The sequence below is a fragment of the Plectropomus leopardus genome, chromosome 10 (assembly GCF_026936395.1).
Source record: "Plectropomus leopardus strain MGB_pleo_1.0 chromosome 10, ASM2693639v1, whole genome shotgun sequence".
Taxonomy (NCBI): Eukaryota; Metazoa; Chordata; class Actinopteri; order Perciformes; family Serranidae; genus Plectropomus; species Plectropomus leopardus.
The window spans coordinates 10990109-11062197 of NC_142185.1; the positions used below are offsets into that span (position 1 = coordinate 10990109).

The 72089-nt window shown below is 39.6% G+C and overlaps 3 protein-coding genes across 6 annotated transcripts; all 3 read left to right on the forward strand.

The window, feature by feature from the left end:
* Positions 1-7367: 7367 nt before the first annotated feature.
* fn1a (fibronectin 1a) lies at positions 7368-44254 on the forward strand. Of its 4 annotated transcripts, none has more exons than XM_042495300.2 (49): positions 7368-7670; positions 8625-8750; positions 8856-8993; positions 9324-9455; positions 9543-9680; positions 11717-11875; positions 12418-12615; positions 12793-12975; positions 13553-13729; positions 18372-18527; positions 18941-19069; positions 19242-19385; positions 23668-23789; positions 23911-24079; positions 24538-24723; positions 24920-25048; positions 25332-25421; positions 25512-25706; positions 27942-28220; positions 28337-28600; positions 29173-29267; positions 29606-29774; positions 29905-30015; positions 30139-30330; positions 31353-31625; positions 32465-32579; positions 32722-32798; positions 32896-32985; positions 33171-33437; positions 33542-33658; positions 33840-34004; positions 34113-34268; positions 34420-34533; positions 34671-34940; positions 35134-35345; positions 36274-36361; positions 36531-36716; positions 36882-36971; positions 37352-37543; positions 37648-37737; positions 38596-38704; positions 38850-39069; positions 39694-39864; positions 39953-40091; positions 40250-40417; positions 41302-41427; positions 41588-41694; positions 41805-41924; positions 42838-44254. In XM_042495300.2, the coding sequence occupies exons 1-49, from the start codon at positions 7541-7543 to the stop codon at positions 42904-42906; spliced, it is 7542 nt and encodes a 2513-aa protein (XP_042351234.2). In that variant the 5' UTR covers positions 7368-7540; the 3' UTR covers positions 42907-44254. The 4 variants fall into 4 exon arrangements, with proteins under 4 accessions (XP_042351234.2, XP_042351236.2, XP_042351235.2 ...); XM_042495302.2 differs by having other exon boundaries at positions 29905-29991; XM_042495301.2 differs by having other exon boundaries at positions 8859-8993.
* Positions 44255-46485: 2231 nt separating this feature from the next.
* umps (uridine monophosphate synthetase) lies at positions 46486-55216 on the forward strand. The gene is made up of 10 exons (XM_042494474.2): positions 46486-46732; positions 48091-48244; positions 49130-49254; positions 49874-50061; positions 50169-50266; positions 50960-51120; positions 51205-51322; positions 51435-51610; positions 52418-52532; positions 53523-55216. Exons 1-10 carry the CDS (start codon positions 46583-46585, stop codon positions 53699-53701), a joined length of 1464 nt encoding a protein of 487 aa, XP_042350408.2. The 5' UTR covers positions 46486-46582; the 3' UTR covers positions 53702-55216.
* An 11101-nt stretch (positions 55217-66317) lies between these two features.
* cryba2b (crystallin, beta A2b) lies at positions 66318-69712 on the forward strand. Its single transcript, XM_042494990.2, has 5 exons — positions 66318-66468; positions 67331-67518; positions 68488-68629; positions 68894-69036; positions 69342-69712. The coding sequence occupies exons 2-5, from the start codon at positions 67361-67363 to the stop codon at positions 69487-69489; spliced, it is 591 nt and encodes a 196-aa protein (XP_042350924.1). The 5' UTR covers positions 66318-66468; positions 67331-67360; the 3' UTR covers positions 69490-69712.
* Positions 69713-72089: the final 2377 nt, after the last annotated feature.

A 72089-nucleotide genomic window follows, 5' to 3' on the forward strand; every position in this document is an offset into this window, starting at 1 on the left:
CAACAGATTTCAATGATATTTTATTATGGATGCTCATCTTCCTCTCAGGATGAACTGCAATAACTTAGCTTATAGCTTCTGATTTTTCCTCTAGTGTCATCATCAGTTTTCATTTGTTTGTTTACGATGAAATACCTGCTAATACTGCTGAAACTACTTACACTCCCATTAACCTTAAACTTTGTGCTAATTAACAAACATTAGCGTGCTAATGTGCAAAACTAAGATGGTGAACAACATTGTACGGAAAAATAGCATTTTAGCATTCTTTTTGTGAGCATGCTAGCATGCTGATATCAGCATAGATGAGAAGACTGTTCCACAACATAAGAAACAATAGATACTATGATCTAAATTTGTTAAAAGACGCTGCCCCTGAAATGGTACACAACTACAGATCAACTGAGGTAAAATGCGTGTTAGGTCGCTGTGGGAAGATTCTTGGAGAAATGTAATACTTTCCATTTTCTTGCTACAGCAAACATCATACTTAATATGCTTCAAGTAAAAGAAATAGACACACAAATAAAGGTATAAGATGGAGTACATTAAACATGGAGACATCAGAACATTAAGGAAGCAATGAGGGGGTCCGATAGAGGAATGAAAGACATTTTTTAAAATGGAAAACACTGTATGAGCTGGAAATCAATCATGTAAGACAAGAGGAACAAGCCAGCAGAAACTGCTTTGGGATGTTGCAATAATATGTGAGGAATAGCCAATTACTCAAGGACACTTCCCAATGCAAATCCACAGAGAGAAAGAAAGAGAGAGAGAAGATGGGGAGACAGGGTAAGACCAAACAGGACCTAAAGAGTAACTTTTAAGAGCAGATTTGAAGAGGAGAAAGGCTTAGACAGAAAAAGTTGGATGAAGCTGTGCAGCAGCTGTACGGACGGAGGCCTTGCAGCTGTGACCTCTTTCCTCACCCTCGTCCTGTTTCTCAGGATGATCATTGTGAGTGTGTTGTGTAATGCAGTCACAAAGTTACAGTATGATTTCCTCACATCAGCATAAAACAGTACTAGCTCTGCCCAAATTTCTCAACTCTCCATTTATTTGTATCACGTTGCCACCTTTTTACTTACTTCTCCGTCTGACTGTAACGATTATTCATATCTGCATGTGTCAGACTGAAACATTCGCAGATTTTTCCACACTTTTTCTTTCACTCTTCTTATTCTTTTAACGTTTAGCTTTTTCTCTCTTTTCCTGTTTTTTTATTCATGCACTTGTTAACACATATCTTTTCCCATTTCTCTTCTCTCAGCTGGGCCTTTTCAATGATACATAACAAGACATACATGTGTTTGCAAATTCCCTGTTGAGAAGTTTACAGGCAACAAAAGACATAGAATTTCTCGAATTATTCAATAAAATCATATGCTGTACAACAAAAATCTTTTACCATCTATGCATAAGACCACTTACAGTGTGAGGTTTAAAGGGACAGTTCAACCATCATCCAAAATACTTATTTTTACTCTTACCTGAGGTGCTATTTATCACTCTAAATTATTTTGGTGCGAGTTTCAGAGTGTTGGAGATAACAACCATATAGATGTCTGCCTTCCTTTGAATGTAATGGAACTAGATGACATTTGGATGGCTTGTGGTACTCGAAGTGCCTAAATAGATAAATAAATAAATAATTACAAAAGCTCAACAGCAATGTCTCTTTCCTGAAATCCTGATGCAGTTACTCAAGGAAATCCACAGACCTTGTTTTGAGCAGTTTGATGTAGGAGCTATTTTCTTACCAAACTACACCAACTGTATCACTGCATTGGAGAAAGCGTGCATCTACTGACCTAGCACGGCAGACACCGTTCATGTTTCACGAGCCTATCATCCACGAGTAGATGCACGCTTCCTTTTGTGCAGTGATGTTGTTGGTGGGCATTGGTTTGGTAGACAAAACTATAGCTACTATGAAACTGCTCATAACAAGGTCCGTGGATTATCTTGAGTAACCAGGTCATGATTTCTATAGAGACATTGCTGATACGTTTTCAAATCATTTTTTGGTTCTCTGCACACCATGAGCCAAGTGCCATCTAGTTTACAATAACAATCAAGAGAAGGCAGGCATATATCGCAAACCCTCAACAGCTCACATGAAAACTGCCTGGACTGATCAACAGCACTATAGGTAAGAGGAAAAATATCTAGTTTTGATTTGGGGGTGAACTGTGCCTTTAATGCGGTTAAGTTCTGTCTTAGAGAAAGAGATTTTGTGACTGTCCCTGTCAACAATGTAACCAAGTTACATACTGGAAATGATTCGCACAGTTTTCATTGTGACCATCCTGCGTGATCTGCTTAAAATGGAAAATTTCAACAGATTAAAGCCGGTCTTTACAACCAACAGAATGTTTGTATATTTAAATGTGAAGCCACAATGGGCGGTTAGCTTGCACAATAACCAGATAATGGCTTTTAACTGGTATTTCCAGCTTCATCAACATTCATCACGCCATTGCAGTAGCAAAGTGGTTTAGGGATGGTAACCACAGGGAAATGATTTCACTTTGGGGTAGTCGTGTGAGGGGGTAAAAAATACGTAGGACTCTTGTAAATGAATGATTCACCTTTTTGGGGAGAAAACTACATCATCTTGTTTTTGTACAAACTTTGAATAACAAAGAGTCAAAGAGCACTGAAAGAAGCCACCACCCAGCTGAAGTGTTAAATCTTATAAGCCGGTTTCAGCAGATAACTGCATTTTTATGTAACATAACTATCTCACTACATAAGACTGATATGATTATTAGGTCATTATTGACAGCATGATGTAATGACACATATTGTTTTTCTCTCTTTTGCTATGAGTCTAAAGTTGATGGTCCCATGGTGGTACAAATTTTGCAATTTTCTGTAAGCCACAAGCTGTAAGTTCAAGTTCAAAACAGAAACATAATATTGTCAATGCCTCCACGGATAACTAGAAACGCACTCAAGGTGTAAAATTGTTGTCAGCAGTTTATCAGATGACCTTTTCACCTCTTCACCTTTACGTGACATAGCCATCCAAACATGTCCATATAGGGGGGGAGTGGTAAAGGAAAGGAAGACCTCTATGTGAGGATAACTTTCACAGGCAGATTAGTTGTATATGCAGAGAGACAGACAAGCACATCGTATTTACACTGTAGGGTCTCTAACTGAAAACATATGTGGCACTTCTCTGCTTAGAAGTGGTTTTTCCTCACTTCTCAAACACATTGTAAAACATGTACCCTCACAAAGGGCAAACACAGCGCTTCAGTCGGGATGACCTGCATGTACATCCTTTTAAATAAAATTACTCAGACTGACTGGAATACAGTTGTTGAGTCATTGAATTTTAGCAGTCTTCTTAAGAAAAAAAAGAAAGAGAAGACGGAAAAAAAAACAAGACAATCTGTGTCCCAGTATGTCTGCATTACAGCCAACAGATTTCACATGCATGGGACAAAATGCAACAGATGGGTCCTATGGTGTATCAAAATATGTTCCCCCGTAACTGATCACTGTGTGGAGCAACTGCACAATAAAATGCAGTGTTAACACAAATGTCACGGTCGAGCCAAATGATGCCAACAAGAGATCTCTGTAACACCTTGAAAATGTGTCAACACCTCTTCCTGACACACATAAGATAACGCACATGGCCTCAGTTAGAAAGCCTGCTCTCCCTTTTCACGGCAGCTTGATTGATTCTATTTGCCAGCTGACTGACCATTAATCTGTTTTACTGCTGTTACAGTTGAGCTCATGACATTGCAGAGGAAATCATGACATTCAGTGCTGTTTTTCATTTTTTTAAGGTTGGCTTGCTCTGAAAGCAAAGTGCTTTAGAATATGAAATGTATAACAAATGTCAACAACAGTCAAGCAGATTGTCAGACGATTTTGTTTTCAGATGTTTTTTTTTTTTACTAGCATCTTCATTAAGTCAGACATTTATGTCAAAGGAGTTAAATGCAGAATTCAGAGCATATCTATGATTCAGAGTGATCTTGGATTGCCTGCACATTGCTTTCAATCATGTATGTATAAAGAGAACTACATACAACGCTGAAGGCGGCACCCAGTTCATTCCTATGAAACTTGCTCAGTGGTGCACAAAGCCAAAAAACTTCAACTGACGCGTATAAAACTAGCTGGACGATTGGCTGTGCTTCCACACTGTGTGTCCCATGGAGCAGGCAGAGTAGAGACTTGCGGCTCTTCTAGACTTTCTAAATGTTATTGGACTAAATAGATCAAATCCCAGTAAAGAAACAAGTCATTTTGCAGGGATATTGACTGATTTACAGGCACCTCTTTCTTCATAAGTCTATGGGGAAAAAGTATTTTTGGGCCACAATGCCTCTGTGGGTTGAAACGGTGTTTTCAGGGGAAACTGTCGTATGAGTGTGCGCAGAGCACCACCAGCATGCAGCCGGATGCGGCTACTATAACAAAAAACAGAGAAGCTCAGAATACAACACTTAAGAAAGTAACATGACTTCATTGTCTGCTCAGGACACTATAACTCCACTATATCTTTACATAACAAATAGTTGTTTGCTGCTATATTGATGCTATAAATGTTACAAACTGTTCATTACAAAATGGACTCAAGGGAGTCCAAAATCAGCTTTTTTGTTATTAAAAGGATTCAAGGACTCACCATGCCTGACTATTTCAACCTCAAAATTGTCTAGAGGTGACTAAGGACATGACAGGAAGTTTGTACTCATGGAGAGGGAAAACAAATGTATGATTAGGCAAAACAGGCATGCCTGTAAGTTTCCATTTACAAGGTGATCATTATTTGCAATAACAAAACATACAATTATACAACAAAAATGGAGGAAAGAGAACAGTGAGATGGTAAGATGGTAACTCACCTTTACTATTCCATTTGCAAAGCCAAACAAAATGCTTTAGTGGTTGAAATTTGGTCTTTCTAAAAATGCATCCAAGGGTTTTCACATTAAGAGACACATAGAAGTACTGAACACAGCAGTCACAAAGGAAAAAGGCAAAATTAGAGACAAAGGAAGAGCACTCATCTTGCATTCTGTGATGCTGAAGATTTAAACTGGACAAGCATTTAAAATGAGCCTATGACAATGAATCTAGCATGCACAGGATAAAAGAATCAACTGATTACACAGAAAAAAAAGAAATTGAGCCAGAGAGAGGGGAAGAGCAAGAAAAAAACTCTTGGCTTGCGCTTTACACAAGTTGACTTCCATCACAGAGAAATCATTTCAATAAAACTCCTGGACATATAAACACTTTCCAGACACTGAAACTTTGGGCTACTGGAGACTTTCCAGACACTGACGCCATTGACCTAATTCCTGCAGATCACATATGCACACTGTGTAAAAACCTATAGGCCAATATACTGCATTGCATCAACGTCCTGCAGCAAGGTTGTATTGCTTAAATATATAGGCCACACTGATGCCAATATCACATAGCAACGTAGACACAGAAGCCTACATTTTTGATGGAGGGTATGAACTGAGAGGCCCCCCTTGAATATTTTTTTCTCTCACATGTAGAGGATTCTCATGTATGGGATAGCAGGGTGGTGAAGTGTTTTCTGACAGCACGAAACACAGAAACATGAAGTATGCTCCCTGTTAAATAGATAAAATAAGAACAATGCATGGCTCTACATGCCTAAATACATTGTTTCAAGCACAAAACAGTCATAGAATCAATCTAAAGCTCCCATGTAAAAAGTTAGATGTCAACATCTTTTTATTATAAAGCAGGTGTAGGTGCCATATGAATACTGAAAGCATTAAAATGCTCATTCCCCATAGAAATGCCCACATCCTGTATTCAGAAACTATGCTTTTAAAGTGAACCTTTACGACTTCCTTGAAGTTGAGATGTCACAACTACACAATATAGAGTGGTGAGGGGATGACATATTTTTGTTTAGCCAACCAGGAAGCAAGCATCGCACAGGTTCCCTCGTCATAAACCTTATGGGATTTTTGAAAGGGATTTTCAGTTATCTTTAAAAATAAGGTCTGTGACAAACACAAGTTTATGAGACTTACACACTTTGTTCAGCGTGAAAATCTTCACAGATATTACCACTTTTGTGTGTTTTGAAGCGTAAATTAAATCACCAGAAGTAAAAAGCTATTGTTAGGCTACACACAAACTACACTGCGGTCGCACTTATTAAATGTCACCATTACAAACACTGTAAAACACGTTAAAACACAATCGAAAAGTTCAAAAAACAGGTTTAAGCGGACATATTTTATGTTGCAGAACAAAACGTTAAATATCTTTAGCCTGTATTAACCACAGACCTTATTTAGGGAATTTTAATGAAAACCCATTCAAAAAACCCATAGACTTTTGGACGAGGGAACTGGGAGTGCTAAGAGGCTAATGGACTTCTGTGTTTTAGGACTCATTACTTCACCACTCTATAGACCATGTCGATCTTAAACTTAAAAATGTTAAACTGGTCCATTTGAATTTCCTGTTGGAATGTTTTGCAGTTTTGCATCAACTGACAGGAAGTGAACATGGCCCCAAAGGGCCTATCAGTGCAGTTCCAGCAGCCATCATGGTGCAGAGATGCTGAGAGCGCACATGTGGAAGACCCTGAAACAGTGACCAATCAGAGCAAACTGGGCTTTTATAAGGTGGGGCTTAAAGAGACAGGCACTAAAATGGAGCATTTCCAACAGAGGGTGAATACAGGTATATTCCGACAGACAGTGTGACAAAAGTATTGTGTTTTTTGAACATTAACTCATATGAACATGTTTTAGTAGAAAGCCAAAATAGTATGTAAGTATGAACCTGAAAATGAGCCTAATATAGGACCATTAAAACAACTTTTAAACACACCTGGAACTCTTTAGACACCATTTGTCAAATAGTTGTATAAGTGACCAAGACAACAGTAAAATTATAGGAAGTTTGAGTAATTTAATGATGGTGAATTTCCTTAAAGACAGAAAGCAGAAGAAAGCAGGGTCCCACACCCCCAAACTTTTGGTTCTGGGGCTAGGGCCCCACTTTTCTAACAGGGTGGGGTAGTTGATCAAATCTGCTAATTTTGCATTTTGGCATCATGACATCATGTATTTCAAAGTTTGTTTACCTCGGTGTTGCAGGTTGCGTGGAGACGAGCGTGGTTTTTTTTAAATAATCTCTCTCTGTTTTACCTCATAATCTTAAAAAAAACGTAAAAGGGAGAGTTTATGATCTGGAACTTGTAACCATCTTTGTTCCGCAAAAAGTTTGTCTATCTCACTTCTCCTGCTGCGTGGGGAGTCGGTCTCTTTTGTTGGACCTCCCTTCTCCGGCTGAAGCCATGCCCAGATAAATCACTCCCACAGACTGGTAACCTGCACACTCACTGGGGCCGCAGACTGACTGGGAAGAGGAGCTGACTGATCTGGGAGGTTGGAGCTGCACTGGAACCGATTTCTCTCCGTCCCCTGGTGAAATAAAAGTTTTACACAAGGAGCACTTGTAAATATATTCTGTAACAACCGAGTGTCTCGGATTATTAAACATGTCCGGCAGCACCATAGCCAGGGTGCTGGTGGCGCTCTGCATCGGGAGCGCAGTGAACTGCATGCCCAAAGGGACGCACAGGAGTCGGCGACAAGCGCAGCAGCATCAGGTCTCCACCGTCTCTCAAGGTAAGTTTTTTTTTTCCCCCTCAGAGTGACAATCTTAAAATGGATTACACGTAGTATTAGATGGTTTTAAGAGGGCCACTTTAATTATTTTGAGGGTAAATGATGAAATAACAACTAATTTCTATCATGTGTTTCCATTTTTAGTTTTTTGAGACAGAAAACAGGTCACATCTTTTCAGGTCGTGTCCTTAAAATCTCTCTGATTACACGATGCCTTATTTTGTTGATAAATGCTATAAAAATGCATAATCAGTCGCTCTGATCTTTGATTAACCTCAACTTTCAGCAACTTTTTGGACCTCTTCAAATTCATCTGTAAATGCTCACGATCAAAGCTTCAGAAAGAGAGAGAGAGAAATAAATAACACATCTTGGCTTCAGTTTTGAAGTTGGAAGAGAGAGACACACACACAGAGAGAGAGAGAGAGAGAGAGAGAGGGAGAGAAAGAGATGTGCATGGCATGTAAAGTCATGATACCTAAACAAAGAACATGCCTGGTGGGAGAAAGAGACAGTAAAGGTGGATATAATTCTCCACTCTCTGCAACTGATTTATTACTCAGCCCTTGGGGCTTTGAAGTAACATATCCAGGGTCAATTTCACAGACATGAGTGGAGTCTTTTCCCACAATCAAATGGTTATTCCTTCATAGGGTTTGCTTATTTTAGTATAAAAAGTGTTTAAGTAATAATACTAGTGTTTTGTAACTATGGTGTTAGGGCTAGACCATTTTCCAGTGGCTTCATTTCCACTTAGGAAAAGGACATAGTAAACAGGTACAGTGTTTGTGGATGTGTGAGGGTGGAGTGTGTGGTTTTGCCTGTCTAACATTTTCCCTACCGTATGTGTTTTAGTTACGTGACCTCCTGCTGCCTGATTCTAGCTTGTACCAAAGTCTCATCAGCTCTGTCTTTTTTTGTCTTTGTCTTTTCTCATTATTTCCTCCTGCTCAGATGGTTGTATAGAGAATGGTCAGTTCTATGGCATTAATGACCAGTGGGAACGGCCATATTTGGGCAGCACTCTGGTCTGTACCTGCCATGGAGTTGCTGGCATCAAGTGTAAAAGCAAACCTGAAGGTTAGTTTGTGTGTCACTTTTTTAAAAGTGGTGTCCTGAATTTTTGCATCATATCCCACTTTGGTCCATCTCACATGCACATTTTCCACTATTTTCTCCCCATAGCAGAGGAAAGGTGTTATGATAAGATCAACCAGCAGTCTTACACTGTGGGAGAAACTTATGAGAGACCTAAGGATGGCATGATCTGGGACTGTACCTGTATTGGATCCGGGAGGGGCAAGATCAGCTGCACCATTGCTAGTAAGTTGTGTGTCCTTGCTTTACATGGGGCTACCCCGTCGCCATTAACCGTTCTAACCCCAGACTGCACATCCTAGCTCATGTGTTTCTGTGTATATCCTGCTCGGCCAGACTGATGCCAGTAAACTGTTTAATCTCCATACTCTCCACAGCTGATTAACAACTGGTGCTGTGCAGCTGTTAGCAGTTAGTTGAGTGGTTAGATAATGGGAAAAATGTCCGAGTGTGTTTTTATTTTACCTTTCTGTTTGCTGTCTGTCTCTGCACAGACACACACACATGTACTTTGATCTGTTTCTAAAATCATCCTTTCTTCTTCTGTCTACCCAGACCGCTGTCATGAGGGCGGGGCTTCATATAAGATAGGCGACACCTGGAGGAGACCCCACGAAACAGGAGGCTACATGCTGGAGTGTGTCTGTCTGGGTAACGGAAAGGGAGAGTGGACCTGCAAACCTGTTGGTGAGTCACTCAGACAGCCACTGACTAACAGACAACTGCATTTACCTGCTGGGATTTGTCATTCTCAAGAGTCTTTGTTTCCTGCAGCTGAGCGTTGCTATGACAACACGGCGGGAACATCTTACGTTGTTGGCGAGACATGGGAGAAGCCATACCAGGGATGGATGGTGGTGGACTGCACCTGTCTCGGAGAGGGAAGTGGACGCATCACATGCACCTCTAGAAGTAAGAAAACCTTATTGCTTTCTCAAACTGTAGCCTCCCCAGACACATCTCTATTTATGCTTTTTTTTTCATTAAATTTCATTAATTTTGCTGATATTTAACCAGCTTTGAATTAAAACAATGTGAGTAGTTTGTGTAAAGGAACTGTGGTAGACCTCCCTCCATCTAACCAGTGTCTAGATATCACTCCACCACTCCAAGTGAATCTGGGTGAATCCCACTGAATATCTGCCAGATGACGCAAATTGGTGCAAAACATGTCATCCGTCAGAGTACTGCTGGCTCCTGGACTGTTGCTTGAACTACAAGTTGATTTCTCGTATTTCTAGGCAGTGCTGAAGGAATATAAACCAAGATAATGTTACTGCACAGCCTATTTCTCACCTAAAATGTTTTTTAGAGACAGATTTAAGTGCCCTGTTTAGCTGTAATAGCGAGAGATTGTGAACAGGAAGTGGGTGTCATACTGCGTCCTGCACATTGAAAACGGAGGAGGGAAAAACTGAGATTAAACGGTTAAACTAAGGGGCACTGATCAAATGTAAAACTAAGGCTCTGTTACTGAGTTGCAAATTACTAACTCATAATAACTCAAATGTTATTAGAAAAATGTTTTAGTTTACCAAACAGACTGCATTATGTTAACTACCAGTGAAACTATTTAATGGTCTGATATGGCACAATGCATTCTGGTAGTTGTAGTTGAGCAAAAGGAAATGCCAGAGTCCTTTTTCTCTGATTTTCTAGTCATGTGGCACCAATTTCAAAAGTATTTGTGTCTTTCTACTGCACAAAAAACAAAGTTTTCCAACAAGGCCATCTTTCCAGCAGTGAAATACCTAATTATTGTAGTAAAGTTCTCTATATTGTGTATCTTCTGTCTACACCAGTGTAACTCAAATTGTCGAACAGATGGGAAAAACCTGCAAAAGCAGGAAAATTTAATTAAAGCAGGAAATTAAATGAATTGCTGCTGTTTTTGAACAAGTCACAAGTGTCACTTCACATATCCACTTAATCCTCACAGAATGCCACACTCTCCAGCCTTGCTGGCAGAGCTAAAGGCTGTGAATCTTGTGATTTGTTGCAGGATTTTAACAGGCTGTGGAGGAAATGTTTACCAGTCGTGTTTCTAATTAGAGACCATTTCTTACATCCTTAATGATGCCGGCTGATGTAACAGATGAAAATGAATGTTATTCCCTGCTGGCTTAATGTCACATGCAAGATTTCAGGGTGGCCTTTTGTTGTGGAGGTTATCAATAAATTGTTTTCATGAATGTGTTCAGCAACAAAGTCTCAAAGCACAAACATGGAAACAGCTGGTAGCCAGCAGGAAGTCCTCCACCACAGAATCACTGCAGACTTTTAAACATGCTCTCTGAACACAGTGGTGGAATGTAACTAAGTATATTTACTCAAGTATTGTACTTAAGTACAAATTTTACATACTTGTACTTTACTTGAGTATTTTCTTTTCATGCCACTTTGTACTTTACTCCATTTCAGAATGAAATTATGTACTTTTTACTTCACTACATTGATCTCACAGCTTGAGTTACTAAGTACTTTACAAATTTCTGTTTTTGCTTAAAATAACAGCAATTCATGAAATGTGATGTTTTGTCATGAATCAATCTACCCAACAGTTTCCAAAGTACAGCTGAAATGATTAGACAATTTATCAATTATTCGACTGACAGAAAATTATTTTTTTACTATTTTGATAAACGTTTAACATTTAACTTTTTTTTTGTAATTCTGAGTTTTTGTGTTTTTTTTTCTTTCTCAAGATTTTTCTGCATTGGGTACTTTTACACTTCATACCTACTTTTACTTGAGTAATATTTCAATGCAGAAATGTTACTTGTGACAGTATTTTCAAAGTGCGGTCTAAGTTTTTTTACCTAAGTAAAAGATCTGAATACGTCCTCACCACTGTCTGCACTTTAACATAAAGGTTTTGTCAACGAGCCATACTGCTGTCTCACAGTTTCTGTTGATTTCTAATGAACTCTCATTCACTTCTCTCCCAGATCGCTGTAATGACCAGGATACTCTGACCTCTTACCGTATTGGAGATACCTGGACCAAATCCGATGCTCGAGGCCACTTGCTCCAGTGTCTGTGCACAGGGAATGGCCGAGGGGAGTGGAAGTGTGAGCGACATGCTTCACTTCACACCACTGGCCTGGGTGAGAAATGATAACGTCTGTGTTTTCTTTCTCTCTATGTGGAGGGAAGAATTTATAGCAGAGACAGATGCTGTGAGGAGGGAGAGATAAGAAGTGTCCAAGTGTTGAAGTGAGAAAGATGTGTCTTGTAAGTCATGACCATGACCTCATGAGAGGGAGAGAGAGGGAGTGGGGGGAAATGACGGGGGAGAAATGAAACATGGGAAAGAAAGTGGTTGAAGTGGTTTGACGTGATTATTGGGTGTGAGACAAACATATGCTCATCGTGACACAAGGGCAGTAAAAGAGAGTCTTTTTTTTATGATGGCTTATGGTGCAGTTCTCTTTCAGTTAAAATGAAAACCAGACATTTACTTTATTGTATGCATTATACAGTATGACAAATATGTTGTTTCAACTTTATTCATGCATATTTTTATTCTTTCTTTCTTTAAAATTAGGTTACATTTTTACGCTTAAGCTACATTACTTAATAGTTAACATTTAATTTGGGAAGTTTTTATTATTGCTGCCGCTGACCTGTGTCCAATGTTACATTCCAGGCACTGGCTCTCGGGTGGTCACTAACATCCAGCCTGCAGTCTACCAGCCTGCCTCTGTACCTGTGCTTTCCCAAGAGGGACCCTGTCGGACAGATTCTGGGCTTTCATACTTCATCGGCCAGCGCTGGATGAAGAACCAGGGAAGCAAGCAGATGATCTGTACCTGTCTTGGCAATGGAGTCAGCTGTAAACAGTGGGGTAAGAGATGTTTCTTTTGCCTTTAGAAATTCACAGCATTTGTAAACAGTGGCCATAATTTTAAAACAATTTTGGCAACTGGAATGCAACGAGTTCACCTGAACAGCTGTCTGATTAGACTGAGGGAACAATAAACTGAGGTGACAAACTCTTGGTCGTGTTTTTGTCTTTAAACAGATGGACCAGCTCCAGTGTACGGTGGCAACTCTGGAGGTCAGCCCTGCGTGTTTCCCTTTGTCTACAAGGGGAAGACATACCACTCTTGTATCTCTGACGGACGCAGTGATGGACAGCTCTGGTGTTCCACCTCCTCAGACTATGATGCAGACCAGAAATACTCTTTCTGCACAGAGAAGAACGGTGAGCAGATGTTTCAAATATTAGTAAAGGTAGTCATTTTGTATGAGTTTCAAAGTGGATTTGATAGTTGACAAAAAATGCTGCTTTACAAAAAACCTTCACTTGGAAGAGTGCTGGGACATGTAGTCAGCTGTAGCTTATTAATATTACCTCTCTGAAGCTCTTGGCCATTATATAGCAAATAGGCTCTACACAGGCTATTGGTGTTTATATTATCATTATGGGCAGTTCCTCAACAAGCGGCTACATCATACCCGAGGCTTGTGTTCTTGCATGGTATAAAATGATCGTGTAATACATCTGTGCTGGCAATAACCATGGCCGCAGACATTAAGTGTTCAGGTTAAATTTGGCACATGGCACATTAGCGATGAACTAATAGTGTTGGTGGTCAAAGGTCAATGTTACTGTGAGCTTGCATTTGTTTCATTCTTGTAAATGAGATAGCTCAGGAATGCCTTGAGGTAATTTCTTCCAATTTGGCACAAACTTCCACTTGTACTTAAGTGTGAACTGATTAGATTCTGGTGATCAAAGTATTTATTAAATATTTTTTTTGTGTTTTTTCTTTTAACAGTAATTGTGGCAACACGAGGCGGTAATTCTAACGGTGCTCTGTGCCAGTTCCCCTACCTCTATAATGGCCGAAACTACACTGACTGTACTGCAGATGGACGTAGAGACGGCATGAAGTGGTGTGGCACCACAACAGATTATGATGCAGAGCAGCGTTTTGGATTCTGTCCCATGGCTGGTAAGTCTCTCTGTTTGTTTGTGTGTGTGGTGGAGAGAGAGGGGGAGAAACTCCAAATTAGGGCTGGAGGTGTTGCTGTTGTTTGAAGTTGTGTGCAACTTAAATCAGTTTGAAACCAGCTAAGTTCCTGGACACCAAGATGCCTGAGATCACATCACAACCAAATATCATGGTTGTTGAAATGTTACAATTTTGAAGTCCACACTTTAACATGAGACAGATGTTTCACTATCTATTCACATGAGTGTTAATAAAATTGTAAAGGTTAAAAGTGCCAACTTGATGAAGCTGGATGGCAAGAGTAGACGGGTTGTGCAAATGTATTCCCATGGTCAAACTGGCTGACTGTGGATCAGCACAGCAGCTTGCTAGCCACAGGGGCCACTAATGTGATTAGCACGGCTAATTGCAGTGTCCCTCCCAGTCTTAAGTAAAATGTATCCCCACCCAGTCTGAATCAGCGAGTTAACATGGCCTTTGTATTAAGACCTTTCTTTGACGATGAAAAGATCTGATGTTTAATTTACATGAAAGCCATTATCAGTGTGATGTTAAAAGGAGTTGACTGCAGACAAAATCTCGTTTACAGTTCTTACACCTTTAATTTGTAACATGGCCAACTTCACAGTGAGGTCACTGCCTTGTTAGGAATGTGTTGACGTGTTGTTTAGGTGTCAATTAGGTCTCTCATGGGTAACAAAAGAGCCTGAAGCCGTAAAACACTGGGGGGTCACTGACACTGCACTAATGTCTGTGAAGGCGTAATGAAACGGTAATGATGACACCAACATGCCATCACACAAAGAGTAAAACTATAAAAATCTACAGAAATTATTTAGATATCAAAGCGAATTCTTTTTTGATGTCCAAATAAGCCTAATAGTCCAATTTAAAAAGCCCATAATTATGGTGGGTATTACCAAAATGCAGCTAAGTGGTCACAACAAATGTAAGTCTTGCTGTTTTAAATGTATTTAAAGGAGGATCCAAGTTAGCTAATGCCCTTTTTAAAACATAATTGTAGAGGAACACTGACGTTTTTCTAAAGCATTGTTTGAGTTTAGTATGTGAATGATCTGAGTGCAGTCAGATGTGGTATACACTGAAAACAATATCCACAAATAGAAAGGAAGGGTAACTCTGATTTACACAAAATCCCTTTTATTGGTATCTAAATCAAAGTAGACTTTAGTACATTTCAAAGTAGACAGATAGGAGATTGAATAGTCTCTTTGGCAGCCAGCTTTAAAATGTGGATGGTACAGTGGAAACATAGACTAAACTAAGACAAAGTAGTCTTTGTATTCTAAGAAAAATGGAGTACTGGATTTATTTTATCTCATAAGCACTTATCTTTTGTAGTTTTTTTTGTTGTGAGGCAAGACAGATAGGCAGTCCTTTTAAGATGTTCAAATATTTGTTTGGCTTTGCTCTGAAATCAGAGGATTATGCTGTGTATAGAAGTGGGCACATGCATGTGAAAACAGCCTATAGAGCAGTGATTCATGTGCTTTTTTAAACATAAATTGAACAAGTACATAGACAATGATGGGATAAGGGACTGTACTAAAGTTTTCCTTTTAATGCTGTAATTTTCTTCAGAATTCCTTTATATACTTAAGTCCTGGGACCCACCTTCTGGTCGACACCCTGTTGTTAACAACACCCTGTCAAGATTTAAAGAGGAAAATAAACAGCGTTCATGCCCTTTAGCCAGCGTCATAGCAGGTTGTCTGTGTTTAACTCATTCCAGCAGTCAAAGCAGCAGGGGGTCTTTGATATTGACAGTAATGACTTCACAGGGATTGTCAAAACAAACACAGTACTTGAAATGTTAATGGCGGCATTTAAAGAGCAGTAAATGTCCGGAGCCCCTTCTCCACCTGTGGCAGTCCTGCGGGAAGATGTGGCTTATCTGCAGTCTGCGATTTGTTCTTGGGATGGCAAAGCAGTGGTCTCCAGCTGTGGGTCCACCTCCACAATACAAACTGCACCATTTACATTATTAGATCTACTTTTCTCTCCACCAAAATTACACTTAAACACATGACCACAGTACATTTTATATCAGTCCTTCTCTGTTTTGCCAGAAGGAAATTGCTGTTGCTCCCTAGACTGTTGGCTGTAACAGCCAGTTAACTCTTTCAGAGTCATTAAACCAGTGGTGCCATTAACTTAAGAAGGTAGGGACTGGTTTTAAAGAGATAAATTGTAGGTCCTTATAATGTGGCTCAGTTGATGCCAAAACATTCAGACCGTCGTTTATCCCTTTGTAACTAGAACAGATTAAAAGCAGGTTAAAAGACTTTCCATGTCTGGAGAACAGACTGATTTCAAATTGTGAGAAGCACCAGATCACTTTTCAGCTTTAGACAACTGGAAAGGATGGTGAAAACACACTCAGACATGGCCTTCAATCATTTTAAGTCATAGTGAGCACAAAAGAAGAACTGTTGAATAGAAAATTTATTATGAGACAGAAATCTCATATCTTTTGCACATAATGTTTGGCTGTAATGCTGGAAGACATGAGCAAACCAGTCATCATTCAAAGAAAGACTGTATTTTATTCACTGACTAAGGCTTTGAGGAATATAAGCTTGAGGAATAGAAGCTTGATCTGCATTCATATTGAATTTATCACACATCATTTTTGAATTTTAGACCAAAAATGCCTCATCTGCGACATGTAAAGAGAAAGATTTTTAGGATTACTGACAGTGTAAAACCATACGGCTTGTGTGTATTTCACCAGCCCTTACTCTAATCATATAAAATGACAAATGCTGCATTTTAGCTGCATGGTACAGCACAACTCTACTCAACTCTTTCTTGGTTTTCCGTTTGCATTTGTGAATAGCACCTGGAACTTTTTTTGGTAAACTTTTCTTGGTCAGAGTTCAAGGCGAGCTGAGCTGATATTAAAAGGTGGAGTAAAAAACACTGCAAAAACTGACTGGTCGAGGAGAGTCGTCATGAAATTGTCACTTGCATGACACAGGATGCAAATTTGTGAATCATAGGATAGCAAAGGAATGACCTGCCCTGATCTCCCTCGGATTGGCTATTACACATTGCCTTCATTGGTTTGATTGGTTAGGTTTAGGCAAAAGGAGAAGGATAGGTTGAGGTTAGAGGAGGTGGTAAGCCAATGAGAGCTGGAGTACGGCAGAGGAAGGCGGGCCATTCCTTTGCTACCCAGGGAAGTACAAATTTGCACACAAGACAGCCTGCACAAACTTGTTATTTTTAAATAGCTAAAAGCATCAATAAAGGAAGCAATTCTTCAATTTACATTACTCAAATTAAAAAAAAAAAGTGCACTACGCCATACAATTGACAAAGTAGTTGCAGATGAAAAGATGCAGCGAGTGTAGGCATTGAAGATGATGTCATGGCTTGTCCTGCGTACTAGCTATGGCAATCAGCTAAAAATCCTGCCTACTCTTAAGAAGATACTATTCTCAGTGAAAAACAAATTAGAAAAACGACCTCGTACCAACTGTGAGTTAAGTAGAGCCGAGCCGTATCATACAGTAGAAATGAGACAAGAATTGGCTTGAACCTCAGGCCTGGACCCTGCAAATCTCCAACCAATGGCCAGGTATTTCACTATTCTATACCATTTCCTGAAAATATCCAGCCCCTTTATATTTGCCCCAAGACTTTTTGCATAGCAACCAAACCAAGTCCAAATGCACAGTACTCTCAGAAACAAGATGGTCTGGTTCTGCTCCAGATTCTACCTGAATGTTCAGGCTGGGCTCCAAGACAGCAGATCCCCCCTTTACTCCACCTCTGTACCCTATATGGAGAGTAAATCTGATATATAGGCATGCATGCATATCAACTTTGCTCCTCTAGCTTTCTACAAAACAGTTAAAATCAGTCTTGTAGTCTGCAACTGACTCATCTGTTTCTACATTAAATGCTAGTTTTTGCCACCGTTGTAAACTCGAGGGTTTCTTTGTGAGCCCTGCTGCTGTATTCCATCCTGTAATTTGGATACAGGTTACAGAAGAGGTTAGAATTTGCACTAAAATAGCCATTGATGTGATATGGTCCCATATTACCAAAAGCATATTCTTTTCACTGTGCACCCAAACACACACTCATAGATGTAGATCTATTCCTGTCCCTCCCACCTTCCCAAACTTTACATCTTTCCTGATTTAAAAACTACTCTCTCTTTCTAATTACTGGAGGACATATGGCGAACACACACAGTCATTGAATACACACAAAGACACAAGACAGCTGTTTCTGGCTTTAAGCCCTGGAAAATCTTCTTCTGCTCTACGGACACAGGTGTTCTGTGGTGGTTGTATCCTCTATGGCCTGGTCTAGTAATTGTAGGGTACAATCTTTGATCTCAAAGGAGGATCATTCATCATGGTGTGTTTGTGTTTGTTTTTATCTCGTTGCCAGTATGCACCACTTGTGTAACTAACAACACTGCATGATGTGTTCATTTGTATTTGGTTGCATGTTAGATCATTTTCTGTGTTGCTTGATTTGTGTTTTGTGTTATTAGTTTGTTCCAGTTTTTCCCCCAAATTGTAAATTTTTCTATTTCACTGTCAGTCAGATCCAGGCATACTAGCATGTGCTTTTGTAACTGGTTTTGCTCTGTGTTTTCAAGCCCATGAGGAAGTGTGCACAACTAGTGAGGGGGTGATGTACCGCGTGGGAGACCAGTGGGACAAACGGCACGATGTTCTGGGTCACATGATGAGATGCACCTGCGTCGGCAATGGCAGAGGCGAATGGAGCTGTGTTGCCTACTCCCAGCTTAAAGGTGTGTGTGTGTGTGTGTGTGTGTGTGTGTGTGTGTGTGTGTGTGTTAGGTTACACACAGGAAGAAAAGGTGATTTAGACTTGCTGTTGCAGGAGTGTTTGTGTCATTATGTGGGTTATATGGGGGGTAATAATTAGAGTAAAATTAGAATCCTCTGAGTGAAGAGGTCAAAGGTCATGCGTAATATAATCACTCCCCTGCCAAAAGGTTAAAAATGAGCCTGCACACCTGCACTTAATGAGCCTCAGTTGCACCTGCAATGCCCTCTCTCACACACACACACACACACACACACACACACACACACACACAGACAAAGCACATGTGCGAAAGTGAGATCAGAAAAGAAGTCAATTTTTTTTTTCTTCATGTCATTGCATGTTTTTAAATATCTGTTTGTTTGTCTGTTGCAGATCAGTGTATTGTGGACAGTCTGACCTATGAGGTGAACCAAACCTTCACCAAACAACACGATGAGGGCTACACCATGAACTGCACCTGCTTTGGACAGGGACGTGGTCGCTGGAAGTGTGATGCCATTGGTGAGTTTACCATGTTACAGATTTACATCTTACAGACTGAACCACTTTGTCTGCGGTCCTTCAGTCTCAACCATGACTTGTAAATACTAATATTTGAGGGGAGGAGCGTTTGTGCCAGCTCTAGTCGGTAGTCCCTGTTAAAATATCTGGTTTAATGTGACTCTTCCCTCAGATCAGTGCCAGGAGCCAGAGACGAGAGCCTTTTATCAGATCGGAGAGTCTTGGGATAAAGTCATCCAAGGAGTCATGTACAAGTGCTATTGCTATGGCAACGGCATTGGAGAGCTCAGCTGCGAGCCCCAGCAGTCCTACCCTGGTAAGATTTTAAATTTACATTAGGGTTTGGCAATGTAGTGATACTCTATATACTATAAGACAATATTCATTTGTCAACCATCAAAGCCTTTTCTCTTGAGGCAATGCTTTTGACATATCTGGTTGTAAAAGGCCTAGCAGTTCCTTCATGCAAAGTTTCCACCTCGCTCAGAGAAATGAATGTGTCTTATTATACAAACTAATGATGGCAGGGGCCATACACAAGGACAAAAAGTCACTTTATTTAAAGAAGACTAGATAGATAGATGGAACACAAAAGTGACAGAAGACAAAATGCCTTTCGAAATTTAGCCTACATCAATGTTGCAAATCATGATTCAATATTATCACAATACTTACACTACGATACAGTATTATTGTGATTTGTGAAATGTGTTGCAATATGCTGAGCATTTGGATAACATACATTGCAAAACACAATTTTTTTCCAAAACATAATTTATTTTCCTAAAGTAAAACTTTGTCAGCATGTGTTATTTTCTAATAAGATGAAGAAGTTTTCAGTCCTCTTATCCCCCTTCAGGCATTTTTATTGCAGCAAACTTGATCTTGTGGATTGAAAAAGCAATTGATTTAGTCACTCTAGTATGCTACCAAAAATGTAATTATTTGGATTGTATTCAGTTATACATTATTCATACTTCTGATATTAATCATTTATATTTTTAAAAATGATACTTGACGTCCATGCATCGATACATTCTTTTCCAAGCAAAAATATTGCGTCGTATCAATCCCCCCACATATACTGTGTTACAGGGTTTTATTCATGCAAATCCCCAAATTTGCTCGTTGTGCTTGTCTCTTACAATGTTGACTTTTTTCATGTTTTTTTCACATGGTCGGCTTTTTCAGCGGAAAACGTCCTGTCCTTCAACTCCTGATCCTGTTTCCGTCCCTTGTGATATTTTATTATGTTGACTGCTGTTTTGTTAGGTGGCACCTCTGGTGATCTATTTTTAGTGTTGCTAAGTTGTTAAAGCTTGGGGCCTGTAAATAGCCAGGTTGATAGCTATGTGGATTCTGGTGTTGTACGGAGTAAAGATAAGAAAACATGTCCACAGTTGCTGTAAAATAGATATTTAATCCTAAAATAAGAATGTGTTCAGATGGTAAAATGAGCTCTGTTTAAAAAACGCACTCTAACCCCCGCAGTGCAAAATATTTGTTTAAGTCACCTCGAAAATGAGGCCCTTGACTTTGATGTGAAACAGCCAGAGATGGGAGGGGGTGTGATTTCCTCTTTTACAGATACACCCCCTACCCTCTGCCTTTGTTCTTGCTAGCATGTGGTCCATCCCCTGTGCTGTTGCCACAGCTGTACAAAACACCACAGTTACACACCTCCCCGTCACACACACCTACAGCATGCACACCTTTAAAGCCTGCTAAACAACAGTTTCCAATTTTGTGGATTTTAGCAATCACTTTAAATCTAAACTCATGTCTGACAGTTTAAGCCCTTAGCCACTATAATTTAGAATAAAGTCACGCTTCATTACACAACATTATGCAGCCTTGATGGTTAAGCTACCTCATACCTGCTGACTTGAAACCAAGCTTGGCTAGACGGCTCCACTGACTTTTTACAAAAAAAAAGCTTTCTCTGGACTTTGTCTTGACTTTAAGTTTCTTCTTCTCTTTCCCACGTGATACAAATGTACATATATTTACTATTACATTTTACATAGAGTGAGGTTGTTAAGCTGTGGTAGTGGAAACAGAACTTGAGGCTCCAAAAGTCTTATGTAAAGGAACATTTGAACTATTACTTGTTTGCTCTGTGTGTGAAGCAGGTTGACGGGAGATACAAAATGTAGGGCAGTATTCCTCCGTAAGTGGCTATAATAGCAACCAGCTGTGAACTTGCTCTGTGTGTGTGAGTGTGTGTTTGTGTGTGTGTGTGCTTGGGCATACAAAGTACAGCATGCTAAGATTTAAGGGCAGCAAGAGGCAAATCCAAGTCAGTTGGCTCCCTGAGTAAAACACCATAAAAGGTAAAAATGGAAAACCCAAGTGAAGGATCTTTCAAGGGTTTTCACAAGTCTCAGATTTGGCACTACATTGATAAGATCGTCTAAAAAATGTTGTTTTCTTTTCTGTGGTTTGCGTTTATCTCCCCTTGTCTGGAGCGTAATTAAACCTTTAATCTTTTGGGGCATTTCTTATTGTTAGGATGACTCTCAACATTACTCCCCTTTCCTGTGGTCCTTATCACCACCTGCATATGCTGCACATATCAAGAATGAATGTTGTGTCTGCAAAGTAAAGGGGTGCATGTGTTTGTGTCTGCTTCTACGCTACACAGATGTGTGTATGTAACGCTGGGAGTTTTTGTACATGTGCACATGCAGTATATCCACTGCAAGTGTGCATCCGTTTTCATTTGCGTCCCACATCTGATTCTGTGTAACCCTTACCCTCGCCAGTGGCCTGTGGGTCTGTGGGTCTGTAATAGGCAGTAATTGGTCCCAGATTGTTTTTGAGGTTTGTGTATCTGCTAGCAACTTCTGGTTAACCGAGCCACTTGCTTAGAAACTTTGATTACAGGTCTGCTATTTGGAAAAGTGGTCAGAAAACCTCAGTTCTTTATAGAACCTACCAGTTTCTATCAGCACAGCTTATGTCAGGAGTCTGCTTGCCACATTAATTCTGTTTACATTAAAGATGACTTGATACCCTTTTGTGCATTTCCGAAAACAGCGAAGAAACTAAAATTTTCAGCTGTGCTGATATCTTTTTTTCTTTCTCTACTAGGTCTTTTTTTATATTCAAATTGTATGTTCTGTGAATTGTCTGATAAGTTGATACACTTGAGTGTAGTCTGACACTTTTTGCAATACAGATCTCAAGTTTATCCAGATGTTGTAATTACACAATACATGTTTGAGCTCCCAAGAACTTATCACTGTGATGTTTTCCAAGGAATCCACTAACATATGTGCGTAGACAGTTGATGAATGTTGTTTAGCACCGTGCCCCGAAAGTTGAAGAATTCAGTTAAGAAACATCAAAAATTGGGTTTGTTGAACTGAAAGGGGCTTTTACAGCACATTAATTTCATGATTTTGTATCATCCTTTTGGCTGTATCGTTTTCCCAAGGTGTTTTCTTGCACTTTTTTATTGCTTCCAACTATTTTTATTTTTAACGTGCTTTTGTTTGTGGATGCTTGTTGTTTATAGAACTTGGCTGTTTTCTGTGATGCTTCTGCAAGTGTTTTTAAACTTTTTTATCACATGACATCATACAAGTGTTGCCATGCAAAAGCCTATCATTATAAAAAATGCTGCATTGTTCAGATAGTGAAAGGATAGTTCAGATTTTGTGAAGTGGGTTTTATGGGGTACTAAACAATAGACAGTTGATTACAATAGATGCAAGCTTGCATGCCCTCACTTTGGAGAAACAGGCTGTAGTCTGACATGTAAGCCAAGCAACAAAATGTATTTTAGCCACCTAAAAGTCTCAGCTAAAAACCTAAAAAAAACAACTATATAATTTTAAGTGTGCGCTAGAATATTTTCACAGCTTTACCTTCATGACAGTGGAAATGAAGCCATTATATTGCTTTCTTCAAAGCCACACTCCATTGAGAAAAAAAATGTAATTTTAACTCTTTTTAGTTTTATTAAGTTTGCTGCAGCAGTGTTAAAAGTGGAGGACCTGAGGTTACAGATTAAATGAGATTAAAGGACAGTCTGTCAAAGGTTTAAGAACAATGACACGGGGAGCTGTTTTCACCTTGAAATGAATCCGCTATATTTGCACTTTTTATTTCTTCTAAATGCTGCTCTTTTACAAATTCCTGGAGCAAAATAAGTCAGTTCAAGAGAACAGAGAAGGTTAGAAAACATGCTGATATGGAGAAAGTTAAAGAAAAGAGAAAGTAGAGTAAAAGACTTCTCTCTTCCAGCTGTTGAAATCTGGGCTGGAATCTGACACAGACTTGATAGTTTTCCCTCACTCTATCTGGTCAGGAGAACACTGCTGCACACTTACTGTTGTGTTGGGTTATGTAAACTGTAAGTTTCTGACATTAAGAGAAGAGCCAGTATTTCACCATGTTAGCTTTTGCGTCTGCTTGCCAAAGTTAAGATTTAACTATGATAATAGATATCTACATCATTGAAAGTGTCTCCTCTTGTCTGTTAAAGCTGCGCACAATATCACATTATGATGATATTTTTACAGTGGACGGTGAAAGTGCTGGTCTGTTTTATATAACAGCTCACCCCTCTGTCTTTGTTCTTCCTCTCTCAGGTGGCAATCGTCCAGTCCAGGTCATTATAACTGAAACTGGAAACCAACCCAACTCCCACCCTATTCAGTGGAATGCCCCATCGTCTGCTCACATTACCCAGTACATCCTCAAGTGGAGAGTGGTGAGTTTTCTGAATGAGCCTCACAAAGAAACAATGATTCTTCTTGCTTATCTCTCCACTGGATCTCATGCAAAGCTTTAAAGTACATTTGTGTGTCTTATTTTTTAATAACATTTTACAGAAAAACACTCATAACCCATGGAGAGAGGTGACAATCCCTGGCCATCTGAACTCCTACACCATCTCTGGTTTGAAGCCGGGCATCACCTACGAGGGTCAGCTAATCAGCGTGTTGCGGTTTGGAGCCCAAGAGGTCACGCGCTTTGACTTCTCCACCAATTACGGATCATGTGAGTTGAAGTAGTTGACAGATCTCAGTGCTGGTGTAGTTGCTGCGCTGTTTTGATTTCTGTCAGAAACATAGGAAGAAGGCAATGAGCAAAATGACCCCAAAATTAATAAAAAATGTGTAAAAAGTATGAGGAAATGACCTGAAAATTAGCACAACCCCACCCCCATCAAACAAACGAAAAAAGCAAACAGGAAAGTAAAAAAAAAAAAATAAGAAATTGAGTAAACGGGTTCTGGGTTCAAAGGGTTAACCAACAGTGTTTTCCATTTATTTGGCTACTTTTGTTTGTTTTTTTTAAATTCTTTTTGTCTCCACTTTAATTTTATTTAACCAGGAAGTCCTCACAGAGATTTAAAACCTTTTTTTCCAAGAGTGTCCTGGATAGTGTTACCAGTTCTGATCTCAGAGGCAGCAAGTAACCAACTCTCTTATTTTCCATATGTGTCTCTCCTGTAGTAGCGACATCACATGGCGAGACCACCCAGCCTCCGCCTGTGGTTGACATCTCTGAGTCGGTGACCGAAATTACCTCCAGCAGCTTTGTCATCTCCTGGGTTTCCGCCTCCGACACAGTTTCTGGTTTCAGAGTCGAGTATGAGCTCAGTGAACAGGGACAGGGAACTGGACAACCCCTGGTGCTAGGTGAGTGTAGATATACAAACTGACCTGAATATACATATACAGAAATGCAGTTGGGTTTGTGTGGATGGTGGCAAAAAAATTATGCATTGTAATTTGGTCTGATGTCAAAAGACATGCTTGAAATAAAACAGTTTTATTTATCTGCTTTAAATTGTATGAAAACCGATGTCTAATGCGGCCCATTTTTTCCTATCAGATCTGCCCCATACAGCTACCTCAGTGAACATTAATGAGCTTCTACCCGGCAGGAAGTACACTATCAATGTCTATGAGGTTACAGATACCGGAGAGGACAACCTCATTCTTACTACTTCACAAACCACTGGTTAGTAGGCATACATACACACACACACACACACACACACACACACACACACACACACACATACACACACACACTTTCTCCCATTATATATTCCCATTTCTTTTCTCTGATCTTTCCTGTTCTCACAGAAGTTACAGCTACTAGACTTATATGTTTGAAATCCCAGACCTGCAGGCAGCCTAATGAACATGTGCTGGTGGACTATAAATCAAATGATCCAGTAAAAAAAAAAGGCAGTGGTTGTAATTTTCCTTCTCACACTTACACCTCATTTGTTCCATAGCACCTGATGCTCCTACTGAGCATGAAGTGGAGGAGGTGGGAGAGAGCTCCATAGTGATCAGCTGGGAAAAGCCATTGGCTCCCATCACTGGTATGACTACCAAAATATATTGTGTTGAACCCCTGCCACTTCATTCGTAAAATACGCACAATGAACTGTGTGGTCTCTTCTTCCATGCAGGCTATCGTGTCATCTACACGCCGTCGGTAGAGGGTGAAAGCACAGAGCTGACTCTCCCCGACACGGCGACATCTGTGACTCTGAGTGACCTTCTACCTGGGAAGTTGTACAACATCAGTATCTATGCTGTGGAGGACAGCCTGGAGAGTGAGCCAATCTTTGTACAGGTCAATACTGCTGGAGATCCACTGCCAGGTAAAAAACAGAGATTTGTGAAACAATGGAGACCTGATTGTTATTTGGAAAAAGGTGAACTCAGTAGGCCTGAGTGCTTTTTCATTTGTGCATGTGATAGTGTCAGGCAAACTTAAAGGTCCAATTTTCTGCTCATTTTCAGGTTCATACTTGTATTTATATGAGTTAATGTTAAAAAAACACACTATTTCTCTCATACTGGCTGAATATACCTGTATTTACCTTCTTCAGTTTCTACCTGGAGTTGTGACATCACAAATTCACCTTAGTCCTGACAGCTCACTTAAAGGCATAGTTTTTAGAAACAGACTGTGTGCATTTTTTTGTGGGTTGAGCAGTTTAATACTTTAACAGTTTTTACATTGCACTTATACCTGCTTTTTTTTATTTAAAAAACAATAGGACATTTTACAAAATGGGACTTTTAAGACCAGTTGAATGGATTATAGGAGAAGCAACCCTCAATACCTTGTTGTTGTTTTTTCCTTAAAAGTACACCTTGCTTCTATGTCTGTATATCAGCACAAATCTTTTTCTGTGTACTCCTCTAGATAGCCACTGTATACCTACAAAGTTGGAAGTGTTATGGTCTAGGATTGTGTTGGTCTGTAATTGGTTTAAAAAAAGTGACTTCCAAGACATTAAAATGTTTATGGGACAAAATTTCTGGCACTTTAAAAGCACCCAGATACACCCTCCAGATACTATGAAAATGATTAGAGCAAACATGCAGAGTAATACAGCATGGGAAAGTCTGTCCCTTGTTTCTGTTAGCACCAGCAGTCAGTGTGCATTGACCAAAAATCTGCCTGCTTAGGTGATTTTGATCCTTAAATATCCTCATCTGATCCCAGGTCCCCCGTGCTCTGCTGTATGTTCATATGAATTTGACTTATTGCTCTTGTCATAAGGGCTCCCTCCAGAATCAATCTGCAAGTCATCCTGTGGCCTCATCACTGATCTATGTAGAAGTTTCCAATTCCTAATACTAGAAGTAACGAGTTTTCCATTGGAAAGTGAAGTCATTGAGTTCACAGCTGTTGCACCCTTATTCTGCTTCACTGAAGTTATGTAAAACTTTTTGGTCTGCCAGGCCGAACATGCTGTTGGGCCAGTAGAGCAGATGCTTGAAAAGTGTGTGTGCTTGTTTGTACAGCCTGTGTGGTAGAACATTGACCTAGTTGAGAGCGTTTGCTGCCATCTTTGGACAGACGAGTAAATCCCCCCTGTGCTGCAGCAGATGTGCACTATGACAGAAGGACCAAGACTGCTGTCTACACATAAGATGTATGAGCTGCATTTATCACTGGCTTGGGTGCAGAGCTGTTGCTAACTTTAAACATGGTCATATAAAAAAGAATATCATTTACATTATTTAGAAAATGTTAAAGCATTTAAAATGTTTAAGTTTCCACATCACCTGATTGGATGTGCTTTAAAAGATCAGCTGCAAACACATTTGAAGTTCAAGTAATCTGCACTGTGTACAGCAGCGAGGTGTAAAATTAGAGCGATGTGTAACGCCCAAGAAAGGAATCACAAGTCTGCGCACCAGGGCTCTGCCCAATGGAAAATAACGGCTAAATGTAGAGCAAAGCATAGTGCTGTAGTTAAGTTACTTTGCGTCTACACTTTAGTACATATATCAAAGTTCCAAACATTTAAGCATCTCAACCTTTCATTTTTCTTTAAATTCTTTTTTGTCTTTCCTCTCTGCTTGGTCTCGTCAAGAAACATGTCTCTCCTTTTTTTTTGCACTTTGTCCAACTTGTCTTTACTGCTGTTTACTATCTAAGGGTGTTGGCATGTGTCCTGTCAGCCAGTCTGTCCAAAATATGTAGCAGTGTAATGATTTCCCTTCCTTTCATGTAGAAATTGTATTATAGGCCTAATATGTTCATGTCTATATGAAGCAGTGTGGGTTTTGATCTGTTACATAAAAGCCAATGCGTTGAATGATATATGAGTAAGAGTTCTATTTAAATCAGTTTTTTAATTACTTGCATGATAAAAACACAGCCATGAGGTCATGGAATTGACTTGAATTTCTTCATACGTTATCTTGTTCAGCAGATATTATTTCAAACACAACCAAATGAGTTCTTCATGATATTGTCTGTTTAAGGTGGTAAAAGGGGTCAACTTTAACCCTTACACCATGAGGAGCCCTGTCATCTAAATAGATGTCAAAGAGTTAAAATTTTTATGCTGTGTTTTGGTTTTTTCCATCCACAGAGGAGGTTTCATCCCCCACAGACCTGCAGTTCTTTGAGGTGTCAGATAAAAAGATCGTCCTGACCTGGACTGGCCCAACTGGTGCCGTCACAGGTTACCGGGTCACCGCCATCCCTGTCGATGAGTCTGGCTCTCCACAGAGAGAGATGACTCTGCCTGTCAGTCAAAACTCCTACATTGAAGTTTCACATCTCCAGCCTGGAACACTGTACCGCTTCAACGTCTACGCCATTCACAACGGAGAGGAAAGTTTACCACTTATTGGCGAGCAAACTACGAGTGAGTATGACAGATGCCCTTCAAGGGAATAACTGTGCAAACAAAAATCGATCTTTGCAAATGGATTTTCACAGTGAAATAAACTAAACCCTGTTTATTGATGTCTCTGTTTTTAGAGCCTGATGCTCCCACGGATATCCATTTTGCCAACGTGACTGAGGACAGTGCTGTGATATTGTGGTACGCCCCCCGTGCCAAAATCACAGGCTACCGGCTCTTCCTCACTGTGGAGGGCTCCACCCCCAAGCAGCTACGCCTGCCTGCCCGCCTTTCTGAGTACACCCTCCTCAACCTGAAGCCTGATACACAGTACACTGCTACGCTACACGCAGAGCAAGACAACACACTCAGTGTTGGAGAGACAGCTGTATTTAACACCAGTGAGTACCTGATGCATTTCAAAAGTGGTTAATGTTGTGGTCACTGAGGATCCATGTGTTTTGGAACTCAGAGCCAGCATGGGGTTGGACTGATGACTTGATATTTATTTGAAAAAGTGAGGGTACACTTTTATTATTCAGAGATTTTAAAGTATCATTTTACAAGTGGCATGTAGATTACCCACACAAAATACTGCCATTGGTCATCTTATAATTAATCCGAAAATATTAATAGTAGTGGTTTTGCCCATCAAAAACCAATATTGGTCATTTAAAGGGATGGTTCAGATAAGGTATTTATACATTGTCAGGTTATTAGCCTCAGTTGTGGTGGTTTGCAGAAGTAACGCCACAGAAGCAAGACAATGTATGACCATGGACTAAAACAGCAGCAAAACATATTTTCACCACCTTAAAACTAATATGTAGAAAATTTTACTGTTTTTTAAAATTTGAACTATTTCTTTAAGGTGAGTGGAGGATACTGGCAATGTGGATACAGTTGATACAGTTGGGGTGCTTGTGACCAAAACTGATCAGAACATACTTTTTAACTCTATGTGTGTTTGTAGACCCCCCGCTGGGCAACGCTCCTCATTTCAGCACTGATGTGACTGACACCTCCATTGTAATCTCCTGGACCCCAGTTCCCCGTGTTGGATACAAGGTACACATATAACGTGTTTTTTTTATGTCCCTTAAAATGAACAACTGGACTGTGTTACTGACTTCAGAAACAAACTGTTTCCTGTCATTGTCTGTTAAAAGCACTTTCTCGTTACTCTTGGTTAACTGTGGGCCCCATTGTTAGAGTTAGATAACATGGGAACTACAAACCTCAGAGTTAAATCTGATTGGCCAGAATATGTCACACTGTGGATGAGAATGTTCTCCTGGCTTTCCATGTTCTTGGGAAAACATTGACCTCTGACCTTTACCTCCTGTACCCCCAACCCATGCTTTGCTGTCTGCTGTTTCCTGACACTGTGTGCATTTATCTTTCAGCTGACAGTCCGTCCCAGTCAAGGCGGCGAAGCCCCCAGAGATGTGACCTCTGACTCAGGAAGCATTTACATTTCTGGTCTGACTCCGGGAGTGGAGTACACCTACAGCGTCCAGCCAGTTATTAACGGCCATGAGCAGGGGACTCCAATCACACGCCGCGTTGTCACCCGTAAGAAGAAACCGATGAATACTGACTCTTTTGTTTTTGTCTTTTTCTTTTATTTCCTACTGTTTTATTTGCTCCTATAATGACTTCTATTTATGTATCTTTCACTCCTCCTTTTCTTCTTCATCTCCAGCTCTGTCTCCTCCCACTGATCTGAATCTGGAGTCTAACCCAGGCACCGGAGAGCTCACAGTCCAGTGGAACGGGGCCAGTACTCCAGGTACAGACACACCTTCATACCCAGGTGTGCTCTGAAAACAAAGGATTAAAACATTGCATTGTTGTTGTTTCTCATCAGTGCATTATCTCCTTGTTCTTCCTCTCATTTCCCACCCCATGTTAAACTTTTTTTCTCCCTTTCTTCTAGATATCACTGGCTACAGAGTGACGTGCACTCCCACCAATGGCCAGCAAGGAAACAGTGTGGAGGAGTTTGTGGAGGCAGGGCAGAACTCCTGCACCCTGGAGAACCTCAGCCCAGGAGTGGAATACAACGTCAGTGTTGTTACCGTTAAGGATGATATGGAGAGCACTCCTATATCAACCACCATTACACCAGGTGAGTAAGAGGTCAACTCAGAACCCTGCGGTTTCAATGGGTTTTTGAGAAGAAGGTATGGATGTTCATCATGAGAAAGCCAGATGACCCCTACTTTCGGGAACTCTTGCTTGACTTTCATGATAATGTTGTTGGACATGGAAGAAAAAAAACTGTCTCCATTTTAAATTAACACATTATGTTGAAAGCTGTTAAAATAACACATTAGCTCTCAACACTGAACAGATGCTAGCTCTGGTGTTAGCGTCGCTGCTCTAACTTCGCACCAGCAGCTGAGGGATTATACAAAACAGCACCAAGAGACTGTTTTGCAACACTTATCTTATATTGCCTGTATACAAAACTGTGCAAAAGTCTTAGGCCACCTTAAATTATTTATTATTGATTAGTTGTTATTATTATTATTAGTTATTTTAGCAAGGTTATAATGATCATGCATATGTATTTATCAATAGTGTTTTTAATAAAACACAACGAGGACATACAAGAAATATGTATAGAGCATTAAAAACACAGATTTGTAAGGAAAAAAAGCTTCTACAGGCTAAAGTTGCAAGTAGTTAGTGTGACCTCCCTTTCCACTTAGCATGTCTTGAACTCTCTCAGGCATACATTATGGGATTTACATTACTACTCTTCTGGTAGACTAGGAGATTATGTAAGAAAACTTGCTAAAACAACAAATCTATGGTGGTCTACAACTTTTGCACGGTACTGTATATTTGAAGCATTTTCAATGGAGCCGCTTCATTGAACAACAGATAAAACCTCACTAGATGGTAAAATACCCTGAAAAGCAGCCTTGCATTAGTTCTTCCATTGGTGTGAGATGTTGAATATCTTGCCCAACTGGAAGCACTGACCCCTGCTCCTGTCTTTTTGTCTGCTGGTTTCCTCTTTCTGGCCCTTGTGTCAAACCCCTTCCGTTTCCTTCCACCTTTGCCCCGTTTGTTTGTTTTTTCTGTTGTCTTCTATCTTTCTTCCCTCTCCCCTTCCCTCCAATCCTCTTCCCACCTACCCAGAAGTCCCACAGTTGACGGACCTCACTTTTAAGGACGTAAGCGACACCACCATCAGTCTCCGCTGGTCACCGCTCAACACCACAGCCGTCACTGGTTACAGGATCACGGTTGTGGCGGCCGGCGAGAGTGTACCCATCTTCGAAGACTTTGTCCTGCCAACAACTGGTCAATATACTGTCTACGGACTGGAGCCCGGCATCGACTATGACATTAGCGTGATCACTGTGACGGAGAATGGCGAGAGCGAGCCCACCACAGTCACTCAGCAGACCTGTAAGAACCACAGCACCAAAAACATTTCTTAACTACTTATATCATCACATTTTCTTATTGGAGGAGCCATTTAGTTAAGAATACCAAATTATCCTTCAGGTTGGCAGATTTGAGCTGCCAGCAAGGGCGCCACAAATCCCATTGTGTGTGCTGAGTTATATAATGTAATGAGGTTCTTATGAAGCTGAAGACATTGTGCTTCAAAGAAAACCCTTCAAGTTGCTGATGTAATTGCACAGCATGCTTTGTTGTCAGTTTAATAATGTTGTGTGTGTGTGTGTGTGTGTACGTGAGGACCATCTGGTTTTAGTTGCTGGCTTTAATCATACTGAGGCTCATTTTGCCCCCTAATGCAAACACTGCTTGTTCTCTCACTTTTAAGATGTCGTAAAAAACTTAAGATGGATTTATACTGACACACACTGAAAACACAGACGCTTCTCTTAAATAGATGCTATTATGAATACTTTTCTCTTTTAGCAATTTTGTTGTTTTCTTGTTTCTTTATTCGGATCTATTTTTTTCTCCCCTTATTTTCAACCTTACTCTCTCAGAATTATTCCAGTCCTCTGGAGAACTCTCACTTGTGAACTTATAAATCTTAAAAAATCAACCTTTTGAGTACATTCTGAATCAAGCTGCTCTATCTTTTTTTTACTTAGTTTTTAAATGTTTCAACAGCTCATGCAATCGTATGCACAATTTTTCCCACACTTTTTTTATGTTTTCTCCGCTGCATCCACTTAAACCAGATATGATTTAACATTGTCATGGCAGGGCCCCACTCCTATTGAATGAGTGTTTTTTTTGAGTCTCAAACTGCTTTCTCTTTTCAATAGCTGTACCGGCACCAACTGATTTGGGCTTTGGCAAAGTTGGGGCAGACAGTATGGAAGTCACCTGGGTCGCTCCCCATGTCCCCAACCCCGCTGACATCAACAGCTTCCTCATCAGGTACGAGAAGAAACAAAAACAAGCTCTTTAAGCTCAGTATTGTTTATTCAGATGTTCTCTCCAAGAAACTGATTTTAGTATACCCACATGTAAAAAAAGAAAATACAAATGACCACCCATTTTTGGTCTCCTTATTATTCAGGTATCATCCCATCGACGATGAAGATGACAATACAGAAACCAGCGCAGGAGGCAGGAGTAACAGCGTGGTGCTAAGGAGTAAGTTAGAGCAAAAACGAAAAAAAAAAAAACACAATGAAAAACAGACTCACAAACAATTACATTTGTATTTATGTCTTTTTATTACCGTCCCCAGATCTGCTGCCTAACACTGAGTATCTGGTGAGCGTTGTGTGTGTGTATGAGCAGAGAGAGAGCTCGCCCCTCGTTGGCACCCAGAAAACAGGTGAGTCTAACATGATCGAATGTAACAATAGGAGTAAATTAGTTTAGAAATAGGTATAAAATAAGCTTCTTTTAAGTGCACAGATGCTATACATGTTAGTATTTGGGTGATTTTTAAAAATGTTTTACCTTTTATGATTAAGAAGTTTTTTTGCATCCTTCTCTGTATCTCCCAAATTTTTCCAGCCCTGGATTCACCAGTTGGTCTGCGTTTCTCTGAGATCCTCACCAATTCCTTCACCATCCACTGGCTTGCTCCCCAGAGCAAAATTACCGGTTACCGTATGCGTTACCAGATGGCCAGCGGTGGAAGAACCAAGGACGAGAGGCTGCCCCCATCCAGGAACCACTTTACCCTGACAGGACTCACGGCAGACACTGAATACTTAGTCAACATCTTCGCAGTGAGCGGGACTCAAGAGAGCTTGCCGCTCAGTGGAAAACAGAAGACAAGTACGATCCTGATTTAACATTTGATTTCTCCTAGTAACTAACCATTTTATCATCATCATGTTTATTTATTTTTCTTTGTGTCTCTTCACTCGCTCTTTCTCCAGTCTCTGATGCTCCCACAGACCTGGAAGTGCTCGACTCCTCCCCCACCAGCATCACCGTCCGATGGGATGCCCCACCCGTCACCGTGCGCTACTACAGGATCACTCACGGAGAGTCCGGTGAGTTAGTAATGATGAGTTAAAACATTGCTTTGATTTGACTTTGTTATCTGTATGTATTTTTCCTTTTTCTTCTAGTTCAAACAAGGTTAATTAAATATGGAAACTTTGTGTCTGGAGTTCTCTGAGTATTCAAATGTCGATTTTTCTAACATTGATCACATTATTATTTTTTATCCAGGAGGTCACAGTAACCCTAAGGAGTTCACGGTGCCTGGCTCTCAGTCCACTACCACAATCAATAACCTGAAGCCTGGGACTGACTACACTATCACTGTCTACGCTGTGACCGGTAGAGGAGATAGCCCTGCTTCCAGTACTCCCATCTATGTCATGCACAAGACAGGTACACACACAGACACACACACACTCAAAGGAAAAACTCAGTCGCCATTTTAGTGTTTGTCCTTCATCCTCAAGTTTCCTACTTCACCTGTCCATGCTTTGGTCCTAGGTGTTGACTCTCCCTCTGAAATGGAGGTGATGGACGTGAAGGACAACAGTGTCACAGTGAGGTGGAGCCCTGCTCAGGGCCCAATCAAAGGATACAGGGTGACCGGGGTGCCCAGGAATGGACAGGGGCCGTCTTTCACTGAGGTGGTTGCTCCAGGTAAAGTGTTTGACCAGACACCCCAGGATGTAGTGCTTTGACACCATTTCAAATCTTGATTAGCTATAAACTTGTTCTGGTTTCTCATTTTGTTTTTAGAAAACTCTAATGCCCCCCCCCACATTTTTGTATTCTTTCTTCTCTTTTCCAGACCAGACAGAGATTACTTTCTCAGGACTAATGCCCACAGTAGAATATGTTCTGAGTGTTTACGCTCTTGGACAAGATGGAGAGAGCTCTCCACTGGTGGTGAATGCTCTAACAAGTAAGGTTTTACACTTTCTAGAAAGCCAATTGTGAAATATTGTTTGTAAGTCTTTCATTGATTTTAAAAACAACCTCCCGTCCTCTTCCCCTACCTCTCTAACCCGTTGCCACCCTCTTTCTGCTCTCATCACCTAGATGTCGATCGCCCCAAGGACCTGACCTTCTCAGACATCGACTCCACCTCACTGCGGATCACATGGGACAGTCCTGAGGGCATTGTCACATCTTACCGAGTCTTGTATTCAAGCTCAGAGGAGGGTGAGAGAGAGCTACACCCTGCTCCCCGAGGAGACGCTGAGTCTGCTGTTATCTATGGTCTGCAACCTGGCACTGAATACACTGTGAAGGTCATCGCTGTGCATGATGACACAGCCAGCACACCACTGGTCGGGACACAAGCTACAGGTATAGAGGGAAATTAGATCTAGATAATATATATGTGAAAAACGCACAAGTTAAAGTTCAGAAACAAAGCAGAACATTTTTGGGTGCATTATATTAAGGTGTATTATCCCAACTTAACAGTATTTGAGCACCTTCCTGTGCAGATACTGTTCGTTCTGTCGTCAGTAACCACATTTTTCTGTCCTCTTCCCAGCCATCTCATCACCAACCAACCTCCAGTTCTCCCAGGTTGGGCCTACCTCATTCACTATGCGCTGGGCTGTGCCGGGTCAGGAAAATCGACTAACTGGCCAATCAGGGCTCACAGGCTACCGTGTGGTGGTGAACCCAAAGAACAAGAGTGGTCCTACTAAGGAGATCAACTTGGCCCCAGACACCACGGAGGCACACATCACTGGACTCATGGTGAGTGTGGGTCTGTTAGTCTGAATGAAGGATTCCAAATTTGTTCTCATGTCTGGAAAAGAAGTTCTAAGTGAGTGTCAGTGCAGTAACACTATGGTGTTTTTGCACACCCTGACCTTAAACATTAAACGTCTCATATTGTAGAAGTCAGTTTTCCATTTCTGGTTTGATTATAAAGCAAGTATGTGTGATATATAAATACTGTGAAAGCATTAAAATGCTCAGTCTACACAGGAGTGCACACTGTCCCTTTTAAGAAACTATCACTTTAAACAAGCCGTCAGGACTTCTATGAAGTTGTGATGTCATAACTCTACTATATATAAGTAGAAACTGCTGGTGCAGTGCTGTTAAAAGTCATTCCCAGCTGCAATGATGAAAGCACAGATGTGGAAGACCCAGAAACACTGTCCAATCAAAGCAGACTGGCCTTTTTCAGGAGGGAGGCTTAAAGAGAATATGAATACAAGTATATTGAGACAGACAATATTAGAAACATGCGTTTTTTGAAATTTTAAGTATGTAAACAAGTTCTGGTAGAAACTCAAAATACAAGTTTGAACCTGAAAAGTAGCATAATAACGGAATTTTTTTAGTAATTTTAACCTGGCTTCACAGTTGCTTTTCCAACCTTCCAGATACCAGTTGGTTTAACGTATGTTATTGGATGTGAAAATGGACATGCAGAAATGTCTGTCGTAGCAAATGTTGTCCCTTATAGGATCTTCAGTGTATTGCAGCAATAGCAGAACTAATGCATATTGTGCAGCTTTCACTTCTTTCAAAGTGTAATATTAGGCAGGTTTATAGCTGTGTGTACACATGCACACACATTGAAGCAGCAGCCAGTAAACTCAGTCCTGTGAATACTGCACAACACTGTGAGAGACTCAAGTCTTTTATTCTCTTTTTTCTCTATCTCTTTTAGGTTGCAACTACCTATGAAGTTCAAGTTTATGCCTTGAAAAACTCTCTGACCAGCAGGCCAGTCCAAGGAGAGGTCGACACTCTGGAGAGTGAGTTTGTAACTCATACACTGTGATATTCGGATAAATTAACACATTGTTTTGATACACACTGTTATGATAGCTCTTGTGTTTTGCAGAAATTCACCTTTGTGTTTATCCCATCATTAAAAAAATATGACAACATAATGACTTTCTCTCCCTTCTCATCTACCTCAAGACATCAGCCCCCCTCGTCGTGTTCGTATCTCTGATGTTAAGGACTCTTCCATCACCCTGACCTGGCGCTCCAAGACAGAAACCATTTCTGGCTTCCTGGTTGAGGCCACACCCACCACCTCCTCTACAGGCTACATACCCATTCAAAGGACCATTGGCCCTGACGCACGCTCATTCACTATCACAGGTTGGTAAAAATTTGCAAGCATTAATATATACAAAAGTGCATTGCGTAAACCCAAAACTGCAACAATAATGTCAAATTCCATGTAATATAATTTATCTTGAAATTAGATTATTAGTATTACTGCACAAAAATGTCACTAATCTGTTACTGTGTGTTCACTTTCAGGTCTGGAGCCAGGCACCACTTACAAGATCAACATGTATACACTGAAAGGAAACGGACGCAGTGCACCTCTCACACTCACTGCCACCACAGGTAGCCATCAGTGTATCCTACAGAGTCAGTCATGAGTAATGCATTACTTTGATTATGAAATGTTACGGCTTTGCTAGGATGGCATGTAAAATGTTTATTTGTGTATATGTAATATTTGCAACAGCAAGACTTTTTTTTAGATTTTTTAGAATTAATTAGAGATGGGGTTTTTTTTAGAATAAAATATCACAAACTTGTATTGTTATATTTTTACCCTCTTTGGTTTTCAGATGGACAAAATTCAATGCATACAAATCAGTATTTTGGTACTTTGCTGATGTTATTCTAGGCTCCAGTATTAAGTGGAGTTAGTATGAGTGTATAAAATAGCATGCATCTGAGGTTGTATGAATGCTTAATTGCTTGTCTGTCTCTTCCAGCCAAACCGGTGGTTATTCCTCCCACCAATATCCACTTCACCTCCCTGAACCCCAACAGCATCTCTTTCACCTGGGAGCCATCACGCAGTCCAGGGGTCACTGGATATTATGTCACCTATGAGGAGGCCGGTGGTTTGCCTCGAGAGATCATCCCCAGACCCCATGCAGGCCAGAGCTATGCCCTTATCAACGGTCAGTGTGTAGCATGAGATTTACAAAAGACACAAACATGCATTGATGATAAAATGTGGAAAATGTCCATAACTTTTTGTGTATTCTGTTGTGTTTGGCCACAGGTCTGAAACCAGGAACTGAGTACGTCATTAAGATTGTGGCGCTGCAGAATGCTTTGAGAAGCACACCTCTGGTGGGCAAAGCCAGAACACGTAAGTTAACATATCATCTGCCTGCTAGCAAACTATAGATCTTACATTTTTTTATTAAAGTGAGGGTTGACCCTATGTCAAATTTGTTTAAAATGGTGTGACAATTTCAAAAGGCAGTCTGTATTTAACCGTCCTCTCTCATTTTGGAGAAACTAGGCATTGGATATTTCTCTAGCAGACAGAAACTGTATCCCTGTCATCCTCACAGCGTATTAATTTTCAGTATTACATATACATCTGCCTATGTAGAATATTAAAACAAGCTTCTCTCCCCACAAAAATGTTTAAAAACTATAGAAGACATCATCATGGGCTGTTTTTATATCACCCACTTTTGGGGATTTTGCCAAGAGTTGCACTTATTGGGTGACATAATCTTGTGTTTCTACTCAAGTAGAGGACTTCTCATTATGTGTATTTGTTTTGATTGTTGTAATGAAGAATAATGTTTTTTTAGAGATACTTTTAACTCTTTTCCCTGTTACTTGTTTTTAACTACACCAGACATGTACAGCAGTAATTATTAAGTAATAGGTAATATTGTCCACGTATTGCAACATAGCTATGCTGTGCTGCCCTCTGTGGGCCTAAAGTAGAATTACAGCATATAGCCCTTGATATTGATTGTCATTCATATTCTTCCCTATTAAACACGAATGCCAAAGTGTGGGAAAGCGCTCCTGAGAAAATTGCTCTTCTCAGACAGAGGGTCAGTGAAATAGCTAGGAGAGTCTCAAACCACTTTTTTTTTCATTATAGCATTACCATGACAATAAAAATTCAGCTTGACGATCTGTGAATTTGTTTGGTCCTGCTTGCCTTTAACAATTAGCATATATATGCCTCTTGTCTAATCAGAGCCAGCTACAGATCATCAGCTGTTGGTACCCGAGCTGCCACAGCTTCCTGTTCCTCACAGACCCACCACAGACATCCTGGATGTCCCAGAGTCCTTCAATGACAAGATGTAAGAACTTGCATACTGAAATTATTAATTATCAATAAATTGTAAGGCAAAAACACCCCTGTTTTTTGTGCATGTTTTTTTTTTCCCATTTGCATACCTTCTTATAATTCTTTTTATAATTCTTCTTCATTTATTCCATGTCCAGTTTTGACACCAACCATGTTCACCTGGCTGGTACCAGTGGCCAGAACCAACCAGGCCAGCAGGGTCAGCACATCTATACTGAGTACCAGAGTCTAGGCCCCAATCACGGACTTCATGGCCCCTTCAGTGGACCAAAAGAAGGCCAGAGGCCGACTCTTAGGGAGCCCCTTATCTATATTCCTGTAGCAGGCCCAGATGGAAACAGAATACCCTTGGTCAAGGTGTGTAAAACTTAAATAATCTGTTGTAAATCTAATGTACCTTATAATTTTGTTACAATACTGTTTTTAGAATTTTATATTAGTCCACTCTCAGTTCGATTTTAATCTTAAATTTACGATTTTAACTGACAACAAACAACAGGCAAAGAGAAACTGAATGAAGGTAAAAAGTCTGATCTGATCTGAAAAAACTTCCAACATAATCTGTTCTATCTTTGAAAAAAGTGGATGTCTAAGATACATAGTTTTAGTACAAGAAGATCTTCTTTATTCTTTGGAAAAATACTGAACTTGACCAGAAGCTACATCACATCTGTTGACGCTTTAATATTTAGAGAAAAACTCCCGCACAATGTGTAGCTTGCAGACATTCTTATTGAATGCAACTTTTTCAGTACCTGACCTTCATCAGGCCTTATAGTGAAATGTCACATCAAAATAATGATTTTTTTTGCAAGTTTGACAGTGTGTGGGAGTTGTGTTCTGCTCGCCACTATGCACCTGTCTGGAAATAGATGTGCAAAGTTTTGTTCTTATTTCTTTAATATTTAATATCAAAGTGTATATGTAACATTTTGGGGGAGTCTGTGATCTTACATCATTTCTATACTGTTTATCCTGTAGGTGAGCGATGGTCCCCTGCCAGGTCTTGCGTTCGGTTTCCCTGACAACGAAACAGAATTGCCCCAAGAAGCACAGACAGTCACAACCATCTCCTGGTCTGGCATTCCTCACACATCAGAGTATGAGGTCTCCTGTAATCCTATTACACACCAGGAGGAAGGGGGCTTTCAGGTATACACACACACATTGTCACACACACTCAGATAATTACAGGTGTATGTGTAAGGACCTCCTATTAACTTTGTCTTTCTTTATATAGATGCGTCTCCCTGGCACCTCCAACAGTGCCACACTGATTGGATTGACATCAGGAGCCTCCTACAATGTGGTAGTGGAGGCCATGAGGGGCGGGGCTAAAGAGAAGGTTTTGGAGGAAGTCGTAACTGTTGGCAATGCTGGTATAGTACTCCACACTGATGTTGTTTTAGTGTGATCAATTTGATAAATATAACATTTAAAATGACAGAGCATATTTTGTGCGTCATCTGTCTTTTTCATGGTAAATCACATCATTTTTTTTTCTATTTTAAACACATCTGTTTCTTCCTTCCTGTAGTTCCAGGTGACATTCCCATCACCACCAATCGGGATGTGTGTTACGACACATTCACACAGACCTACCACGAGGTCGGGGCAGAGTGGGAGCGCATGTCTGAGACGGGCTTCAAGCTGTGGTGCCGCTGCCTGGGGCTGGGCAGTGGTCATTTTAGGTGTGATTCATCCAGTGAGTGGCTTAATAACCCCCATCCCAGCATGCTTTTTCTAATGCTTATGCTAATTCTATGTGATGTACTCATGAGGAATTTATAGGAAGAAACAAATATATCATGAACAAAACTTAAAAGGATTGTTGGGACTTGTGCGGAACACAAAACATTGAATACACTTTACATTATGCACCATAAATTCCTCAGCTACAGTTCAACAACCATAGAACTGTGCGGTTCTATGTGGAGCAACACGCAGTCATACAATGACAGCATGGGCAGCTTTAGCAGTAGTAACTAGATCGTTTACAGATGATAATTTCTTTATTATGTATGAGTCTGTCTGTAATCTGCCCATGTTAGTCTCTCTGCTCTGCGTCTGTAAACTGTGAAAGCATTAGAGTAACTGGCCGGCGTCAGTCTCAGTTCTTTGTATTGTCTACATAGCTAACATGACAATACCAGAAACTGAGCTCAACATCCATTCACCACTGTCTTCATGTCTATGTTTGCTTGTCCCAACTGGGACAATGTGTACACTCAACTGGGAACCACAAAACCTCACTCAGGCTGTATCTAATTTGAAGGATGAGATCACATGTTCATACTGTATGCTGTTTTTTACAAAGATTGTGAATTTAGCTGTGTGAAAATAAGTTTCTGTGAATGTTAAGCATCTTTATTTGCAGAATGTAGGAGACGCTGCTGTTTACAATAGCTAATGAACTTCTCTCACATATCCTCACTCTCTATACTCTCATTCTATTCACCCTTTGTTCTCCCATCTTTGCCATTTTGATTCTCCTTCCCTGTGTTGTCTTCATGCATTTCTCTCCCTGCTCCCTTTATCTTCTCTTTCCCTCTCTTTCTTCCTACCTCCTTCCTCTCCTCCCTCTATCAGAGTGGTGTCATGACAACAATAACAACTACCGTATCGGCGAGAAATGGGATCGCCAGGCTGAGAACGGTCACATGATGAGCTGCACCTGTCTGGGCAACGGCAAGGGAGAATTTAAATGTGAACCACGTAAGTATAGTATGGCACACAAGCATGGATAGACCTGTACTCATGGAGACATCAGGCTTGTAATATTGTGATACAAGACAATTTAAACTTCGGAATCTAAATGGAATGCATAAAAATTACCCCAAAAAAGTATCTTTAATATGTAACTCTCACCCTCCAGATGAGTCGACATGTTATGACGATGGGAAAATGTACCAGGTGGGAAACCAGTGGCAGAAGGAATACATGGGCGCCATCTGTACCTGTACCTGCTATGGAGGACAACAGGTGTGTAACACTGTTGCTTTATGTATAATGTTAATGTGCACCGCCATCAGAACTACATGATGTGGTCAGACTGCGTTTTTGTGCATTAACCTCTTCCTCTACTTTTTTAGGGCTGGCGCTGTGAGAACTGCAAAAGGCCGGGAGGACAGACCGATGTGGATGCTGACCTCCTTCAACCTGTTCATCCCGACGTCTTCGACCGGTACAGAGAAAACGCTCTACGCAAACTGGTCAGTGTCTCACTCCAAGTTTTACTACCAATATTCTGCTCTAAAATAAAACAAACCCTTAAATGAATATTATAATTTAGTCACAGAAATCAACACACTGTATTTATATTCCCAACAACTTCAAATTTGAATTGAATACAACTTTGTATCATTCATTGCCATCAGTAGAGTAGTCACACGGTACTCTTTTGATGGATGACGCTGCATGTTAGTTTCCTTCAAACTGAAAATCCAGTGTCTGCTCATCCTATATATTCCCCCACGCTGGCAATGGCCATGGCTGGTGGCATCATGATTTCGGGTTGTCTGTCCCATTCTCTTGAATGTAATAACTTAAGAACGCCTTGAGGTAATTCCTTCTAATGTGGCAAACGTCCATTTGGACTCAACGATGAACTGATTATATTTTTGTGATCATAGGTCAATTTCACTGTGACCTTGAGTCCATCTCATTCCCCTGACTGCTATATCTCAAGGAGGTCTTGAGGGAATTTCCCCAAATTTGGCATAAACATCGACTTCGACTCAATAATAAACTGTATTAAGAATTATTATTATTATCAGTCATTTTTGGTTTTAATGGAAGTATTTGTAAAAAATCTCCTAATTGAAAACAACTTAAGTAAAGGTGAGATTCTCTGTCTAGTAAATGTTTTTTTTCAATGTCGTAAATAAGCAAATGTACAGAGTATGATAATTATCAAGTTTCGTATCATGGAATAACTCAAAACTATCACTAAAGATATCGCTGCAACCCTAGTCAAAGGACAAGGTCACCGGGACCTGGTTCGTCTCATTCTCAGGAACACAATATCTTGAGAACACCTTGACCTCCAGATTTGGGACAAATGTCAACTTGGACTCAAGGATAAACTGATTAGATACTGACTTGTTGATTTTCTCTGCTTTCCAGAACATCCAGTGTCCGATTGAATGCTTGAGGCCGGAGCTGCTTGCAGACATCCACACCCCTTCAGATTAGAGAAGATGGACGTTGGAGTAAAGAAGGATGAAGAAGTGAGACTCCTTGCAGCGTCACTACCACTTCAAGAAGGAAGCCTCCTCCTAAGAGAGGACATTTCTATCTGATCTGTGCCTTAAAGGTCTCCTCTCACCAAATTTAAGTACCCTAACAAGACTTTTCTACACCAAACTCTGTGCCTTTTCAAAGATCAGTCCAACTTTTCATGTTGGTTGTGGTCTTTTCTTCGTAAGTAGAAATAAGGATTTCTTCATCAAATGATTTATGATTAAATCTGTCGGAGCACAAATCCTGCTGCTTTATCACCTCAACCCTGGCTATCCCCAAACATACTGTTGACACATGCACACCAGATGCAGTATTGTTGTGTATTTTTACTGTTGCATTGGGACATTTTATAGTATTTCAGAACATTCCATGGCAATTCCCCTCCTTTGGCCAAGAAAAACACACCACTTAAAATGTGTCTGATTTTATATAATAATGTTCCCTGATAATAACTGTAGCCACACTTGTTGCATTTCCCAAGATTTTGAGTCTCACTGTGACTAATATATATCCAGAAAACATTTAAGTAATGAAAGAATGCATTTTCTGGGTCCTTAGGTTAGGAGAGTTTGACTTTCCAAAGCTGCACAGTATTTCCTCAGTTGCCCAAAAGAACTATTACAGCTGTTCTGTGTCAGCTTGACTGACCAAGACAGACATGACAGTTACAATCAGATTTACATTAAATTGATTGGAGAGTTTTTATCAGTTGGAATCAGCATTCTTTGTAATGAAGGAGACTGCAGTAGTATGAGCTGTACACTGTTGTAAATGTCCTGTCTTTGTCTCTGTGGTCAGTGTCTTACCGTGTTGATGAACAGATTAACAGGTCACAAAGATGAGAAATTCACAACAACATTCTCTCCTTAAAAATGAAAGCACTGTTACTTTTGAGTTGGAATTTAAAAAAATAACATTGCCTTGCTATTATTATAGTATAGGCTCTTAAAGTCATCGTGTAGATTTGTAATGTGGGTGTTTTTTAAAATACATCAGGTGTAGCACCTAAAAATTCTGTAAAGCAAAAGCTAACTGACCAAAAGTAAAACTGTCATTTCAAAAATGTGTTCATCATTATTTCCAAATGAAATGCATTTTAATTACATAAATGTTTGTATTTTTTATTTTTATTTTTACGTTTTTTTAGATTCATTTTTATTTATCCCTTTTTATTCAGGCATTTTGTTCAATGCTTTTTGGGGTGTACACTTTATTTTTTGATTAACTTGTTTTTATATTGTTGGTGCCAAAATCTGAACTACTGTGGACTGAATCTTTTTAATAAACTGAAAAAACCCAAGTCAGTTCTTGTCTACTTTTGTTGTTGCTGTTGTTGTTGGGGGTGATGAGTAGGCCTATTTTTAGGCTCTTTCTTAGGTCAGGATGTCCCACAAACCTGAATTTGGTGCTATGACTTCAGGAAACAGAAGGCTGATGTAAGTTACTTGACATAAAAAAATGTTTAAGTCAAATACCTGCAAAATTTGGGCCAGTTGTCATTTCCACAAGCCCTAGAAATGTGGAAGGTCTGTGCTTTTATTTTAAACATAGACTATATATATATATATATATATATATATATATATATATATATATATATATATATATATATATATATATGTTTTTACATATTTCTATTTTATATTACTTATTTTATTATATATTAATTTTTTTATATACAGTCTATGATTTTGACAGGCGAAATACAATACAAAACAATCAATTTTATTTCAGACTATTGGGTCCATATCAATAAAACAATAAATACCCAATACCCAATTCGACAGGTCGGTACATTGGGAGTTACAAACTTGACTTGCACTCGTTCATCTCGGAAAATTCTGAATGCATCATTAAAGGCCACATTAAGCCTTTTTATTTTTGCTTAACTATAACTGCACCACAAGTGGGCTATGTAGAGCGGTGTACAGTAGGCTCTAAAAAGGGCTGTTTGAACATTTTCTGTACACATATGAAATTTGCATGCCAGCATATTAGCTTGTGCATACAGTTATATAGTGCTATATGTCATTGTCATCACAAAGATCATCGTTTATAATATGACCCAAATACCTCACTTTGTTCACCACTTTTATCTCTTGGTCTGCCATAAAAAATGAGGGAAAATTTAGTTTCCGATCCTCTTTGGTTTTACCAATCATAACCACACTCTTTTTGGGGTTAAATTTAAATTTATACTGCATACCATAGCTCGAGCAGATTCTGAGCAGTTGCTGTATGCCAGCACTATAGGGAGACAGAACTACTAAATCATCAGCATACATCAGATGGTTAATAATAGTATTCCCCACCATACATCCAACTTTACATTATTTTAAATTACTAGACAGATCATCCATATACAGAATATATAGAACAGGTGACAGTATTCCACCTTGTCACACCCTATTAGTCACTCAATATGGAGCAGATATAGTCTTACCCTATCTAGTCTGCATGGTTTGATGTGGTTACTAAAAATGCAAGATCATTATCGAATGGGAGCCCCTCATTCTTGTAGTTTGATGAACAGTTTACCGTGGTTGATTTTGTCAGACGCTTTGGATGCATCCAGAAAACACATAAATATTGTAGTATTATCTCTTCTGTACTGACTTACAACTTCCTTCAGTGTGCATATACACAAATCTGTGCTGTGCTTGTTTTTAAAATCAAATTGACTGTCTGAGGTAATTATGTATTCTTGAAGTTTATCCAAAAGGATATGTTCTAATACTTTAGAAAGTACTTTTCTTTTACTTTTCTTTTAGTATTTTTCCAGTTTTATCCTTCACCACAGGCATTAACGAGATAGATAACAAAGAATCAGCAAGAAGCACTGAAATTCTACGGTAAACATACTTAAGATGTTCTGCTGTAATGTGGTCAAGGCCACATGCTTTATTCACTGACAGTTTCTAAATTGCATAGCTGACTTCATGTGTTCTAACAACCATACCGTCAGTATTAAACACATCACCAACATTCAATTCACCCTTAATGCAGTTAAAAATATCCTTATAATGTTTTCAAAACATTTCAGAGATATTTTCAGACGTAGTAACCCCATCCATGATCTATACCGAAATATACTACACCGGAAATCATTCTTCCTCGCGGAGTTGTGGAATGCGAAATACGATCTGTCATTGGTTCTGCTAGCAAGGTTTCCGGTTAACGTGTCTTTCCTTCAGAATAAAATTACGGAAAATACTTATTGACTAAAATACACGTGCACTGAAGCTGCTTTAAAAAAAAAACTATTTTCTCATGGACCTTTTTCTCCTCGTATTGCTGTGATACAAAAATCTCCTCCTTAGAGCGGCTTGTAACATACTTCGTACTTGTGCTTTAGCTTAATTCACACTAATAAGCTTCATTCTGTGGCTTTCATAGAGAAAGAAAAACAGACTGTGTGCCTGATGACCTGGTAGTAGAAATAGTCGCTGTTGGTTGTGAATGAACACCAAGCTCAAATACTCTGAAGAGTAAGAGTAGGGATGGCGCTTTTATTCTGAAGAAACCAGAGTGGAAGTGTTGTTCATGTTTCCCGCTGAGGAAGCACAGAGTAGGGTCGGACGCAAGTTCGGGACAACTCCTGTGAAATATATCTTGAATACAAGCAAAAATGGACAACAACTCTATTGACAGTTTAATCCTGAAGCTCCACGATGTGGACGCGGTGAAGTTCGGAGAGTACAAGCTGAAGAGCGGCATGCTGACACCCATCTACATCGACCTCAGGGTGCTCGTGTCCTACCCAGCGCTCATGAACCAGGTACCTTAGCACGTGCTGTCCTCTCCGGTGGACGGCGTGATGGACTTTAAATTGTATGTGATCAACTGTGAAACATCATACTGCTGCGTTATCCATAATTAAAATGTCATATTGAGGCTAAAATGTCAGTACCGCCGTGTTGAGGAAACGTGGTTATGGCGCACACGTGGATGTTTACCAGCAGCCTGAGAGTTCAACAGTGTCAGTATTGGACGGGAAGTTTGCAGTGGACCTCCGCATTCAGGGAGGACACATTATGCAAGACGCGTATGATGCAAAATGGGATTGTCAATATAATTTGGCTTCCCCTCTTGTAGATGTGGTAACCAAAAATCACCAATCGCACACAGTTTAATTTAAAAGCACCAACTAAAGCGTCCAAAATGTTCCTACAGCATTTGTTTAACACAGTGTCAGCAACATTACAATATGTAAGAAATGTTCATAAGAATCGTTTTCAAATCGCTTACCTTTAACGTGTGATGCACATTTGTACATGTTTCTTATTCTTACTTGTGTTGATGTATGTATTGTGTTGAAGCTTGTAGCATAATACATATATATATATGTTTTATATTTGTAAGACGTTACATGTTAGTTTCATAATTTGAAATGTAGCATAGTACACATTTTTAAAATTCTAAAACTTTACATGCTAGTTTTATACTTTGAAATGGAGCATAATGCCCATATTTTTTTTATATTTTTTACATTCATACATTTTTTACATGTTTTATATTTTTAAACATTTTAACATTGTTAAATATTTTAGCTTAATCCACATTTTTTAAACAAATATTTTTTAAAACACTTAACATACTTAGCATGTCATTCATATTTCATATGTTAGATACTAGTGTTAAATGTTGTTGCTTAAAGTACATCTTTATTATTTTATATGCTTGTTATCTCTACTAACGTAAAAGACATAAGATATTTAAAAGTCCATTACATTAAAGCAATGACAACATATCATAATCCCCCCCCCAGGGATCAAATATATCTGATTAAGCTCTTTAGTACAGCTTGACATTATTTGATTTTGGTAACTTAATGCACAAACAAAAACACTGCCTCATCACAAGGACTACATAATATAGACATCCAAAAACAACTTTTTCATAAAGTTGTAGAATTTTTATCATCTTTTAGAGGTCTGAGACTCCAACTTCTCTTAAATCACAATTTAAATGTATTTATACATAATTTGGAACATTTGATGACAAATGTTAAAACCCTGTTAGCATGTTGGAAATGACTGTCATGTGTTTGTCATATGGCCATCACTTACAACACAACCACAATAACATCTTGACCCTTTTTCCACTGCAAACCTTTTTATCTTGTTTTATATTCAGGTGTCCAGTCTCATCTACCAGCGAGTGCAAGAAGAGGGGCTTCAGTTTGACTCGGTGTGTGGCGTTCCATACACAGCGCTGCCTTTGGCCACAATCATCTGCTCGAGACATGAACTGCCAATGCTCATCAGGCGAAAGGAGGCCAAGGACTATGGTGAGTGGCTTGAAGGCCAGGCTTTATTCATCACGCACGACGAGAGTGTAGACCCTGGAAAGCATACAAATTTGTTAAGATGGAAACATTGTTTGTAGATAAGAATTGTCCAATTTTGTAAAACTTGATGTTTAACATGGAAGGTGATTTGTATCAGAGCCAAAGCTGATGCCGTGTGGTGCTACTACTGTTCTTGAGACCCTACATTTTTTGCCCAGATGGGAGCAGCTTAAAATGAGTATAGCGCATGTGAAATATCTGCAGTTTTGAGTTTGCCCTTCCCTTAATACTGCCAGATATCTTGCAGAGTTGCTGTTGTGATTGGCTGATGACCTGCAATGCGAGCAAACCTGAAGAGCTTGTTTTAGCGATATGGGTTAAAATATTCGCTCTCTGCACAGTTTTGCCTGCACGTCTATCAGTGAGGTTGTTACAGTTTTTCTTCCTTCTGAGAAGAGCAAACACGTACTGTAACATCCCTGAGATAAGGAGTAACATGGAACAGTTTTTGGCCCTGTGGTATTAAGAGCTTATTTACCTTTAACAAAAAGTCTCAACTGTTTGCAGCTATGTGCATTGTGGACATTGACCCAATGCTAAGCTGTTTTGTCAAACAAAGGCATTCATCCTGCCCTACAAAGCTGACAAGACAGTTCTTGAAAAATCACTTAAATCTTTAAAGTTTCACACTCTCCTATAAAAAAAACAACAACAAAAAAAAAACAGACCATACATGTAGCAGTAGGGGCTGACTCGTGAATCAGCAGCAACTTTTACTGCAGTGAAAGATGACCTCTCTGAGGTCTTAAATCAGGGTAAAAGTGACTCAGTAACACAGCGTGTCCAGAATAGAGACTGATAAGGTTCCCTATGTAACTCTTCTAGGAACCAAGCGTCTAGTGGAGGGCTCATTTCGTGAGGGGGACACATGCCTGATCATAGAGGACACGGTGACCAGTGGCAGCAGCATCCTGGAGACTGCAGAAGTGCTCTACAAAGGGGGACTGAAGGTGCCACATTGTTTGTTTGATCACTGTAAAGGTTTTTAGAGGTCCATCAAGTAGGCAGAAACCATCTTAAAGGGATAGTTCACCCAAAAAATGAAAATTCAGTCATTATCTTCTTACCCTCAGGCTGATAGAAAGTTGGGTGAAGTTTTATAGTCCACAAAACACTGCCAGAGTTTCATGGGAAGAGGGCGTTGCACTCATCTCGCAAACATTTGAAGCAAATGGTGACCAGATTCAAACATTTAAAAAATACATAATAAAACCAAGATGAGACAAGACTAAAAATAAAACGCCAGTGACGTTTTTCAAAACAACTTGGCACGTTGGGGCTTCAGGACACTTGGTTACTTCAGACGAGCAGTATGGAGACATTTTGTGATTTTACTATGCAGTCTTTTAATGTTTTAATCCTGGTCACCATTTGCTTCAAATGTGTGGGAGATGAGTGCAACGCCTTTTCCCCCATGAAACTCCAGCAGTGTTTTGTGGACTATAAAACTTCATCTGACTTCCAATGATATGAGGATGAGAGGATAATGCCCGAATTTTCATTTTTGGGTGAACAATCCCTTTCACCCCAGTGGGTGTATTCATCTTTTGAAATGTTTGTTGGTTCCAGGTGACAGATGCCATCGTACTAATGGACAGAGAGCAAGGAGGAGTGGAGATGTTGGCCTCTCAGAGAATCAAGCTCCATCCCATCATCTCCATGTTCAAGCTGCTCAACGTGCTGCTGGCAGCCGAACGCATCAACGCCCACACCGCCCAGAGCGTCCGCAAATTCATCCTGGACAATAACACTTTCAGGTACAGTCGCACCATCATCCCCCCAAAGATGACGAGTATAGTTGGAGTGCAGCTGTTTGTGTGTTTAATGCATATGTTATGTAACATTTGCATCTTGGCTCTTTCAGCCCCAAGGAGGAGAATGGAAATGGGGTTCCTGCCTCCAAGAAGCCATGTGTGGAGCAAAGCATGGAGCTGAGCTACGCAGATAGAGCTAAACTACCAGGTATGTCGTCTTCCATGTATGGCTGTCCATTGAAAGTAGGGGATTTGAACCATCAGTCAGACTCCTCAGACCCCTCAGTTGACTGAGATTGCTTCAAGTCCAGCAATTGATTTATTTTTTTTGCTAGTCAGTGTGCTGTGCAGTGTGCTTCTGGGGAAGTTTTGGTCCCCAGACTTTGCTGCAGAGTAAGCACTCCTGACTGTCATGTTATCTTCTTTCTTTTGCTTAGAGGAGGTCAATTTACCACTCACAGCAACTTATTACGACTCAGTCTCTGGCTTTTGTTTGATATCTAATGTTACCAAAAAATGTTGTTGTACATTTTCAGCCCGTCGTTAGCGCTGTCAGCTTGTGTACTATACTAAGTGAATGCGGCTGTCAAACTGAACGTTCTACAGAGCCCATTCAAACTTTAAAACGTTTTATGGGGGAAAAACACTTTTCGAATATTCATATTTGAAAACAAATCTGATTTGATTGACATAGTTCTGAGTCGGGCACAGCCCTACTTCAAAGTTAGTCAATGGTCAGCACTAGTACAGTAATGTGAATAAAATTGACAGTATTTCTGTGCAAAGTTACATCCAGCTTTTAAAAGCATTTCATACATTTTATTCTTCATTTCTCAACAGTTGTTTTGGTCAGAGTTGGTGTGGTTTTAAATGGAAAATATTGTATTCCTGTTGTCTGCAGACGTTCACCCTCTGGCGTCAAAGCTGCTGAAGATAATGGAGGACAAGCAGTCTAACCTCTGTGTGTCTGCTGACGTGACGAGCAGTGAGGAGCTACTTCAGCTGGCAGACTCTCTTGGTTCCAAAATCTGCCTGCTCAAGACTCATGTGGATATCCTAAAGGTCAGAGTGAAACGAGTTCACATTTTACACAGAGAATGTTGTCAGGATAAATGACATAACGCTGTTTGTTATGTCTGCTGACAGGACTATACAGCGGCCTTCAGCCAGAAGCTGCGGGCTTTGGCTGAGAAACACAATTTCCTCATTTTTGAAGATCGCAAGTTTGCTGACATTGGGAACACAGTCAAGCATCAGTATGAAGGTGGGAGGATTTAATACTCGTTACATTGTCATGAAGTGCATCTGTCTTCAAAATAACTTTTTTGTTAATATTTTAAGTAGCCTAACAATGTGTTGTGTATGCATTTTCCTAGGTGGTTTGTACCAGATCTCATCCTGGTCCCACATAGTGAATGCCCATGCGGTGCCAGGGCCCAGCGTTGTGAAGGGTCTGAGTGCTGTAGGAAAGCCTCTGGGCCAAGGCTGTTTGCTCATAGCACAGATGAGCTCCCAGGGGTCACTGGCTACGGGTGAATACACAAACGCTGTGGTAAGCATCTCTCTGTGTTTTTTGTAATTTTACTTAAAAAATGATATAGTACATAGTTTAGGTTTATCAGCTTCTAGTTTTCATGCATTTTTTTTGTGTGGCTGTCTGTCCATCGCATTGTCCTGTGATATCTCAGGAATGCCTGGAGGGAATTTCTTTAAATTATGCATAAAGAATTGTGCTGCGTTAATGGAACCACAAAAATTTGCACACTCAGTTGGTTGAGTTTGAATCAGAGGATGGAGAATTGATGAGTCACTCAGTTAGTTGGATCAGTCAGAGCTGATCGGATCAGTTCGGTTTATTAGGGGAGCAGTTTTTGGCAGAGGCACGTAAAAGCAAACTTTTAGACCCAATGCTGGACTGCAGGTGCACAGTTTCCAATAGAATACAGCTGGTTTTATCATGAGTAAGTTTGAAAAATTAACATCAGTATTTGAAGCATTGTCAGCTGTCATGGCTATAACTACAACGCAAGCTCATTTTTTTGCAGATATTAGGCTTTAGGTGGTTCTCGTTGCACTACGTGACAAAGCTCTCAATCAGTCTTCTCCTTAAAAATAGTCTCTAAGTGAAGATGGCAGGTTTCACTAGAAATTATTAATTAAAAGCATACATTTCAATATAGTGATGACTTTCATTTTGCCCCAAAAATACACTTAATATATTTTATTAAATTAATGTCTTCACTTAATACATTTTTTAAGTTTGGACGGACGCGGATGTAAATTGCAACTTGACTGGTTGGCAGAGGCACAGGACAGCGAGGCAGTAAGTCTAGTTCATCTCTGTTATCTTTCGCTACAGCTGAAGATGGCGGAGGAGCAGTCAGACTTTGTGATTGGGTTTATCTGTGGCTCCAAGATCACCAAGAGGCCAGAGTTCATCCACATGACCCCCGGGGTGCAGCTGCAGGCCGGAGGTAAATCTGAATTTGGACTGACATTTGGTATTTCTTTTCATTTATTTTTTTTCTCCTAGACATGTTGTAATTTACATATAAGTAAAAGGAAACTATAAAATCTTGTAATAAAAAAACAGCTAATAATATCTTTATTTATATAGCACCTTTAAAAAGAGAGTTTACACAAGCAAGAAGAAACCAGGGTAGAGTTAAGATAAAATGAAAACCAGAGGACAAATTATGCAAGATGCAGGAAGCATAATGTCAGTATAAAAAAATACAAAGAAAAAGACCAAAAACAACAACAGAAACAAAAAAGAGCAACTAAACCATAAATTAAAGGAAATAAGATAGATAAAACATAAATTAAAAAGGTCAAATAAATAAAAACAAAACAATGTACTCTATTATACATACATGCACATATAGTTGAATAGATTAATGTTGTAGGTACACACTCCCACTTCAGTATTATTAATCTTTGATGATTGTGAGCATTTGCAGTATTTTTTGTTACACTGTACTTTCTGGTGTGGTACCTACTGAGTTACATATTTTAAATAGTTTTTCTCCACCACACCAAATTTAAAATGAAATGAATAATACAAGGTCAGAGTGCAGCCTTTCAGCTTTAAGGGTGTTTTGATATGGTAACTGATATTTGGTGAATAGTGAATAATAAAAAGTCCTTTTAATACACAGTATACACAGTATCCTTACTTAAGACAATGGCTGGAGCAAATACACTCTGTGTTTACTTATTTTTTCACCCGGAGGTGACTTCTCTTTGATGCCTTAAACAGACAGAAAAATAGGTGTAAATAACTATATGCCTTTCCACTCTGCTCTCTTTTTGGTGTTGCGACTTGTCTTTAACACAAGGAGGAGCTGTAGCACAAGAAATGATTGCTGGGCTTGCTATCAGTACTAATCCTCACCCTCTTCAACAACCTCCCTCTCTTTCTGCCTCCCTTCCTCACCCAATGCTCCCACCACTCTCTCTCACAGGTGATGGGTTGGGCCAGCAGTACACCACCCCAGAGGAAGTCCTCTGCAACAAAGGCTCTGATGTCATCATCGTCGGCCGGGGTATCCTGGAGGCCCCTGATAGGCTGGAAGCTGCTGAGTCATACAGAAAGTCAGGCTGGGAGGCTTACACAAAGAGACTGGGCCACAGTGGCCATTAAGAGCTTAGGACCAACTGTCATTTCATCTAATTGCAAATTGAACCCACAAATAAGGACCTCTGTGGTGACCTTTTATTATTTTCACTTACACAAGTGTGCACCTAGTTGTATACATAGAAACATATGTAGACATGTGCGTCTGTACTCCACACTGCCACATCAAAGTGCAGAAACTACACAGGTTATTAACATCTGCAGGAGTTACCTGGCAGGTGTTGCAGGGGACCAGACACTTGACCTTTGAACATATGGAATTGTGCTCTCTTAAGTCAGTCCTATTAATAAGCTGCTTTAACTGAGTTATTTTGATTCCCTCCTATTAAATAACTGCACAACCAAACCTAAAGTCTATTTGCTAAGGTACTCCTGACCAGGTTTATACACATTTGGGAAAAAAACATCAGTAATCCTTTTAATTCCACCTGCTAGAAACAAGACATGGAGAGTTTTTTTTTGTCTGCTTACGCTTTTTGTATAATTGCTTTAAATGCTAGACTAAAATTTGTATTGCAAAAAAAGAGTGAGTACGGCTAATACTTTTTCAAGGGTTTTGCAAAACCAAAATCAAATTCAGGGAATTTTTCAGTACACATTTGTCCAATCTAGATCTTGAGCATCTCTTTTTACAAGATGACAGATGTACTAATGATGGAATGATGTTTTCATTTAGCTCCTGAACATAACTGCAAGTCACAGAGTCATTTATGTTGAACTCCAGTTTCACAAAGTGTCGGTATTAATCTCAACTTGAATGTAGAGACGGTTAATTTCAAAGGGAATGGAAGTCCTTGGTCAGTCACAACTCTATTAGATCATTGTTATTAAATAATGTTTTGAATGTGGTCCTGACTTGAATATGCCTTTATAAAGGGAACACTTTACATTGTGAATTCATAGGTTAACAAAATGATAGCATTTGAAAATGTGAGAAAATTATGGGCCATTTGAGCAATGTTTGGCCTGCTTGTTATTTCTTTTTCAACAGCTGTGTTTGTTTATTAGTTTGGATGATCTGTGTGTAGCCCCTCAGATTGTTTTAATTACAAGATGAGGAAATGCTGATTGCAGGCGGGTTAGTCGTCTCAAATGTCTAAAGTCCAATGTCTGCCGTCCATATGTAAAAATAACAAATCCTCTGGTGAGGCAATATTTTTTTCTATAATTTGACATGATCTGTGATCCCAGTTCTCCATTGTTTCTCTCCAGAAAGAGGATCAGTAAACAAGTTTGTTTATACAAGAGAGAATTGCCTTTAGTTTGTGACACCTCCCTTTAAAAGTAGACAGAAGTTAAATTTTGTGTACGCTGTGTCCTGGAGCCATGACAGTTACGCTGTTCCTACTACGCCTCCATGCAGTAAAATGGCTTCATGGTGTCCTTGATGGTATTCTCGTATTTGCTTTAATGAATAAATGTCTTATCTAACTCAGACCTTGTTTCCCTCCATGTACTTTCCTACTGTTACTGAAAAAGAGCACAATGCTGAATACTTAAATAAATCGTATTGCAAATCTATACTTTTTGTCAAGTTTAATGTTTGATATTGTTACCCAGTTGTACATATATGCACTTAATGTAACAGTGCTGTACTGTTATTTGTGTTTTGAACATCCATATTCCTAATGTGGAAGAAGTGAGAGGCCACTGGTTATCTTGTTATTGTAACTTTAGCGAAAAGAAAAATTAATCATTCAATTTGGACATAAATGCTGATCAATTTACGTATTACAATATGCAGATACAGTATGTCTAAATGTAACAGTATAAGGTCAGCTGCCTTTTGAACACTAAGTCAAAACCACAAAATACCAAGGCACACTGTTTTGCATGAGTTAAAAGGCCTTTATGTTAGTAAATGAGCTTAGCACCTTCATCAGGGTATGATAGAACAAGAGGCAGCTCCACAGATGTACCAAGGCTGATGTCAGGTGCCAGGCATTCACAGTGGCAACTCCCACTTGTGTATTGTCCAATAGATTTGAAATCCTGACCTACCAATTATCCAATGTGAACTGCTCACCTGATGTAGAATGACTACATATGAATGTTGGTCTTTGCCATCTTTGACTCTGATGAAGTGACAATGGTGTTGAACTGTTAGTCAGTTATAGAAGGTTGTAAACTGATCAGTGTGCTTCAGGCCCTTTCTTCTCCCTTGAAATAAGATGATACTTTTGTACATATATGAAATAGGTCAGTCAGGAGTGTTAATTCACATATGTAGTTACCACAAACAGGTGGTCTTAAGATTGAAGAACAAATATGACCAAAAAAGGAGGGAGATGATAGTATTTGCTTTTTCATTCATCATAACCAGAAAACGCTAAGTCACAATGATTTGCAAAAGTCAAAAAGCCTTTAATAAATGGTCCTGGCATGTAAAAACGAGGGGCAGCTCACCTCAGGGTGATGCCAGCTTCCAGGCCATCAGAGTAGCAATAGATAATTGTCACAGGTGCAATCAATGAGGTGAATGAGCACGCACTCAGGTCAACTCCAACAAAGCACCAAGACCAGCAAATTCACCATATAGTCAACAACATCAGACACAGGTCACACAATGCCATACAAAAACTTAGAATATATATACATACATACATACATACATACATATATATATATATATATATATATATATATATATATATATATATATATATATATATATATATATATATATATATATATATATATATATATATATATATATATATATATATATATATATATATATATATACAAAATTTCTGCAGTTCATGAATCCTTAGTATAAGTTCCAATGCTTCACTGGTCACCAAGCTGGTCACCTGGAATGAGGAGAGAGATAACTAGGTATCCATGGTACATCTGTGAGCTGCAGCTTGTTTTTACATGTTGTCCTGTGCCTTAAAAAGACAAATATACTGCTTCAATTTGAGGGAGTACATTAACTGTCAAGAACAAAACATTTCACTCGGAACAAGCCTTCTTGAGTTTAGGGGGAGGCCTGTGGGTAACCATTATAACCCATTTCATCCAGATATTAGGTGGGAGTTAAATGGAGCCCATTAACTCCCATAATTATATCCTTGAGGTGACTAGAAAGGCACTAGAGAGTGCAGACCTCTGCTAAGGCCTAATGCCTTATCTCGCAATGTCAACAGAGTGAAAAATAACCTATGTATACACCCTGTGATTTTGATCTGCTCCAAAATTTAACATATTCTTTCTTGACCCATGCTACACCATTTCACCAAGTTTCATGACAATGAGGCTAACAGTATTTCCATAATCCTGATGACAAACAGACAAAGTGAACTGAAAACGTTACCTCCTTGGGGGAGATAATGAGAGAACTGTATGTGTCAAATTGAAGGACTGTCCCTTTAATTTAAAGACATGCAGTACATTTGCAACCAAGGAAGTCCAACCCACAGAGCAGTAACAAGATCACTGATTGGCTGACTATCATTGTTCATGTTATGTGAAACAGGCTCTGTTGTCATTTTTTTCCCTTTCAATTATCAATAGTTTTTTGTATCATTAATTTTTAAATTCAAACAAACTGAATTAACTGACTATTAAATCAATCAAAAATATCAATGACTTTCTTGTTCAGAGGACGTTCAGATAAAATAAGAAATAGCCCACAGAGTCAGGCACTAATGTCATTGGACCAACTCCAAAACTGTCACCAGAATGTCATGAATTCAAGTCTGGATCCTCTAATTTCCTATTTTGGTGAGTATTTATAGCAAAATTATATTTCCACATGTCTCAGGGTGGATTTTCCTCTTTAGCAAGAGTTCAAACCCCGAGCATTTCATTGCCACGACGCCTGGAAATTCCACAGTAAGCTTTTTTTTTCTTACCAAAGTTGTTGGGCAAGCTGAGTCACCCAACAGCAAAAAGTCATTTGCAAGGCATATGATATGGAAATGATGCCCGAACAGGCACTGAATGGGGCAAATGGAATCGGCAGTTAGCTACGTTACAATGCTCCTTTTTACAGATCAACACAGGCACAAAGGTCAGACACGTTGCCTGGCACAGTGGTGTAGGAGGGAGGGCGATTTGGATGGAGAAAAATGGCTGGTAAGAATAATGTATTTAGAGTGTGTGTGTGTGTGTGTGTGTGTGTGTGTGCGTGTGCGTGTGTGTGTGTGTGTGTGTGTGTGCGTGTCACACGGACACACACACCCCTCCCCCTTTATGTCAATATTGGATCAGAGCAACGCACCATGCAACAGGTGTCTGCACCCTGAGGATCCTCTCTGCCCATTTCATCCATGAGGGGTGGGGAGAGAGAGAGAGAGAGAGAGAGAGGGGGAGAGAGAGAGAGAGAGAGAGACGTAGAGGTATAAAAGGTGTATACCTGTCACAAGCAGCACACATTCAGTGCACGTAAAAGATGAGCCAAACCTGACCAAGCTTGCACATGTTGGCCTCTCTTTGCTTCTTCTAAAGGTAGGCTGTAAGGCTTTTTTGTTCATTTCCTTTAGAGAATCCATTCTTTCAAGGATGTACATTTACTTGGTGTTCTAACTTTTCCCAAATCTTCCTCCAAAGGTTACCTGACAACATAGAGGCCTGCTGTTATACCCGCACTACCTCTCCCTCTGGATCAGCGTCACACTGTGATCGTTTTTGTGACTTTTTCATGTCTGTATTTGCTTCACGTTGAGCCTCACGTACAATACCTGAAGATGAAGTTTTGTTCGTTCGGCTCGCGTTACGCAGGTACGGGTTGGCAACTGGAAAAGACACAGTTTTTATTTTATCATCACTGGAGCATCGCTGTTGCATCATTAACACTGTCAAGCCTCAGTTCAGACAAACAATGGAGTGCTGTTTTTGGTTAGCTTGTTTTAAAAGTTTGCTTTAAGCAGGTTCAAGCGTTCTAAATCGGCAAGGCCAGATCTTGCTGCAGCAAAAGTGCGCCAAATGATAATGAAAGTCTTGAAAAATCCATCTGAAATGTACATTTCTAAGACAGTAAAACAGCCATAATTTCAGAACCATTGCTCTAAGGACTTGATAACTTTATACTTTCAGTAACCGAAGCACCAGGTGTACAGCATATTTCACTGAATAGACTGCCTTATTTGCATACAGCTGGCAATGCTCTAAAGAAAGCCATGTTAGGCTTAGACAACATGTTCCTTTCACCACTGGAGCCACAAACATTTCTCTAAAGGTGAACTATTAAAAAAACAACTCAAAGAAAAGTCATTTCTTGACTCATTTGAGTAGACTTTTAAGGATTATTCATTGGATAGGTGTTTGTGGCTTGCAAAGAAAAGCACAGATATCATTACAGATGAATTCAGTTGACTGAGTCAGTGATTCGGGTTATCGAGGCAGGGAGTTCATAGATTAAAAAGTCCAAACTCAACATGTTTTGCTCTTGTTTTTATTTAAAAGGTAAATACAAAACTAAGTCTCATAGTCTCAATCACTCCATATGTTCGTGTCCAACTTGCTTGCTTGAACAACCACACCTGTCTCTATCACTGGACTGATAAAGCTGTAACTGACATTGGCAACGGGTCCAGGGGATGGTCATTTACTGTTTATTTTTTAGCCTGTCATTGTACTCTCCTTTATATGTAGATGATATTGTATTGTATGTACTAAAAAGGTTGACATTTACAAGGAAAGGGATGATCAACTCTGTATCTCCCTTTGGTGTTTTTTTTTTTGGATAATCATTTTACCATTGGCACATTCATGTTGACAGCATGCATTTTCCACTGGCCGACTATTCATTACTGTCCATCTCTTACGTCATGAACCGAGGCTGCAGGCGAGCACCAGGGAGTAGAGAGATGGGCTTAATGACAGTTTTTGTTAATCATTGACTAAACATTAACCACACACACCAGACATCTGATATGGGCCATCTGTCATGTGGATGCTCTAATGCAGCATTCAGCCATCAGTCATCATATTTATGTTCCATATGTTTACAATATCTTGCTTTCACTGCTTTAGTGTGTCTTTTAAAGGTACAACAGTGTTCTCCTTTTATCCAGCTTTCAGATGAGGAAGAAACATGTTTGAATGTTTTGGATTTGAGAAAATAAATTGTTGAAGCTAGTGTTTCAACTGTAATACTCCACCTTACTAAAGAGTAAACTGCCCTTTTGCAGTCCCATGTCAAACTAGTACATTCATTCAAAAGCTACAGTCATTCACAATGCCAAAACACACACAGATTACAGTTCTGTCTTAACCATTGAGCACTTGCCTGCTGAATCAATTTGAATGTGAAATATTTTTTAAATTTTTTTTATTAGGGTTAGGGTTAGGGCCAGACAAAAGTGCAAAAAATGCATAGTCAAGAATGCTCAATTTTCTGTGCTTTAAAATTCGAAAACACCAATAATCACTGTCTAAAAATAAAACATATTATGTCATACAATTAAAAGCAATTTTGCAAGGCATTTTGGCCTGTTTGTGATGGAATATGTTGTCACTCAGTAAAGCATGTGTTCAATGAAGTCACTAATACTCAAGTTGATGTTACATATCTTTAATACCTTTGCCCCCTCCTGCAGATTATTCTCTTAAAATTGTTTTTATTTCCTTTGCAAATCCCTATCACTTTTTATTTTCTCAAAAACAAAACAAAAAACATTTCATTTAGGTATCATTACCTTATGAGAGACATTATTTGAAAGCCCTCCCAACCTGTCGTTCTTTACCTGAAAGCCTATTTGCCTCTGCTTTAAGCTCTAGTCAATATTTGCTTAAAGCCAGAGGAAGGGAAAGCTCACACTCCTCAGTATCCTGGTTACCTTGCCCCAATTTTAACAGACTGTCCCAACTGGTCCTGCTGCTGTTGCTACACCCTTTCTACCAGCTCCATGAGCCGTGTTAGCAAGTGAGTCATTATTTTAGGATTCAATGTGGAGGCTTAGACAGGCTCAGACATATTTGGTGGAAGTTGATAAAAGAAAGTCCCAATTTAAAAGAGTTTAGAACAGGGGGGAATATTACATTAAATGCTCTGTAGTGATATTTGTCATCTTTAAAATGGACTTGAAAATGAAGCTCTCCCTGTATGAGTTCTCAGAGCAACATGAGAAAAATGAACAACATTGACAGACATAGACATTGTGTAGCAGTGCATACATTGTTGACGGAGACATTTTTCTGTACATAAGAAACATTCTGATACCTTTTGATTATAGTCTCATTTTTTGAGGACATGCAATTGGAAAGTATCCAGAAACATGCAAAATAAATACATTCAACTGTCATCCTTAATAGACATTTTTTTGTTAAGTTAAAATGAGTTTCATATTAAAACACCTATATTTATTTTTCACCCTTTTGGACAACTAATTGTGAACAAAGAAAGCATACACACAAATAATTTAACATATGGAGTTTGGAAAAAATTCTTATTGTCATTGTTTATCAATATTATACTACTTTGTTTGTCTGTCCCGAAAGAGCGATCCCAACTCTACTGCTCTACTTTCTTTATTTCTACCCATTTAAGAGTTTTGTCCACATCTGAATCAATGGTGAAATGACAAAGGGAGTCGTATCTATTAAAATCTCTGCCCATATAAATAAAATTAACCTGACTGCCAGGAAACCCCAAAGCACACCTTCTCTTTTTTCAGGCCTCCTGCTGCCCTGGCTGTGACCCTCTAAACTGTGCCACACTGTATCAGTACCATTAAGAACACTGTTTGTATCTGTACAGCGGCAACATGATTATATTTGTGGGGCCTGCCATACTGTTTGCTGCTATCAATAAATGGTAAAGAGAGTGCTTCCCAGAGGCTCTGTGTGTGTGTGTGTGTGTGTGTGTGTGTGTGTGTGTGTGTGTGTGTGTGTGTGTGTGTGTGTGTGTGTGTGTGCTGCCTGTAGGCTGTGTGCTGTTTCCTCTGACAGTTACTGATAATGAAGAGTCATGCAAATGCTTAAGGCTTGTTCCCTCTCCTGGTTGGCTACTACTTACTTTGACTTTTTGATAATACTGATTATAGAGTGCAATGATGGTGAGGAATATAATAGAGACAAACAATAAATCAACATTTGAATCTCTCAGAAAAAATATCTCAACAAGATGCAAGGTAATCTCGATTATGCAGAAACACAATTAAGAGAATCTTGTATTAATGACTAATAATCACAGTAAAAAAAAAAAATTTATAAAAAGGAAATCAATACATAGCAGCAAGTATGATTGCCAAATATTCTTGCTCCTGCTTGTCTAACTATGCCAAGCAAAAATAGTCTCCCATGTGTATGTCCTGTCTGCTTGAACATCTATCTGCCACCTGCAATGTGTGCGTTTATGTGTGTCTGTCATCACAATTCAATACTGATTGTCTTTCTATGTGCCTGTCAGCCTCCACAGTGATAACTCATTAACACCCACACAGAACATATTATCATCCACTTAGTAATTCTCCATGTTTTTTTTCTGCAGGTAAATCCAGCTGCTTGGGTGTCCACGCAGAGATCAGCGGGGACAAGTGGAGGCGGTACGAGCAGATGTCCTGCTCACATCACCCTTACCTGGATTAGTCTCCATGGTGACCTTCCACCTGAAGGAGGGCATTTATTCAGTGCAATCTGTGTGTCACTGTGCGTGTGTTTGTATGTGTGTCAGCGTGCAGATTTATAATGAGTCACTTGTGTGTGTGTGTGTGTGTGTGTACGTGTGTTCTTGCATGCAAACACGTTTGTGCGTGCGTGCAGGTGCATTCACTGACTATTCAAATAGTTCGGCCTCACACTGACCCACAAAACAAAACTCTCTCAGCAATGTTAACAGACTTCCTGCCCTCCGAACCAATCTATGCAAGTATAAAAAAAATAATTTTATTATATGAAAATGTTTGAGTGGCAAAATGTTGTTTTCAAACATCGAGCTATATATGTTTAATTTTACTTTTAATAAATACATGAATAATGTATATTTTTTTTCCCCCTGAGCAGAGTATGCTGGCTTGAGTGAAAGTGTGAGGCCTTGTATTAAGAGAGAGACATCCGCAAATCAGTGGATACATTTTTTGAGCATCACAATCATCATGTCTAAATAATTTACGTAACTACCATAATGTCACCTATTGGTGTGTGGACTGCCATTTTGAAGCCTTGAGTCTCCATCTTGGTTTGTTTAAGCCAGAAGGACAATATTAGAACAAAAGGCTTGATCTATGGAGGAGCAAGAGGTGGATCTGATTCATAGCCTGTAGCAACAGCCTGTCACTTAAGCATCTCCACCCTTTAATATGCGTAACTGAGTTATAAATAAAATTCACTCCCATACACTTGTCATGAATGTTGAAAGCTTTGTAGCTTTAGAGACCAAAAGCTGTTGAAACAGGCTGTAAACATGTTTATTTCTATTGTAAATTTGTGCCTTTTAACATGGGGGTCTATGAGGATTTATTCTGCATTGGCTTCATTTTTCAGCCTCGGAGGTTGGTCACAACACCCAATGAAATGACTTGTTTCACAACCTGGATTTGATCGGTCGGTCCAATAACATTTTGATCACCTGGAAAAGCCACGTGATGAAATGATTCTATCCCCATTCAAGTTGGCCGAGCTCTAAACCATAAGTAGCCAGCTGGGCCTGCAGAAGTTAGCTGCTTGGCAGATGAGGTCTCTGGTACACGTGCTCTATGAGCCCAGCGATGTGGAAGATCCAGGTTGTGCACAACTGAGGCCCTTCCTCCAACACTGTTTCCCGTTGTCTTTGTACATCCATGTCCAGCACAGCCTCCTCCATGTTGAGAGCTGTGTGCCAAATATAGATCCTTTCATTGTGATTTATCATTACTTTTGAGTTGAAGATTAAATCATGATGGAGCAGTGTTTGCACCATATTGGATACACCTGGTATATAAAATTAGCTCCTGTCCTGAGCACAATCAGATCCTAGTACATGGCTGCTTGGCAAACAATTAGGAGGCCACTATTCATTGTGTTTTAATATTTACATTTACATTTGACTGACTGAGTCGAATGTATAGATCGACCTTTGATCTGCTGCAAGCATCAGACCCATGTGGGTGTTGAATAAGGTAAAGGACTTCTTTTTTAAGTGACTCACAAGTCTGCCCCATAAAAAAAGATGCACATGAATGTCTTCAACTTGAGATCCTATGCTTCCTCAGTGATATAAAACAGTGACCAGTAGATATGTCATGTGATCAGTAAGTAGAAATGAATGGGAGGTTTTTTCATATGGCAAGATAAGGATTCAAAGCAGAACTGTACTGGCTCTGTACAGGACTACACTGTCTCTGACACATGCAAATCCCCCTCAGCTGTATTTAACAGGGAAATGAGCTGTATGTGTGTGTGTGTGTGTGTGTGTGTGTGTGTGTGTGTGTGTAAGTGAGTGCATTTATGCACACGAGGGTAACAATCACCAGCTGATCCATGTTATCAGACCTGGTGATGAAAGATGAAAGACCTTCGTATGTGAGCTACTATCTGAACTACTTAGTGAGTCTACATACATATAAACGTATGTGTGTATGTAGGTGTGTGTGTGTATGTGTCTTTGTGCTTTTGTAAGCGGATGCATAATACACACAAATACACACACGCGACATCTGTGTCTATATGAGCCTGTCCTTTCACCTGCCCATCACCTGCTCTGGGGGCAAGCCCCTGGTGACACACACACACACACACACACAAACACTCACACACACACACACACACACACACATGCACAGACAAGAACAATGAATGGGTTAACTGAAGACAATGAGAAAGCTGTTCACACAAGTAAAGACCTCACACATGCCCACAAGTGGACAACACATGCACACCGAACACACACACATACACACACATCCCTGTATCTATATCATTGTGAGGACCCTTGTTGACATAATGTTTTTCCAAGCCCCTCATCTACCTTAACCCTTACTCTAACCTGAACCAAATATTAACCTTCAAACAGTCCTTTGTAAGCTCTTTTTAATAACTGCTGAGCTGGCTAGTGTCTATATGTATTAAATCATCAGTGTGTTTGTATATTAATGCTTATATTAATAACTGTTGTTTTAAACAGAGCAGGTCAGTTTTACATGTCAGTGCCAACCTGAATGTAATACATTTCTTTGCCACTAGATGTCACCAATGATGAAGGAAAAAAACATCTCTAAATTCCTGTCTTTGTCACAACACAGTGGATATTGTGTGTATTTAAACATTACAAAACATGCTATATGAAAAAAATATATATAATGTAAAAATATAACAAATGTGCATTCACTCAGAAAGGGATCTTTAAACTGCAAACGTGGTTCAGAACTAATGGTTTCCCAATATTCAGTCAGTGCACACTAAGCTATCATATGTATTTCTTAGTTTGTTTCCAGAATCCAATCATACAGTATATATCATATCATAGGAGTGAAATTGACGTTGTGATAGTGACTTTTCACAAAGCAAGAAACAAAACCAAAAATATTAAGTTCATCAACACAAAAAACAATATAGTCCATGACTGTGAGATGGTTTGCATTCATGGTGTAATTCTTCCCTCATAGCTTTTTGCTGAAATGTAACATTGAAGGCAAATCTATAAGCAAATGTAGAAATGGGAGAACTGACATGAAAACTGGATCCTGGCATCACTCTTGGTTTAAATCACAGCTCTAACAATATAGTAACCATGACTGTACAACATTTAATTTATTAATGCTACTGATACTTTTTAAAATGTAATACAGGAAAAAAAATACAACAAGATTTGATTTGTTCAAGAGAGTCTTTAAAATAACTGTAATTTATATTTATATATAATTATGGTTAAAGAAATCATGGACATTTAAAATTGGAATCATTTTAAAATAAAAACATCAGGCACTCACTGTGTTGTGTTGTTTTCCGATATTAGATACTGTATTCTATTTCTCAACTCAGCCTTAATTACCCCAACCCTATATTTAAAATTCATGATTATTCTCCCTGAAAGCTTTTTATTTCTTTACAATTTTCTTTGTTCAGTACCACCAGAGCAGAGGTATGGTTGGAAGCATAGGCTACCAAAGCTATAGAGTACACTACTATCTTTCTTTAGAATGGACAGTATGATGTACTCCTACCTATATGAGCCCTATGACATTATGTAGCACACTGTAGGCCTATATTTGGGGGGTGATCCCATGTGATTTCGAAAGCCAACACATTTTAAACCAATAAGTGTGCCAATGCAAAAGAGTATAGCCTGGATTTCCCACCAGTCAGAAAGTAAAATTATACTGAAGCTTTTCACTGCAGGTGACTCTCTCAGATCAACCACTGGAAAAGAAAGCGATGAGGATGCCCTCTGGATGAAACTAACACTTGTCATCGCCTTTGCGTGGGATGCCTTGGGCCTTTTCTCCACGTCTAGTTTAGGACCCAGTTTACCTTCAGCAGAGAGACAGAGAGAGAGAGAGACAGAGAGAGGGGATCAACTTGCAGAATGTGTCTATTATCCTGCCACACCAATCAAACTGTTGTGTCAGTGCGTTGCCATTGTATAGACCCGGGTCCGTTTGCCTCTGACCCTGGCTGCCATATTGATGACTAAGTTAGTTTGGGGCTCTGAGGACAATGGTGCTCTGGAGCCTCGACAAAGCGCGAGGCTAATGCTCCCCTTTCAGCTGGCCCGCTCAGCTGCTGAGTGTGCAAGGCTGCTGGGCAAATGGAGTGGCGCACGTCCAGGGGGCCCGGCCCTATAAAAACACAGGCGAGGGTCTCTCCCCCGACATTGATTATACTGGATCTGTCCCACCTCAGTACTGTCTGTAAGTATATCAACACACTGCCTCAGACTCAGCTAAGAAACTGCAATCAGGGGACAGCTATGTGTACTGGGGTGGAGCTCGACAGCCACCAAGATGCTGCCCATCTTGATAGATAGACAGCTTTGGACGCACTTTATGTGAGATTTGCTTAGAAGTGAAAAAAAATGGAAGCCTCTTTTTGCTGCTTTTAGGTTGAAATGATTGAAACCTCATCAGCCTTTTATAAGGGAGAGCTAGCAAGATGATGCCTTACTGGTGTGCTTGTGTTTTTGGTCTGTAAACATCATGAAAACATTTTTCTCAATGCAGTAATGTGATGTTTTGCTTTACATCTTTAAAAGCAAAGAAATTGAGCTAAGTAGCTACTAGTGTTAGAAATTCTTTGAGCAAAAGACTCCAGAGGAGATGGCATGTATGCTTTTAAGCTAGACCTTTTGCTTAATATAACAGCAGTTACAGCCCAATTTATGGGCAGGAGACATGTCTGCGGTTACTGATTGAACCTCCTTAATGGAAACAGAGACAAATACCTGCTGTGGAGAAATAGAAAAAAGATAATGTGTAGGATGTTTCACTTCTTATGACACATTTTGAAAGGGACCTTTCCCAGAGTAAAGGTGCATTCATTTTCTCTAAATAGAATGGCATTGGTGCAGCTTTTTTTTTTTTTTTAGAACCTTATAAAATGTTACTTTTCATCAAACTAAAAAACAAAAATTGCAGTTGTGAGTTGATTTAGATAAATGCCAGCATAATTTTATTGGATTAAAACTATAGTAGTATCTGTTTTACATGGGTCTTGTCATGATTTATGTCCATCTATTAACACTTTTTTTTTACACTATTCTACCTTTTTTCATAGAGAGTAACCCCTAAGGGAGAAGCAGCAGCCATGAACACTCAACAGATGGAGCAGATGGGCCAGTTCAAGATCACAGTCTGGGAGGAGGAGAACTTCCAGGGAAAGCGCTGTGAGTTCATGCTGGAGTGCCAGAACATCATGGAGAGGGGCTTCAACAAGATCCGCTCCATCAAGGTTGAGAATGGACCGTAAGTCCACATTGTTGGTCATTTTTTTCTTCAATCTTGAAGTTCTGCATCTTTTGAAAGCAGTTCACTTTCACCTCTTGACCTCTTCTTAATTTTATTTGGCCTTTGTGTGTACAATAATAAGTACTGCATTTATCCCGTTTCTGTATCTACTTTAATATGAGATTCATTTTACTATGTTTGCACATATTCAAGTCTTTATGATAAGGGCAGACTCGAGTCAATGATTGATAGAATGTAGTTGATATTGTAGTTTGCACTGAGTTTTATTTTCATAGTATGTTGGTCTTGAGTCTGAAGTATCTTATTGCTGCTTTAAACCATGCCATTTTTGCCCTTTAACAATATCTAATAAAATCCCATTATATTCTCTGGCTGCTCTTATTTTATCAGCTTGAAAAAACTTGATTAAAGCACACATTAATCAAATGCTTCTCAACAAATAGAAAAGGCAGAATATCAAAAACCACAAATTACAGCTTACGGTGTTATTGCATTGCCACTTGGCATGTATCATCTACTTGTGTGTGCGCATGCATCCAAGTGTATCCCTGTTGCGATATGAATTGGCTGTGTGCAGCTGCCGGCTGTGAGCCAGAATGGCTGACTGACTGACTGACGATCAGATAAAAAGCCCTGGGTGCAGCCGCAGCCGCAGCAGCAGCAGTAGCAGTATTTAATGTTTGCTTTGTGCTTGCAGTGACAAAAGACACTGCATGTTGTTTTCACTCCAGGCCATTCTTTGGGCGTCGGACTCTATTGTCTAACGAAAATGACAGTTTCAGTGTAGTTATACTAACACTACTTTGCATTTAGTGGTTTATCATTGTGTTCTGTTTGTATTTCATTAATATATTTCCTTTCCTTTCTTTTCATACATTTTATTCACTGCCTACTCATTTAACCTCAACATTTATCCCCTTTCTGTTCTCTTTCCCCTCTTGTCTGTCTCATTTTTCCACTGTCTAGTTGGGTGGGTTATGAGTACCCAGAGTTCCAGGGACAGCAGTTTATTCTGGAGAAGGGAGACTACCCTCGCTACGAGGCCTGGAGTGGAAACAGCAGCTACAGAACCGAGCACATGCTTTCCTTCAGACCCATCAAGTGCGCTGTAAGTTACCACATATATCCTCCCTTTTTTTGTTCACCAGTCAGTTTCTGTTAACAAGATATTCTTGCTCTTTTTATTTTTGCATCTATTTTTTTTAATCCAATGGATTGCTGTTGATTTGAATACCATTATTGATTCTATTTTTTTTTGTATTTAATTATATCATCATTTAATTGTATCTGAGGCTTTAAAGCAAATTGGCAAATTGAATTGAATTGAACTGCTATACTTGGGCTCACTCCCCTGCTCCGCTTCTCTCTGCAGAACCACAGTGACAGCAAGGTGACCCTGTACGAGTGTGAGGACTTCCAGGGCCGTAAGTTCGAGATGTGCGATGACTACCCCTCCCTACAGGCCATGGGCTGGTGCAGCAAGGAGGTGCCCTCTATCAAAGTCAACTCCGGAGCGTAAGTTATAGCTCTTCCTCTCAACTTATTGCTATCTTTGGCTCTTGCATTTCTCTTTTACAGCATGCAATCAGCACCTAAAACTTTGATCAAAACATACGATGCCATTAGCAAACGTTTGGCTACAAGGTGAACATCAAACTGTAATTTTAGTGGATTTAACTGTAATTTTACTGAAAAAAAACTGAAAAAAAGACTGAAATAGATGTCTGTTATAATGAAAAAAAAGACTGAAATAGATGTCTGTTATAATGATATTTAATATTCTGTGATTTGTCCTTGACTCACCCGCTCCCTCTCTACAGCTGGGTGGCCTACCAGTTCCCTGGTTACCGTGGCTACCAGTACATCCTGGAGAGGGACAGACACCAAGGAGAGTACAGAAACTACAACGAGTTCAGCACCCAGGCTCACACCAACCAGGTGCAGTCCATTCGTAGGATCCAGCACTAAGCCTTCACTCTGCCTGCCTGACCCAACGTGGAAAAAACAAACTCTTCCTGAACCCCTTCCTCAACTTAAACCCCGGACAGACCGCTGTCACAGAACAGTAGATGGACAAACTCTTTCTATCTCTCTGTGGCTCTGCATGTATGGATATCTAAGTACCTACTTCTTCTACCATGCTAAAGCATGTTCTTGAAATAGGAAATAAAGGCTTTTCTTCAAAACTAGAGACTGTTTGTCGGTATTCCTTTTTCTTTTTATCATGAAAATGATCACCATAATTAAATCAGTCAAAATCTGATTGGCTACGAAAGGCTGTCAATCATTTTGCATCTTGGTTATGATGGTCATAGCACAGGTGCACAAGCTTTGCTAACTCAGAGCCCCTTATTCTCTTCTAGCTTCATAGAGCAGGCTGTCATCAGAGATAGTTTTTGCTTTGTATTTATTTTAAGAACATATTTAGCTTTTTAGTGAACATACATGGGAAAAATTTGATTCAAAGCTCTTTGTTAGGATTTAGGATGTGAAACATTGTTCTTGTCAGACTGTATTCTTATTTCCAATAAACAAGAGCACGAGATCACATTTGTTTCTATTATTTATTCTTCGCCTGTGACAACGGTAAGCGAGGAGCTGTGACAAAAAGCAAAAGATCATCTGGTTGGCTATTATGAAACCATGCACTGTCTGTCTAATCAAGTACTCAACAAACACATACACATTTAGAAGAACATTTAATGTGAATCGTCTTTAGAAAATAGAATAAATTCAAGTTCTCTTACTCTTGCTTGCTTTGCCTACCTTACACAGCATTATGACCTGAACAACCAAAACAAAGCCACAGAGGGACAATAGTATAACTGTAAATACCTCACCGGGCTGACACTGACAAAGCCACTCCAGCTTCTCCCTGGATTTGGCATGTGTGCAGTCATCTTTATTTAAACTGTTTCATTACAATTCTAAAGAGGCCAGCAGAGGTCCATTGAGAGACAAATGTCATGCATGCAGTGTTTTTCATCATGAACTAAAAGTAGATGTCCTGAACCCTGTTTGAATAATCCACCTATCAGATGATTATTTTGCTCTCAGAACAACTGCAAAGACATATTACATCAAATAAACACAACATAAACCACAAACCTAAGTCAGTCATGAAACCCATTCATTTATGCCCCTTGTCCTTACTTAGTGTCAAATTCATGTATGTCCAAAATATTACCTTAATTAGCCCAAAGTTTTATTTTATATGTGAGCTAATAATTCAAGTGGAGAGAGTGGGCACTCCGGCAATGTGTTGATGAATATCAGGTCTTACAAGGTCAAATTGCCACGATGGAAATATACCTGTTTTCAAAGATACTAAGAACTAATTTTAAATTAACAAAGATGCCATTTGCTGTAGGTTTAGCACTTGAATAAGCAATCCCATCTCCGTCATGATTTTTATTTTTTGGTAAACTAGTCAGTAGCAATCTATGACAAAATTATATGCTTATACATAAGCTATAAAAACTATAAATAAACTTTTTTATAAAAAATAAATTAATCGAATAATTTCTTATTTGCTTTGGTAAAATGTGGCTGTTTTTAGTCGAAGGCTTTCTAAAAGCTGAGCGAAAATCAAAGCACAGGCAGCTTTCATCACAAACTGCACAAATATGGTTTTTATGTGGGTGTTTTCTTCCTTTTATGGTGTTGCTAAAACTGCCATGCGTGAAAATGATAAGATTGCAGTGCTATTTTGACCAGCTCTCATAGTTTCTAAAGTTTGGTTGAGTTTTGCGTATTGATGTCCTGCTGTTAGTCAATACAATAGTTGGCTTGGAGGTGAAATGCTGTTCCCCATCTGGCAAGGTATGACAAACTCAAGTTTATCAGAAAAATCACCAAATTGAAAGTGAATGCTCTCAATGACATGAGTTAATGTACAAAACATTACTGGTTTGACATAGTACATTGATCAGTCCAACCTTTGTGAAAACGATGAGAATCAGAATCTGATATACTCTTTTGATCCTCTTGGGGAAATTATCTTTAACTCTCCTTATTATGTCCTCACAAATGAAAAAGGTGGTGAAATACTGTAGGTGTGGTCGAGCAGTCAGGTTAAGACTTTTAAGCCGCAAATACCTGACACTAGAAAGAGGTACTGAACAGTGTGTACACCAGAAATTACCATCAAAATTCATGTCATTTCTGACATATACTCTGATCTATACCAAAAAAAAAAAAAATACCCTAGTTTATTAATTCTGATGATTTATACCCTTTCTACAACATTTTACACAGCTGCATTTTAAAAATCTAGTGGTTTAGCATTTGTTTGTTTATTGTAATGTGGCACCATCATGTTTATCTTAAAGTCACACGCCGGGATCCTGGAGTGTGTTTACCTCCACACACACTCCTCCTGTCGGTCCAGGACATGGGATTCCGTGTTACACGCCCACGAGCTTGCACCGGCTCACTGTCCCACACCCAAAAAAAACAGGATCTTTTAATAAATGTGTAACCATGCACACACACCTTTCTCAAATATACATTCCTCTGCAGACTGATTAAAGCAGCTGCACCGTGGCTTACAGAGGAGTGACACTTGA

Excerpts from the sequence above, each read along its gene's own strand:
- fn1a (XM_042495300.2), top strand. The coding sequence starts at position 7,541 with ATGTCCGGCAGCACCATAGCCAGGGTGCTGGTGGCGCTCTGCATCGGG. Across the intron at positions 7,671-8,624 it reads GGTCTCCACCGTCTCTCAAG|ATGGTTGTATAGAGAATGGT; the intron begins GTAAGTTTTTTT and ends CCTCCTGCTCAG. Across the intron at positions 19,070-19,241 it reads CTGGAAGTGTGATGCCATTG|ATCAGTGCCAGGAGCCAGAG; the intron begins GTGAGTTTACCA and ends CTCTTCCCTCAG.
- umps (XM_042494474.2), top strand. The coding sequence starts at position 46,583 with ATGGACAACAACTCTATTGACAGTTTAATCCTGAAGCTCCACGATGTG. Across the intron at positions 50,267-50,959 it reads AGATAGAGCTAAACTACCAG|ACGTTCACCCTCTGGCGTCA; the intron begins GTATGTCGTCTT and ends TGTTGTCTGCAG. Across the intron at positions 52,533-53,522 it reads GGTGCAGCTGCAGGCCGGAG|GTGATGGGTTGGGCCAGCAG; the intron begins GTAAATCTGAAT and ends TCTCTCTCACAG.
- cryba2b (XM_042494990.2), top strand. The coding sequence starts at position 67,361 with ATGAACACTCAACAGATGGAGCAGATGGGCCAGTTCAAGATCACAGTC. Across the intron at positions 67,519-68,487 it reads ATCAAGGTTGAGAATGGACC|TTGGGTGGGTTATGAGTACC; the intron begins GTAAGTCCACAT and ends TCCACTGTCTAG. Across the intron at positions 68,630-68,893 it reads TCAGACCCATCAAGTGCGCT|AACCACAGTGACAGCAAGGT; the intron begins GTAAGTTACCAC and ends TTCTCTCTGCAG.